The 72089-nt window shown below is 24.5% G+C and overlaps 1 protein-coding gene across 1 annotated transcript; it reads left to right on the top strand.

Annotated features, from left to right (window-relative positions):
• Window positions 1-23145: 23145 nt before the first annotated feature.
• On the top strand, window positions 23146-49356 carry LOC145834026 (dnaJ homolog subfamily C member 11-like). The gene is made up of 16 exons (XM_082941335.1): window positions 23146-23250; window positions 24376-24502; window positions 26683-26855; window positions 31214-31345; window positions 34416-34538; window positions 34762-34835; window positions 35375-35487; window positions 36271-36374; window positions 36661-36740; window positions 38200-38316; window positions 42870-43025; window positions 43877-43946; window positions 46026-46141; window positions 48065-48209; window positions 48515-48590; window positions 49074-49356. The coding sequence occupies exons 1-16, from the start codon at window positions 23179-23181 to the stop codon at window positions 49115-49117; spliced, it is 1722 nt and encodes a 573-aa protein (XP_082797461.1). The 5' UTR covers window positions 23146-23178; the 3' UTR covers window positions 49118-49356.
• The last annotated feature ends 22733 nt before the right edge of the window (window positions 49357-72089 follow it).

The raw sequence follows: 72089 nt of genomic DNA, 5'->3' as shown, positions 1-72089 counted from the left end.
TGATTTACTTCGAGTTAAATAATAAGTATAATCATGACAAGTTACTACATCGCATTCAAACTGTTAATTATTTAATAATCTTTGCAATACAACTTTATAGTTCTTAACTAAACAAATTGTTTACACTGTAACTTTTACAGAGATTATTTTAACTTAAAATAAATAAAATTGTAATTTTATTAACTGGTAACAATATTTTTCTAGTGTCTTAAAAAAAAAATCCAAAAAGGATAAAACAAACTTTTTTTTTCAATATTTTTCAATACTTCATTTACTTAATAGTTGTTATTTAGCTATTTATTATTCGCAGAGACTATTTTGTTATTTAATCGAATCAAAATAAAGTTGTAATTTTTTAAACTGGTAACGATGTTTTCTATTGTCTACTTTTAAATGGTTTTTCTGTGAAGGTTAAAACAAACTTTATTGTTTCCAATATTTTTCAATATTCCATCTACTTCATATTTGTTAACATCATTTGTAAAGAAGAGTTGCAATATGTCACTTATGTTTTGTATAACATCTAATAACAATTCCTTATATTTTGATTTTAAATTATGTATAATTACATCACGTACCTGGAAAAATGGTTTAACTGTAAATATACAACTTTTTTCTTCAATGCTGTTTTAAAGGGTTTTTCAATGGTCGTTTAATCAGTTATCAATGTTTCAACTTATTTTATTAGGGTACAAATTTATCTTAAAATAACCTATTCATTTGTTTTTCTAATTTATTGAAAACTTGTAAAGTTTAGTTTTATTAAGTAGTTTTATTCAGAAATAATTTATTAGCATGAGTTATGTAATGGAGTAACTTTTATACGAGAAGGTAATTATAATATATGTGAGCATTATCAAGCATAACATTTTATTATAAGCTAATTTAAAGCAGTTTGTCTTAATTGATAAGCTAAGTCTTTTAAAAATACAAACTAAAATGTTAGTCATATAAAATGAAAGTTGCAGAAGTATATGTTACTGATAAAAAAAGTAACACTATCACTAGACATACAATAAAACGATAAAGTTGATTAATTGTAGGAGTTTATAAAGTAAATTCATTGTACTTTATAGATATTAGGAAAAGGTTTAAAATTTAAATTTAAAAAATCAAACAAACTTTCTCTGATAATAAAGTTAGAGACTTGAGCATTTTTTTTACTATTTTGTCAGATATGTTGTTTGGTAAGTTTATACTGATTTCCTTAATACTTGGTTTAAAGGTTTGTAAAAACTTTATTAAAATTTCAACATCACTACTTTCATTCAGATTAACTCGAAACTTCATATTATAAGATTGTATTGAGTCTATGATACTCGTTTCGAATTTGCTTAATTCAATTGCTATACTAAACATGTCTAATAAAAATTCACCTGTTTTAAAATATTAAAATTCGGTTTTAAGTTTAAACAATAAATATTAAAACTTCATGCAATCATAGAATGAAATTGAAAATAAATTTCTTCATTAACAAACAAATGTTTGTTACTAAGCATACTTTCGAACTTTAAAAATATAAAACTTTTTATAATTAAAATGTATTCATTTATATATACACATGTATAAAAACAACAAAAGTGTTTTTAATCTTCAGATAGTACGGTTTAATATGGATAGCACTTTGCTGATTAGTTTTGATATCAAACCGTGCTAGCTAAAGATGAAAAACAATTTTATTGTTTTTATGAAACGTATGTTTTGGTTTTATTAAAATTAAATTTTCTTAATAAATTATTCAAAAGCATTTTAAGGCTCTGTGGAAAAAGCTTAAGTTTATACAATCAGATTATTTTCTATATATAAATAAATTTATATATAGATTACAACAAATATACAAGAATGAGGGCATTACTTTTTAACTCAAACTTAAAGCAAGATGAAAATCAAAACAAATCATTAATTGTAATACTTATTTAGATGTTTGTTTGATGATAACTTAAAAAAAAAAGTTTAGCTTATTATGTGAAAACAATTTTAACCAGCTTGATCAATTTTATTCCAGTCCGGATAAAACTTATCGTAGGCAGTTTGTACGGTCCATTCTTTTAAACTTTTTATCGTTTTATCAACAAAACTTAATTTCCTTCCTAGATAATTTATAATTGTTTTTGATTTACAAAACAAACTCATTATATCTATGAATGTTTGTTTAAACAATTAATGTTATAATATCTTTACTTACATAATTTCATCTCATTATAAATCAAACATTTAAGATCTTTTTAAATTTAAGTTACTTGTACTATAATAGAATAACTTTATTAACTATTTCAGCTTCTTTTTAACATATTTTTCGTACTTATCATGAAGCTTTTTTTAATAACTTTTATTAGTTTATTGAATGAAAATAAAAAGAAACTTAAAATATTTGGCCCTAGGAACTGGTGCACAAATAACCTTTCGGTTATCGAGTTGTACACCACTTGGGTACCTTTTAACGTCTTGTTCAGGACGTTTTTTCTAAAATCTTTGAAAAACAAAAGAGCTTTTCTAAACTTTACAAAAAAAAAATCATATAAGTTTAAATATTTTTAAAGGAAATGTTAAAGTATTTCATAAGAATATTGGGTTTTTATACAAAATAGAACAAAAGAAATAGAAGACCATCGCTAATAGTTTAATTAGTTACTGTTTTTTTTTGTTTAGTAAAAACATATGTTTTAAAATTTTAGAAATATATGAAAATTAATTTTACATTACAACATTTTATAAAACTTTTAATTGACTTTTTAATAAATTTAATATAAATTGCTCTCTATTGAGTTTATGTTTCTTTAAAAAAAGTTTAATGATATAATTAGTTTTTAAAAATTTAGAGTTATATTTTTATTGACTTTTTAATATTAAACCATCTTTTATAATGCTTAAAAAACAAACTAGTACAATTCAAAGTCAAAACAAAAGCTTTTTAAAGTTTAAACAGTAAGTTAACCTTGGGTAAGTAAACTACTGTTGATATTTTCTGCAAACATTTTTCTAACTTTCTTAAATTCTTCATTGTTTTCAAAATCAAACACTTGAGAAAGTTTGTAGTTAAATTGATCTGAATTTAAACTCATCCATTGCTTTATTTCAAATGGTATGATCTTATAGTTAATGTTAAATGTATTGTTTAAATAAAGAAAAAAACACACTAAATAAAAAATGAATGTCTTATAAAAAATATTTAAAGTTTTTATTCGTTTTTATTCACTTTATCTTTTTTATCATGAATTCACAAAAAAACAGATTGTAACTAAAAGTTTAGCAACTAATCAAACTCAAAGTAAATAATAACAATCATCTTATTTTATGTACATGGATTTATATTTTAATCTTAATTAACTAAAAAAACAGTGATTATAAAGCATAAAATCAAAATGTATACTTCTTCTTACTTTACAAAATATTTAGTTTATTAAACTATTATTTACTTTACTGTACATAAGTAAAAAAAGCTTTTATACCAAACAAAAACTAGTTTTGCGATAAAATTTGTGAATTCTATGTTTAAATTGTTAACGTACATAAACTGTTTACATAGCCTGTATACTACTCATTTACCTTTTAAATTAAGAATGTCAGTATTTAAACTTTAAATAACAAATTACTTAAAACAAATTAGTTTACTTTGTTTGGTAAAAAGTTACTATTTTTCGTATTTGGTACGTTTATGTTCTGCAACTTTTTACTTATTTCATCGACTACTTTTTGTGTGTCACCTCCGACATCATGAGAACTTCCAATGTTTATGTTTTGCACATGTATCGTTGTTTTTTGTTGCACTACATCCTCACCCTTAAAAAAGTATATATATATACAATATAAAATTTTGTGTACGTAACAATTAAGTACAAATTAAACTACAAATTGCTTTTTTGATAAAACTACTAGTTAAGATTCACTTATAGTTTAGCATCAAGTTTCTGAGTTTAATTAATATATATTTAAATAGTTAGTCGTTGTCATTTGAAATATTTACAAATTTTCTTATCTATCTTTTTTTTATCAAAAGTTAACTTCTTTTTAATTTTTTTTTACAAATAGGTTAACCAAAAGTAACTTAGTAAATCTAGTTTGTAATAAATATAACTCAGGTTTTTTTAATAAAAATTTTTATCTAGGCACTTATCAAATAATAGTTTTGATTCTTTTAAATTTTATTAAAAAAACTAATTGGCGAACCGCTGTATTAATTTCAAACTAAACTGACTTTTTAACTTGGTACTAAATCTATTTTACAACATTCTACGTAGGTTTTTCTTAAATTTCGATTGTATCATCGCAAAATATTTTAGAGTTGGTAAAATTTGAAAAATATTAAAGTAGTAAATTTTAAATTTATTAATATCGAAAAATATTTAACAACAATGAATAATACTTAAATGTAAGACTTTTTATAAAACATACTTAAAACAGTGTTTATATAATTTGGTTAAAAAGTCTAACTTTTAGAGACATGTTATCTTGTTTTATTATTTTTAGATGCATAGAAAAAAAACTATTGTTAATATAATTAGAATGATCTACTATTAATTATCAATTTTAAATAAACAGATAAAAAAAATATTCAAGTTAAATTAAAAACTAACATGTGCTTGCATTGAATTTATTGTAGCTCCTTTAAAATTTCCCACACTACAAAAATAAACATTTATTTTAGATAACACCAAAATGTAAACCAATCAAATATTTTAAGTAATAGTTTACCTAAGAAAAAGACAAGTTCTAACGCTTTTTAAAATTATAAATTGAATAAAATGTTTTATAAAAAAATTTTGACAACTAAAATGATTACATTGGGTTTTAGCATTAAGTGAAAAATCTTTAACATTTAAAACAAATTTTTTGATTATTCAACATGTTTATGTTTTTTTTTAAATTATATAAAAAATTGTTAAAATAAATTAACTTCACACTGCCGAGTTGTTTTCAATCACTAGCAGAAAACAAACGACTGAGTACAAATTTACTTTTCCTTTTTTTAGTTTTATCTTTTGATACGGTTTCACTTTGTCTATAGTTCGATTCTAAGTAGCTACTACGATCTGCAGTAGCTGTAAAATGAACAAGTATGAAAAACTAAACGGCACTAGTAGCTACTTGAACCTAACAAAAATAACAAAAATATTTTTGAAAATTTAAACTTAAATACTTACAGAATCGTAAGTATTGAATTAAAAAAAGTTTGTAAGGTATAATTGAAAAAGTCAATAGTTTTTGATTAAAAAGATAGTAATATTTGCTGTTTATACTTTGTCAAACTATAAATTAATTTAAGTATTTGCAATTTGAAAAATTGCTTTATTTTAAAACATTTGTGTTAAACAAGAAAATAGGTTGAATATTAGCAATTGTAAAATAAAAATACACAATATTTAACAAATTTAAATGACCATTCTATACTTATTACAGAAATGAAAATCTGTTGTAAAGTAAATAAAACCAAGAAATTTTATACATTTAAAAATATAATTTACGATCTGATTGCATTATAAAATAAACAAAAACTGTTGTTTGTTTTAAATTAGTATGAAATTGTAAAATAACTATTTAAAAGTATTTTAAATAAAAATTAATATTATTTCTATTTTGTGATTAAGATTTGAGAAAATACTCCATAAAACTAAAGTTCTGTCAAGTTTATTTTACAAACTTTGCAAAGTAAAAAATGTATACGAAAATACCATAAGCACTTAAATAAAGAATTGTTGGTTTACAGTACTTATTTTAACAAAAAAGATTTATAGCAAAGTTTCTTTTTTATTTGATTCAAGTAAAAAGTTTAATGTAACTGTAACAATTTTAATAATCGATAAATAGTGTACGCTTACGTCTGTCAGAGAAATCATAAAAGTTTGTGGTGAAATTTTAAAAATAGCATTTTATAAAGCTTTAAAAATTTAACGAAAAAAAGTTTTATACCATTTACGTTGCTGATTGTTGAGCCTGTTCACGAAAACATTTTTGTTTACCATTTTTAGAATTGATAAGAATTTTTAGAAGTCAAACTTTAGACTTTGAAACTTAAAACATGTTTTATAAACAAATAGATAAATAAAAAGTAAACAAAGATTGATTGTATTGCCACTAAAAAATTGTTCTTTTGGTTTCTATGTTATTTAAAAAAAAACTTAAATGTACTTGTCCTTTTGAGTTTTACAACTTTGTAATACTTAAATTATGAACCACTTTTACCAGAATACAACTGTTTGAAATGTTTTATAACTCATTGAAAAGGTTTTTAAGAGAGCTTTAATATTTCATTAAATAAAATAAAAAACATTTTTGTAGTACAAAAGTATTAAAAAATATGCGTTCATTGCTTGTTTGTTAACTCATAAAAAATACTAAACACCAAAAGTTCAAAAAGAACAATGAACGCAAGTTTTCAATAATAAATAATAACAAATGCATCAATTATGAACACTAATACGTTTCAAATGGCTAGAACACTTAAGGTCAGTTTAATTTGTATACTTACAGAGTAAGCAAAAAGGTCTTCTTTCAATAATTTTCAACTTTTGTTAAAAAGTTTTAGTTTTCGGTCATTTTGTTTATACTTATATAAACTGAAATAATTTCAATAATACTATAAGCTGAAAAAAAAAAACATAATTTCATACAGCTAAGCCTACTCAAAAATTAATTTTGAATTTCAAGTTTTTTAAATTAAATCTTATTGAAATATATAAATTGTGGTTGTTCCATTAAAGAAACTTTCAAAAATAGTTAATGAAATGTTTTTTAACTTATTAAAGACAGTTTACTTTTTTGTTTTTTTAACATCTTATTTTTTAAACCCTTTAAATTAAAGTTTTTATTTTCATTGATAAATTTCATTGTTTGAAAGTTAATTTAAATGCAAAAAAAGTTTTAAAAACTTAATACTTTTAGAGTTAAAGCAGTTTTAAATAACATTAATTATGTGAAACAGAAAATAAAAACAGCATAATAGAACGTATTCTTAATAAAACTGAATTTGATAAAACGTAAAAAGAACGACAAAGTATTACTTTACAAAGCGACTTTGTTAATGTTGCATAAATACTTTTTTTTTGACTTGGATTTTAAATAAACAACTTTTTAGCCTTTAATTTTAGAACTTTTCAAAACAGAAAGCAGCTCTTAAAAGTTTGCAAATAATTTATAGCGTTGTGCTTAAATAGCTTTTAACTAAAAAGCGAAATTTACATAAAATTCCAGCAATTTACATTTTAGGCTATAAATTACATTTCAAAGACTTTGTGAAGTCAAAACTTAAGTCAGAACTAAAAACCTGTTTAAACAGGTGTAAAATTAATAAAAAAATTATAAATTTTGTTAATGGTCTGTCCAGAATGTACTTGTTTTTACCAATTTTGTTAAGTTTACTGAAAAATTATGTAAAATAGATTTAAAAATCTTCTATATAAAACATATTTAAAAGCATATAAATTGCTTAAAAAGCCAATAGAAATTGATTGATTTAAAAGAATAACATAGACGTGCTTAAAATTAAACAATTACTTGAAGATCTTTTAACTTTATAAAAAGTAACAAGTGAAAGTCTAAGTTTTTTACTTGATATAAAATTATTTTTGTCACACTCCATTTTTTTCATTACACTTATTTAAATTAAAAGAACCAACAATCTTTCTAAGTAGTTTGCATACTGAAATATATTACCACAAACAAAATCGTCATTTTAACAAGCATTAAAACTAACTTGGTCTTAACATTTCAGCAATGTGACCCTGGTTATTGTATACCAAAACCTCCAACATGCGACGAGACCACCCTTCAATTAATTTACCCTCCATTGCCAAAATAATGTATTCTCTAGCTGCTTCAATACACGAAACTCCATTGTATTTTCTATACAATGATATCTGTGCAAGTAAAGTATTGCTGTTGACAGTTTTTGCTTAAAAACTAACTATTTGGAACCAAGATAAAGATGTTTTAGTAATATATTTATTTATATTGTTTAATAATTTAGTAAATAGAGAAAAATTCTCTAAATTTACATAAACTGTGTTCGACGTATTAAAGCAATTATTAGTTCATTAATTTAGTTAATTTTAATTCATATTTGAATTTGTTTTTCAGTTATATAGGGAAAAAATAGTTATCAAAAAAAAACAAGACATAAATTTTTAAGTTTTAAAACAAACAGTAAAAGTTCTCAATTTATACAAGTATAAGGATATATCATAGCGAAATACTTTTGTAGGATTTTAACAGGGGAAAAGTTTATGCTTAACATCTGTAATAAAATCTTAACAATAATAAAATCTAAGTTACTACTTACTTTGATATTATCAGGCAATCCAATAGGTCCGTTGTATTCAAAAATTCTAACATTTTGATTAAATATCGCTGTTAAATCAGCTGAACAATTGATCTTTTTAATAAAAACTGCATCATGCTCAGAATTCAACCTTTAAATTTTGCAATAAGTATGTTTTACATACATTAAGACTATAATGTTTTGATTTTAAATAAATGACAATATATTTTCATAATTCTTACTAAATCAAGTTTGCTTAAAATGAGCGATTTTAGTTTTAACTTTTCATTAATTTGTCTATTTAAATTGAATTTTATGTCATGCGTTTTTAATTAAAATGTTATGTAATTTTTTATAATTTAACAATAGTTTGTTACCAGCTAACTTAAATGATTACTTTAAAAGTGTAAAAAATATCTATAGTTATTGTACTAGGTATTCAGAAGCAATTTTTTCTACCTCTATTTAACAACAAGAGTGGTCACAAGTCGCTAGCCTACCAAATCAGTAAATTTTGGGCTGAGCAACCATTATTTTAACAAAAAAATCTATTCAATTCTGGAAATTTTTAGGATGAACTTAAAAATTATTTATTTTGTAGTGATTATCAAGGTCATAAGTGATCATTGCTACTTGTTTATTTAATTATGTTTAAGAAGTAATAATTAATCGAACCTAAAAAACGCTAAAAATATTTGGTCCTAGAATCTGGTGCACGAAAACCTTTCGGTTATCGTTTTGCACACCACGGATATACTTTAATGTCTTGTCCAGTTAACATCTATTGTCGTTTAATACCCAATAACTTTAGTTCAAAAGTTGATTTCTTAAGTTACAATAACAGTGGTTCAGTCTCAATTGCAGCAGTTTCTATTTGGGTATTGTTTAGATTTTTTATTAAGATTACTATATTAAATTAACTTAATAATATTCTACAAACTTCTTTTATCTACTTTTTCCGGCATGCCCATTTAAAAATTTAGTGCTAAATCTACTTTTTAATAGACAGTTAAGTATATAAATAGATGGTAAGCTAATATCATTGTTTTAAGTAACCTTATAATAATTTTATGAGGGAACCTAAACATATTTTTTTAATTTTTTAATATTTAAAATATTATTTGCTTCTTTATAGTTATATTTTTAGGCTTAGAAAAGTTAACAAAAAAATATTAAATAGAGTATTTTTATTTATATAATTTATTTTTAACGTTTTTTCTCATTAAGGGCGTAGTTTGTAAATTTTAGAGTACTTGTCTTTATATTATTGTTTATGAAAGTTAAGTTGAATTTGTGGTTAAAATAACTGCTCTAAAAAGTAATAAAAGTTTTACTTTTGTTCTATTTATTCAAATATATTCTTCTTTATATGTTTCAATTAAATTACAAAAAAGTAAATTTTTTAGCATAAAATACTGATAAATTTCAAAGTAAAAATATTTCACCTTATTAACTTTTAACTTTTTTAAAAAGTTGTGACCCATATTTAAAATATTTTCATGTTTGCTATTAGTATTGTTTATCTAGTTTTATAAATTTAGTTAAAGTTAATTATTTAAGTCTTATAATGTTTTCTACTTCTAATTTTATTCTTTTAAGTTTTATGTTTAGACTGTATCTTCATACTTATGATATCAAACAAGTTTTTGAATACATTATGAATAAATTTTTTAAAGTAAACACATAACATTGTTAATTTTCGTCTAACTTTCTTTTTCCATTTCTTAAACTTTATTGGTTGTTTTGTTTATTAAGGTTAAAAATTTTAGGTTTAAAAAATATTATTCATCGAAAAAAATGGTAAAATCATGTGGTGTACACTTCAATAACTAATAGAATTTTTTGTACTCAGATCCGTAGACAAAACTTTTTAAGCAATTTATTTATCGTTCAATAAACAATATACTTAAAAACTTGCAACTGCGATATCAAAAATATTTTAATATAATAAAAAAAAACTATACGGTATAACTAAAAATTATAAACACTTATTGGTTAATAAATTTTGTAAATACTTAAACTAAGTTATAAAAGTAAAACTGACGCTTTTGTTAATTCTCGAAAATTAGCAATTAAGTTAAACCAAAAAGACTATTATCTATTTTTTTTTTTGTGTGCAATTTATAAAATAAAGTTCATTGTGTTTTAAGTTCCGATAAATCTTATTTTCAAAAACTAATACATTTTTTAGTAAGTTTCGAACAACTTAATTCGTATTCAAACAAATACTTTTTTACAAATTTGAACTGAATCATATTTAATAAACTTGTGTAGTTTCTTCAAACTAAAAGTATACTTAATTATAGAAATTTACTTTTTTCATTACAATTTAAATGTTCTAAAGCTCAATGTTAATGAAATAAATCTGACGTGATTATAAATTAACTTTGGCAACTATGCGTTTATAAGAATATAATAGTTGTAATAGTAAAATGACACAGCAGCATTTTGTAATTGATTGCATGCACAATTGAAAACACAAGGTAACTCTTAAGCCTATTGTAAATGACAAATTTTTGTTGTAACGTCGTTACACAGTTGTTGAGTCACTACGCGCTATAACAAGGGTCGGCAATATTTTTTAAGAAAAAGGCTAATTTTCCTGCAAAATAACATGTACCCGCGGAACGCAGTTGTTTAAAATAACTTAAACAACAATTAAATAAAACTTTATACCAGAAATGCTGTAAAATATGTAATATTAAAACACAAAATTTACTGGCTATCAAGTTTATAGTTGTAAGTTTTATTACAACTTCGTTCTTTTTAAAAAGTTATAATTTTAGCTGAAAAAAAAAATTGTCGATCACTGCACTAGAATATTATTATGAGACACACGTACAAAATCAATATTTCATAAAATATAACTAGACTCTATATAAAGTAATATATAAACTAAAAAAACTTACATGGAAGAACTAGAAGACGAACTCATTTCGACATGATAAAACTTGTGACATTAACATGAAAATAATCTGTTTTCAACTAAAGTTTTGACTATAATTGTTTCAAAAAAACTAAAACAACAAACTCAAACAAATTCTAAAATTAAGTACTATTTTATTGTAGTAATGAAAGGGTTTAAGATTAAAATAAATTTTTATAAAATTTTACAATTAGAACAAAAATTTCAGTATGCAAATCTTACTTGATTTGACGATTTTAAAACTCATTATACATAAATTAACTAAAACTTTTTTATAAACGACAAAATAAACTTTAGTTTTATCCTAAATAAGTTTAACTTCAACTTGTAAAATAGGAAAAAAATAAGGTTGGTTTAATATGATGATGCTCTTTTACAAACAAAAACTGCAAAAACAAAACTTCTTATCGCAATAATGTTTGATTAATTGCACTTAAACTAACAACGCTTTACATGAAAGATAATGTCGGGTTATTTAATGATGTTCCGTTTAATTTGTTTACCCTTATATTGCTCATACTGGTAGTTAAACATTGGAAGTGTTTATAGACTTTATTACAACTGCGTAAAATTATTTTTTGTCTAGCTTTGTGTATAAGAAGTTGTAAATTTAATGTTTGTATTCGAAAGCGTTGATGTTTTAAATTACACTAGCTAAAATACAAACTAAAAGACAAAACTGCTTTTTTTTGTAACTAACAGAAAACTTTCAAAATTATTATCATTATAAATTCATACTAATTGTTAATAGTATTTAAATTTAAGCCAGTTGTTTAATTAATTATATTAAAATAGTCTTTTAGATTTTGGTGTTTCTTTTAATCTGATGACCTTTTTATGAAGGCTTTGTTTTTACAAGCAACGAATGTCCTCTAAAACTTGTATTATAGCTTGAAATATAGTTAAAAAGTGTTATTAAGTAAAATTACAGCCAATTCTAGAAAAAATAAATAATGTTTAAAACTCTGTTCAACTGATACAGCCAAAAAAAATCTTTAACTTGTATTATTGTTTAAATTTATTCATTCAAAAACTTTTTACTAATATTTTTTAATAACGAAAACAAATAAAAAAAATTGTTTTTCTTAATACACGACCTTTAAACTTAACTGCTCTTAATACATTTCTCAACATAGGACGAAGTAAAATGTTATTACTAACTTTAGTCTTTTTTTTCTTTGCAAGAACTTTTTCGAAAACTTTTAACCATTTTTGTTGTGTTTTGTTTTATTTATAATGTGCTTTAAAAAACTTTTACGAAGCTCATAAACTTTTTTCAAAATGATATATTTAATAAACGAGTATAGTTGTTTTTTTTCTTAAAAGCTACTGGCAGAAATCGTGTTTCTGAAGTGTATTAAATACTATGTTTCATCTACTAATTAAAAAAAATGATACAAACAAAAAAAAACTTATACTACTTAATTCCCTAAACAATTAAACTAAAAGCTGCCATTATTTGATAAAAAAATACATCTATTTCTTGACTTCGTTTGTATGGCCTTTTACTTTAGTTGGTTGTTTGAAACTAGTCATTGCATTTATGTCTAATAGACGACTTTGTTCTGACTATCTAAGTATTAAAAAAAACTTATTAAGTTATCAACACGACAAATAAATTTTTGCGTTAAAGCCTTAACAAACTTATCGATATCATACGATAACAAAGTTTTATTTTTAGAATAAGTTTAATATAATACTTTAACAAAGTTATTTCTATGCCAGTTATATTTAAAATATAAAATTTGGACAGGAATTTAAAAGGTATCCGTGGTGTGCGACTCGGCCACCGTTTTAGGTTTTCTCGTCCACCAAGTCTTAGGACAAAATATCTTTAGCGCTTTTTTTTTGTCGTTAAATAAACAATATATTTATAAATTAAATTGAAAAGAAAAGCTAAAGAAAAGAAAAACAAAAATATTACAATTATGTTTCGTGTTTTTAAATTTTTTGACTGAAATTGTTAAAGTAATTTAATAAAATTTATTTAGACTAAAGCCAAAATAACTTCAACTATTTTTTTTACAAGAAAAATAACTAAGTCTTTTTAAAATTTTAATTAAAGTTTTTGTATTAATAACAAACCTTAATTGATTTTAAGCAAAAGAAAATCAATATTACCACAAAGTGTTGCTTTACATCTTATATTAAACGGGTAGTTTCATGTAGTTTTTCTTATAATCAAAGAAAAGTAGACAATTCGTTTTACATTTGATCAAAAAAGAGTAGACATTTCGTTTAACTTATAATTTTTTTATTAAATACTTCACCCATAATTTAGTTCTTCTTCTTTTTTAAAGTTTAACGAGAATCGCTACAACTATTTTTGTTATCCCCTTTAGGTACAATTAGTCTAAAACTAGAAATCAGTTTATATAAAAATACAGTTTATATTGTATGCTCAATATAAGTAGTTTCTATAAGTGGATATATACTTATAAAATTTGCTTACTTGTTTTTAAGTGTAATTTAATAATACAGCTTAAGTCTGAAAGTAGATACTTTCTCTCAAAATGCATGAAGACTTGCTGATTAATTTAATACAGTTGCTAAAAGTTTAATTTTCTAAAGTAGTAGTAAGTGCTATTTTTTTTTAAAGTTAGTTTTTTTTCTTAGGGCTTTTAATGTTTTTACTAAACTGAATGCTGTTTCACCTAACCAGGTAAAACTTTATAAAATAACTTGAGGTAGAATCAAAGTTTTGTAGGTTAAAAAATGTTAAATAGACATGTAGAATACTTTTTTGTGTATATAACACAGTGGGCTGAAAACGGGGATCAAGCGGTCATTGACATAAAACTGTCATAAAAAGCTCTATAATACAATTTAAAGTTACACTTAGTGTTACATTAAGAATAATGTTTGTTTTTATTTAAAAAATAGTTAAAATTTTAATTTCTAATGAAAATTAAAGAAAGAAACTTACAAAAAAAAAATGATTGGCTACCTCAAAAGAGTTAAATTTACTGCCATTTTAGTTTAAATATGAATGAATTTTCAATTTCAAGCCGGGTGAAACTATACTCTAAATACAGTTTATTTTCAATTTAAGGCTGATCTTTGTATATCAAAGTTTGTATTATCAATAACGTTACATTTGTACTAGTTTAATAAAAGAAAAAACTGTAAACATTTTGAACAATAAAAACATTTAATTGTTGCAAAACAGAGCAAAAAATATAATTTAGCCTGTGATTAAAAAAAAGTACTTTATAATTACTAGAAAATATAAGTCAAACAGTAAGTTCTTAAAAGTTCTTTGAAATTAAGTTTCTAAAATAAATAAAACACTCTATTCAGTAGCACAAAGCATATGTAACAACGTTTCCCTTTCTGAACTACATGATGAATTTTTTCCATTTAGCTGCAAACAACTTCGCGCAGTATGTCTAACTTCTTTACAATAAGTGCAAATCAGTCTGTCTAAAGTGTTGTTAACATCATAGTCACTCTTGTCCCATAATCGATTTAAATATATATTCGCTAAGTTTATCATAAACTAAAAATTGTTTGACCATCGTTTTTAAGATACAGCCTAATATCAATATACATTTTGTTAGTCATTTTTCCAGTTATTAACATGGCAAGTGCTGTTGACATGCTAAATTTATAGCTAACTTTGGCTTCCTGCTGAATTAACTTTCTTCCAACATCAGCTGCAGCCTTGTCATGTAAATATTGACTTTTCAAACCTAAAGCATACATTTTTGGTGGTGTCACGCCTTCTTCACTGGCAATTTCAGTTGTTGTGCTAGTAAATGAATGTAGGCGTCTCCGTTGCGTTCTTGGAGAAGCTTCATCTAAGGGAAGTTTTTTCCCAAATTTAGAATATAAAGACTTTTCAAAAAATATTTTCTCGACTATATTTCTATCTGTGCTATATAATTTTTTATTGTTTTTTTGGATAGTTTTGTATTCTTTGAATAGCTTATCAAGATCTTCTTTGACTTTAGATTTTATAGATTTTGAAAGTTCAAGCTTGTCTATCACTTCATCAGCAACAGCGTCAAAGTTAGGCTTAGTTTGAAATAGTGGTTTGTGGTTTTTGAACAGTTCGTATATTTCGATGTTAGTTAAACTATCCATATTACTGCTAGATTTAAATAAGTCATAGTGATAAATATACAAAAAATATACTAATTTTAATCAGATGCAATACTCTCGCTATCTTGTATCATAAATAAAAACACTACTTTTACAAAAACTACTATAATAACTTCAATAACAGTACTACAAAACTTTAAATTTGCTAAAATAGTAAAAAAAAAACTAGTTCAATAACTAAAACATATGCTAAGCTACCATGTTTCGACCAATACTAATTGTTCTCATCATTCTTGGAGCTTAAATGATCTGTAAACAAAAGTAAGTGAATTTATACTCATTAAGAACCTTCTAGAACATACAATTTTTTTTTGTCATAGTGAAAAACCAGGGATAGCATATTATATCAATTTTTTGAACAGGAATATCGCTTGTAAAAACCTAAAAAATAGTTATATACCACATGATAGATTTGTCTGTAAATTTGTATATAGATTCCTTGTCATTTTTACTAAATTATTTAAAAAAAATTATGTTGGTTCTAAGGTGGTAAATTGAGAAAATTAACCCTGAAGAATACCCTAAATTGCCAGAAATCATCGATGAATTTTCGGCGAGAATAGAAGATTTTTTAAATGAGAAATAATAAACTTTTACATTTAAATATTCAAAGAATTTTAACTTTTTTCAATTAACACTAAACCAAAGAAATGAAAAAACTTAAAAAAAAGTATTTGTATAAAAGCTAAAAAGGTGTTTTTTAACAGTAGATGTAGACCTTAATTTTGACAAAAAATTAAGCATTTTTCGAGGCTTTTTTAAACTTAAAAAACGCAAACTTTGGCTACATTTAAGCTTACATAACTTTTAGTATACTTTAAGCAGAACAGAAGCAAACCCAGTTTTTAAAAGACGAAACCGCTCTAAACAATTAATTAGAAATCTTGTTTTTACTGTTTAGTCGCGAGAATAGTCAATGGCCACTTACCAGCCCACTATAAGAATTTTTACCTTTCTTTTCTCAAAATCATTATTGCGATCAGCAATTTCCTTTTAATGTAAAAACATAAATAACATATATAAACTATAAATTAATTTTTCTTTATTCTTACGTAATTTAGTTTCTTATATTTTTTGTCTGGGTTTAATTTTAAATTTATGATGTGTTAATTGATACAATAAAATTAAATAATTATTATGATTAACGTATTCAACTTAAGTTTAGTTCGTATAATCTAACAGAGATTAAAGTATAAAAATAAGATTTATATAAAAAAAAATTACAGCTTTTAAGTTTAAACTATGTTTGGTGAAACTAAAAAAAATATTTTATATATCTGTATTTAATAAATTCACAGCTAAAATGTAGCTTTTAACGTATCAGAATGTTTTAGAAAAAAAAAATTAAAGATGGAAAAAGTAGTTTGATAAGCTGCGAATTGCAAGAAGCTTTTTCTGAAAAGAAGCTGATAGCAAAACACCAAGATGTCATATACTAATTAATTAGTAACTAAGTTGTTAAAATCTAAGATAACTCTTAGAATGGAAACATTAAGTTTAGAAAATTTTATGTAGTAAAGTGAAAAACTTGGAATTTTAAAAGCTGTTTAATTTTTAATAATTAATTAAAAAACTAACATTTATAATTTTTGATTAACTCTCTCATTTACAAACTATAGCTGCTTTTTTTGTATATTCTAGAATTCGCAAGGGTAAATGACTGAGAAATATAAATAAATTTTGAATAAATCTAAATTGTAAAATTTGTCCCCTTTTTACCTAACTTGAAAAAAATGCTAAGTGCCTGACGAGTTAAGTGTGAAAAAAATCATAGCATTTAATAAGCTATATTGTGGCACATTCTTTACATGTAAACGTAGTTAAAAACAAATTTTAAGTTAGCAAAGTTATCTGTTTAGTTAATAAAAGTTTACTATAAGTTCATAAAAGAAATGTTTATGATAGATTTTTTACACAAATCTTAATTTTTAGAGTGTCGAATAAAAGTTTTGTAGCTAAGAAATTATTTTTTTGATCAGTAGTAAAATTTAAACAATTTATTTTGAATTATGTCAGTATTTCTGTCCTTGACAAGACGTTAAAAGATATCAAACAGGTGTGCGACTCGAATCTCGATAGCTGCGAAAGGCTTTCTTGTACACCAGGTCCAAGAAAAAAATATGTTGAGTGTTTTTGTGTTGTCGCTCAATAAACAAACAATTGTACCATTCATAGATAAAACAACTTTTTGGTTGTTCTAAAGTGTGGTAGTATTTTATAAATTTAATTTTTCTAGTTTTATATTTATTAATATGTATAAAATAAACTTTTACACTTAAAATGTGTGTTTATATATAGTTTTTTCGTTTTGATAAGTATAGTAGTATTATTTAATAATGCATCAAAACCCAAATTCAAATTTTGCTTTTAGTCCAAAACGGTCACAAGCAGATGTTATTCAATAATAAATTATGGATGCATGTATTGTCACTAAGAGAAAAAAGCAACAAAAGTAAATTTAAACTTTATATGAACACACATAAAAAAATTCTTTTAAACTAAAGGAAAATATAAGCTGTTAAAGTTGATACTGCCTTTTAAATATTTCACATACTTTTTGGTTCTTTGAAAATATAATGCTAATATTTATGATAAAATAGTAAATATCACTAGAAAAACATATAATGTTTCAATTAAACAAGATCAAACAAAACAGTGTTTTTGTTAAACTAAACTCATGATAACAACTATAACACAAAAACCAAAAGTTCAATCATCAATATGCAATTTAAAATTCAGCAAACTTTTTTTTGGTAAAAAACACCAGTACTTACTTCCTGTTCAATGATAAACTTTATGTAAAAGTAAAAAGAAAAAGATTTATTTAAAATTAATAACCTTTGTGTCATATAATTTAACAAACTCCCTCAAGGTTGAAATCTAAACATTAAAAGCCACTAAGTGTGGGAAAATCCAGAAGCTATCCCCAAGCAAGTATTTACTAACATAAATACAAAAATGATGCTATTAAAAGTTTATCAATAATAAAGTTATCTAAGAATTTTCTTATGTAATTTTTTTCTTAAGCAGTTTTTTTTTAATATACACACGAATTTGAGCACACGCAACATTATTATTATTTTTTTAATGGTAGAAAGAACTTGCAGTAACTTGTTTCAATTTTATATGATATTCAATATACATTTGCTACCAGGTTCAAATTTCTACATTCTGCTTTTATTCAAAAAAGTAAAGTCATTGGTTAGGTACATACCTGCATTAGGTGCGCATTAAATTACAAAATGAATAAAGTCAATTAATGAAAGCAAAAATATATAACATAACCTCATAAAAAGTTTACCTTTTTTATTTTTAAATTTTAACAACTTAAATCAATTTAAAAATAACTTGCAATACAAAAACAATAAACAAAAAAGTTTAAATCAATTAAATTATAACACAACTAAAACAATGTAAGCTGGGACTTAACTTTGTGAAATATTATAGCAAACTTTAGAATGTTGTTCCTGTGTAATCCTTTGTTTTAAAGGGTAACCTTTACTTATTTGAATGTATCTTTAAACTATATGTTCTTTTAATTAAAAACATATATGTAAGTTAGTTGGTTTATCAGAAACACATTTTGATTTTTTAACATTTATAAGTTAATGGCATGATATTTTGTTCAAAATCTAGACAATTTTTTAAAACTGTTGAGACAGAATGGTCCTAACTTATACTAAATAAAAATAATTATACTAATATTTGAAAGAACTTTAAAATACTCATTACTCTGGTAAAACAAGTACAATAATATTCAAAATGATCTATTTATTTTGTTTATTAATAAAAAAGTAGTTAAAAAACTTAAAAAAAAATTTCAAAGATTTAAAAATGTTAGACTGTTAGATTTGAAAAAAATTGCTCAAAAGTTGTAAGAGGAGGTAAGTTTTAATAAAGTATTTTTCTTTTGCCTTTCATAAAGAACCTATAATCTGAAACTATCAAACATTGACTTTCTTTATTTTATAAGTTACTTTAGATTTTTTAAATGATCAAAGTTATGGCCATAGGGAAGGGGGAGGTATACCATGTTTTTTACAAGTTAATCTTATTTTAAAGAGTTTATTCTAAGCTTAAAGATGATTTTTATCGTTTTAAAAAATTCAAATTATTTTTTAGATATAACTAGTCAAATTCGGGCCGCATAATGGGTTTCCTATGAAAAGGGAAAACTAAAACAGCGAAAAATGACTATTTTATTTAAAACCTATCTCCTCCTACATCTTCTTTAAACTTTCACAGTCTAATCTTTATACAATAACAAAAAAAGTTTACTTTAGAATTTAAAAATAAAATGTAAAAATATTATTTTTTTGACAAAAAAAACACTTTTATTTTTGCAATAATTATCTTTTTTTTACGTTGTTTAAATTCTAAAGTAATGTTTTTTCTTTTATATGATGAACATTTTCTGAAAGATTGAAAAAGATTGCTTGAAAAATGAAGGAGATAGATTTTTAGTGAATTTTTAAATTTCCAAGAAAATTGACCCAAAAAATTTGCAGTCCATACGTTTGTATTTAAAACTTTTTACAAAAAGTAAAATATCTCAAAAGTTAAATGAATTTTTGAATTCTATAAAAACAGGCTTGTAGTCTGTATTTAAAGCTTTCATATAAAAGCCAAAGTTAATTTTTGTAAAAAAAAAATTATGCACCCCCCTATGGCCTTTAACTTAAGCTAATTTCTTAGCAGTTGTGTAAAAAGTAAGATTTTAAAAAATCACTTACCACCCTTATGTCCTTTAGTTGATTAATAATATCATCATGAGTTTCCCCTTTAGTCAACTAATAACCCTCAAATAATATCTAACTTAAAAAATGTGCACAGAAGATAACTAATGAAAAGTTTTGTGCACACCCATTTATTAAGTATATATTAATTCTCATACAAATTTATGTTACTTGGTCAACTTGCGTTTGTAATAATAAAACTTAAGTAATAAATTAATTTTTATAAAATATCTAGAAAAAAAAACTATATCCTTATAAAGAAATTTTTGAGATTCTTCAAAACTTTTTGACAGTAAACTAATATTATTCAAAAATACTGAAGCATATTGCAATGTGACACAGAGATTGAGAATTTTGTTGACCAGCATACAAATTAGTCAACATATAAATTTAAAGCATTTTTAATATATCTGCCTTTAATTAGATTTTTATATGACAAAATACTGTTGTAATGTAGAGTGCCTAGACATCCTTAAATAAAGTTTTTTAGGTAGAAAGCATTTAAATTTTTTACTTAAAAAAGTTTTTAGAAAATTTTTAGCTATAAACCTCTAAAAAGTTTAAGATTTTGTTTATTAAATATGGTGACTTTGAAAAACTTTTTTTAAATCATTTTTACAAAATTTAATGAAGCATATAGTTTAAATTGGGAGTATGTTTTAAAGTGAAAAGTTATTTATATGTTTTAATTAAAACTCACTTTTCACAAAACTTAAAAATAGTTTGTTTTGACATCACAATTGATAACTATAGTCTCTAATAATTTTATCAACATTTTACTGAGTGCTTTTTAAAATATTATAAAAAATCAACATGTGAAGTTTTAAATGCTACTTTAGAAATTTTACCTGAAAATTTGAGGTCTCTTTTAAAATTAAAAATATAGATTATTAGTAATTTTTTTAATTTATAAGAAAATTGAAGATTATTTTTTTGGTCCAAAAAATGTAATTAAAACTTATTATGAAATAAATATTTTCTAAAAATTGTTTTAGATTTTGCAGTTTACAGTTCATACTTAAAGTTTTTGTTTAAGACTTAGTACTAAAATACCTTAAACTCATTTTCATAATCTCCCACATTCCAGAAATTTAAATTCTAATCACGCTCTTTAATAATCATAACCGTTTTACCAGTATATTAACCATTTAATTTTTTGTCACCTCACTAGTTAATGCCTCCTGAAAGTCAAAATTGCTCCTAAGGGTGTGATAATGCCCATTTTGGAAAACTCTTATCTATACACTTTGTAAAGCCTTAAAAATTACCTTTTTTAATAAGCTGATGTTAAAAAGTAATTACTACTAACAAACAGTGTACAGTGCACAAATAACTCTGAACTGAAGATAAGGGTTTATTAAATTAAATTTTTGTTACATACTTCATACTTAAAGTCCTTAAAAAATTAAAGTAGCCTAAACGGGTAGCTGTCAAATTTGCACTAGCGTACAAAATTGCACAAGATTGCATAAAGACACTTTTGAACGAGGTGACTAAATTGCATGAAGACACTTTTACATGAGGGGACATTTTTGCACAGGCAGACAATTTTGCACACATATTTGCATATAGACAGTTTTGAAAGGGATTATTTTTTTATTAATTATAACTTTTTTTTAATTATAATTTTTTATAGCTCGATTATTTATTTTATTTTACTATCATTGTTACCCCTAACCCTTATCTTTGGTTGGTATCTTTAATTATTATTATTTTTTTTTTTACTATTTGATTTTTTTTTAATATCACTGTTACCCTTAACCCTTACCCTTTGTAGGTAGTTTTTTTAATTAATTTATTTTTATTTTTTAGTTTTCCTGTTGTTTTAATCATAATTTTTATTAATATTTTTTTATTTATTTATACTATCACTGTTACCCCTAGCCCTTACCCTCAGTCAGTAACTTTTGTTTTCTTATTAGTTTATTGTTTTTTTTCTTTTACTTTTGGGCAAAATTGACCCTTGGTGCAAAATTTCTTTTGTGCAGTTTCGTTACTTTGTGGAATTTTGTCCCCTTTGTGAAAACTTCTCTTTGTGCAATTTTGTGCCCTTGTGCGATTTTGACCCGTTCCCAGCCTAAATATTTATAGGAATAACCTTTTAACAAAATTAACAATTTCCTTATCAAATACTCAGGCTATTCAAAATAACTAAGGCTAGTTTGTAATTTTTAACAAAGTTTTTTCAACTTAGTTTTTTTAATCTTAATTTTTTATTTATTTATTTATTTGTTGGTATTTTTAAGTATTTAAGCTTGGTAAAAAGTAATTATTTTTCAGTATTTAATTGGTAGTACTTTTTTTCAATTTTCTTAATAACTCAAGCTGACTTGTTTTTGTGTTAACCCTTAAAAATTATGAGATTTAACTTATTAGCTTTCTAAAAAAGTTTGCACTATGATTTTAACAAGAAAAATAGGTTACTAAACTTAAAAGAAGAAATTAATTGAAATTATGTTTTAATTGTTTTTGTTGTAAAGCATCTTGTTGACTTTAAACATAAAGTTCTATGATTGAAAGAACATTTACCATAATGCATTTGATAAAATTCTAAATAAAACCTTATAAGGTTTTATTCAAGTATTTCTTAAAACTAAATGTAGTTGCATCAATCAGACATAAACTTATTGTATGCATTGCAAGCAAAAATGTGCTGTATCAGCTGTTAAGCTGGTTTCAGTAAACTACAATTTAGGTTTTTATTAATTTGTCTTCTACAACTACTTTTTTATTACATTAAATTATATCAAAGTCACACATCTAAAGAAATCTTGATTGAAAACTGTAGTCTGATGCCTACAGCAGAAACAAAAATTCCATTGATCTATCATAAAACAATAAGATAACAAGACATTAAACTCTTTCAAATCAAAAGAAAAGTGCATGAAATTAAACATTATTAACCATAGTTAATTTTAAGCAATGTATAGATCTCAATAAATAAAAATTATGAAATATTTACATAAAGATTAAATAAAAATCAAAAAAGGTCTAATCAAAAAATATATATATTTAATTTGTATATATAAAAATAGCCAATACATATTTAATGAGTCGTTTACTCAGTTTTTTTCCTATTAACCTTATGTATTAGCATTTTGTTGATTTTATTTTTTTACTTTTTCAGTATTTTGTTTTGAAACTTTTAATGCACATTCATGAATTTAGGAGGTTTGGAAGAATTAATAGACAATGAAGATTTCTACAGTTTGCTCAATGTGGAAAGGGAGGTTTGTTTTTGTATTTATGTTTTTAACTAAAATTTAAATAAAAAAACTGAACTTAAAATTTCGATCTAGTTGTGTAAACAATTTTTAACAACTTTAAAAACTGAAAATAAGATTTACTTTATTTATGTTTATTTAAATTTTAGATAATAGTAATGTTGATTTTTTTTACTTTAAAATGATATTATTTTGAAAATATGTAACATAAATCTTATAAATGCAAGAAGATTTTTCAATATACTTCAATATTCACAAAGTTTTTATTGCACAAAAAAGCATAGTAATTTTTTATACTACAACAAGAAACTCATTACAAACCTAAAAAAATTACTTGTAAAAACAAAACAAAAAATCAGAATCTGATTGTAAAAAAAAACACAGTATTTAAAGATTTTAGTTGCCTAGTGACAAATCTCTTTTTAATGATCATTTCAAAAAAGTTTTATAATTTATAAGAAAGTTTATTAAAAATACAACAAAATTAATTAGAGGTAGTCTTTATTTTTTGCTGGCAAGCCAGATAATCAAAAAGATTTTTTTTGGGAACATCATATTTTTGAGGAACTGTACTAAAAAATTTGAAAGCATTCTTCAAAATTAAACTATTGATAAAATTTTAATTATATAAAGTTTTATTTAATCTAACAATACTAGTCCTTAAAGTTAAACTATAGTTATTTTAAAATTATTTGTTTAATTCACTTGAGATGAAGCTAAAAAACATCATTTTCCAGAGATTACTGTTGGTAGTCCCTGTATTGCCACTCTAGTATATACGAAGAACTGTATGTAAATTAATTTATTTTTCAGTTTTTTTTAAGAGGTTTTTAATGTTAAGGTAATCATGCGAGTTAATACTAAAATAAGATAAAAGTAAAGTTTTTATTTTAAACGTAATAAATGACACTTCGATAAACTTAATTTAACAGTATAGTTTTTTGATTGGTTTTTAATTTTTTTTGTAGAACTTTTAATAAATGTTTTAAACATTTTACTGTATGAGTAGATATTTGCAAATAAAGTTTTTAAGAATCTTTTTGCTTAATTTATTTTAAATGTTTAACAATTGTGATTTCACAGTCATCACATAAGTAGCAGTAAAACTTTACCCAAACAACTAATCAACAGGCAACCCAGGAAGAATTGAAAAATGCCTACCACAAGTTGTGTGTGATCTACCATCCTGACAAACACGATGAGAAGAATCAAAAGCACGCCTCTGACATATTTTCCAAACTCCAAGAAGCATACAGTGGTTAGTTTGTTAAAAAATATTGCTTTGTTTGTTTTTAATTTGTTTTATGTATTATAGAAAGTTTCCAAATATTTCCATTATGTCTATTTTGAATTTTTTGATGTTTAGAACTCAAAACTTTTTGATGAATATTTTTTTGTTAATTTTGACTTACTTTTCATATATTGTTGATAATATACTATAAATTAATGATTAAAAAAATATATATAAACTTTAAAGCTAAGACTTTCAAAATTAAATTGATTGGAAAATGACATCTGGATTCAATGTATATTATTGACTGTTTTGCTAAATAATAATTCCATAACATCATTTTTTGAAATTAAGAGTTTAGTGAAGATAAATGATCACAAATAAATGAAAGTATTTTTTTAGACTAGTCTGACATCTTTTGTATACAGCCATTCAGACAGTTCTAGTGTTTTTCTGCAAAACTTGTTGTCGGCTCTTATATGAAAGCTTAAAGTACTATAAGTCAATGTTCAAAGAATTTTTTTTTTTTTTTTTTGATATTTGTTTGTTAAAAGTTTTGTACACAGTCATTTAAACTACAACTTAATTATTTTATGTTTCATTGGACATTGAAGTTGATTGAAAGTTTATCTGTTTTTCTGTTTTTGCGTCACAAACAAGTTTTAAAATTTTATTTCGTTAAATGTTTTTGAACTTTTATACTTTAGGTTAAAAAATACAATCCAAAGCCTTCCAAAAATATTTTCTTTTTTCTCAATTTTAGAAATGTAGCATTACAAGTTAAATAATAATAACTTTATAGTTTTTATTTAGTAACTTAAAATTTGTAAGAAATAAATTTTTTGATTGCCTACAAACTTTTAAGCTCTCTAACTTGATACCATTTGATCTTAAAACTACTTTAAATTTTATTAAGCTATGAAAATCACCTTTTATAGATAAAAAATAAGAACTACAAAAACAAGCAAGACAGCCTGGTAGGGTGAGTTTTTACTTGGCAGACCAGATTTACTAGAAAGAGTTTTTCTGGCAAGTCAAAAATAATTTATTGCATTACTTGTAATTTTTTAGATCTACACTTGAATTAATAAAAGACATTTTAAAAGCAGTATTGTGAAGTGAAATCTAATTAAGATCACGTAAAAGATCATTTGGCATAAATAATTTAATTTTATTCGTTTTTCTCAACTTGTTTTAAGTTATGAATACATTATTAGCATAGAGATTTTTACTTAATGGGCCGTAAGTGGTTAATCCACCTTTGTCATATAGCCGTAGTTTCATTGTTTTAACTTATTGCTAAGCCTCATAATACTGTGTTAAACTATTTTATGACCTATCTATAATTCCTGTAAACTGCTTTTAAACTACTAAAAGCTGTTTATATAACAAAACAGAAAAAATTTCTGTTAATCTGTAATCATTATACATACAACGTAATAAAAAATATTTAATACAACAAAACAAACGAACCCAACAAAGCAACGTATGCAACAAACACGGCAAGTTATGTTTAAATATAAATAAAATATAATATAAAGAAATACACAGTACTTTCAGATCTAACAAAGAGCCATTTATACAATGAGTATGAAAATCCGGGAATGAACAATTAAATTAAATATTTTAACATATACTTTTTTCTAGATCATTGCAATCCATCAAAACGCCACATTTACAATAAATACAACAAGTCTTTAAAATTATGATTAAATAAAATATTTAAATACATCATTATTTCTACTACTCTCTGACCCAACGAAACGGCTCATGTACAATGAGTTCGGAAAAGCTGGGTTGAAATAATCATTAAGCTAACTTGAAAAATAATTTTTAGCACCTCAGGATAAACCATACTTAAATTTTGCGAACAAAACACTTCTTCATTTAGTAAAATATTTAAACTTGTTATATCACACAGTGCTGTATGACCCAACAAAACGCCACATATACAACAATTACGACAAAGCTGATTTGAAATATGTAAAATAATAAAATGTTTAATTTATTCGTTTTCACAGTACTTTGTCTGATATTATATATACAATGAGTACGAGAAAGTAGGGTTGAACTATTAAGTTAAATATTTAAAATTTCATATAAATATAAACCCCTTTCCAAGCCAACAAAACACTACATATAGCAAAAGTATATCAAATGAGGTTTATATAAATTATATTTAGTTTTAAATATAGTGTTTAACACAGTGCTATCCGACCCAACGAAACGGCACATATACAACGAGTACGGTAAAGCGGGGTTGAACGCCGAATGGAGGTTGGTGGAGAGGAAGAAGACCGCAGAAGAGATGAGGATGGAGTACGAGCAGATACAGAGGATGAGGGACCAACAGAGACTTGATGAGCTTACAAGACCTGAGGTTTGTGATTTTATGTACTTCTATGTTTAACTTCTATTAGTGTGTTTGGTTATTATGGGGGATCAGCAGAGATTAGACGAACTCACAAGGCCTGAGGTTTGTGATTTTATGTACTTTTATGTTTAACTTCTATTAGTGTGTTTGGTTATTATGGGGATCAGCAGAGACTTGATGAGCTTACAAGGCCTGAGGTATGATGTTTATAGATATATATTTTGTGTGATTGTTATTTATGATTAGATTTGTGATTAGATTGTGATTTTATAAATATATGTTTTTTATTTATTTTTGAGAGTAAAGTTATGTATGTTGTTTTGAGGCATCTGCAGAGACTTGATAAACTTACTGAGGTGTATTTGTATGTGTACTTGTGTTTGTAATTGTTTCTATCAATAAGTATCTGTAAAAATCTACAAATTGTATATATAAGTTTTGTGAAAAGTTTTATGTGTACTTATGAGAGACTAACAAGACCAAATTAAATTTACAAGGCCTGAAGTTGGATGTTTTTGGTGGAGTATATGTGTAAATATTTATGTATATTATAACTGTATGTGGTTTTATGTGTGTTAGTAATTTTATACAAATATGAGGGATCAGTAGAGACTTGATGAATTGACAAAGCCCGAAGTATGATACTTATTTTTTAAAATGTAGTGTAAAAGATAGTATAGAAATGAAAACTTGTTTGACTTCATGTTTATTTTAAGTTATTTTTTTAAAGTTAAGTTGAAAATATGAGAAAGCAGGCCTGAAGCTTTTCATTAGTCTTTATATCATACTTAAATGTTTATAATATGAATCAATATAATGTGAAATTAGAGATCAGCAGAGATAAGATGAACTCAACAGGCCCAAGGTTTCCTAATGAAAAAAATATGACTTAAAGATTTACTTAAGTATTTAAGCTAGCAAGTCAATGCTAAAGTCAGCAGAGTTTAGGTTATATAACCAGGGCTGAGGTTTGGTTTCATCTAGATGTCTGATAACTGTATTATAAGGTTTTTAAGTATAGAAATACTCAATTTGAGAAATTAATAGTTGTCAATCTGAATCACTGTTAAATAATTTGCTAGCTAACAAAGGTTTTTAATTTGATTACATGTTTAAGAAATACCATCTAAAGAATTAAAACTTACCAAAAAAAAAATTATGTCAAGCTGCTAAAATGTAGTAATTTTTATTATTTACTTAGAAAGGACACTTAATGTTGTAACTTCAGTAGGTAAAAAGTACATTTTTTTTAATATATCTGAGTAACAAAGCTTCCACAGTATTAGTTCAAGAATTATTGATATAAATAAAAAACTGTTAATTGATTTTTAATTTTACTTCAGTAATCATAATTAAAAAGTGTTGAAAAACACTTAATAAACATTTTTGATCATTGCAGTAATCTAATAGATTCTACATAAAGTTATGTAGATATATATGTAGCTGCTCATTTTAGATTGTTTCAGTTGTTATCATTTTATTTCTTGTTACTGTGCTTGTTTTTTACAAGAAATGTTCAAAAACTTATATCGTGTTATTCTGTTGCTTTGTATTCGGAATTAATACAGTTTTATACTAGTAAGTTAGTTTTACTTTAATTTTATAACTGCTATTAGTGTATTTATGGTAATTTTGATTCATTTGATAACATACTTTGAACTTGAAATACCATAGTACAATATGATTTAGTATTATCAATGTAAATAATACATTTGTACTAAATAAATTATTGTTTTCCTAAATTATAAGTGTGTCTTCCATTAAATTTATAATCGTTTTTATGCCACAGTAAGCTACTATAACGATAATCTGCTCTTAAATCCAACTAAAATAAGTTTGCAGTTTAAAGTTCGAAGTTTGTTTAAAATGTGCCCAATACAATTTTAAAAGAAAGATCTTGATTGATTATTATAAATATATTTTTATAACAAATTATTACAATGCAATTCATGTATATTAATTCATCATTCATTTGCTAATTATTATCATTGTTTTTAGTTTTAGAAATAATTGTGAATGAAAGAACTGCTACCAAAGCTAGGATGGATGTCGACCCTGGTAAAGTGAATAATCCTTTAGTAGAAATAAATGAAGATGAATCTGTAAACACTGAAAAGAAGCTTCAGGCACATTTCTGAAAGATTCATTGAGGAATCCTAAAATTAGCGGGATGAATGCTGAGACTACTGCAACAAAATCTGCTGAAATTAGAGTTAAAGCAATTGACATTAAGCTTGATAAAACGTTGAAGTTGCTGCCTTCAACAACAGGAAAAAACAGCCTCTGTATTCATCTATGAATACTGAAATTACTTATACGACTGCTGCAACAAAACCTGCTGGAATTGAGCCCAGAACAACCGTAAGTGTAGCAGGGTTGGTTGTTGTAAAAGTCTCTGCAAATACTGTCCAGCTCGATAAAGTAAAATTGATGTTTTCAGCGGATAAAGATATTGTGGCCACCAATGAAACCGTTTTTAATGATTTCCCGCCCCTAAAAGATTAACCCAAAGTAACTGAAATTATCTGCGCTTCTTCAAACTTGACAAACCCTGCAGAAGCGAAACTCAACGAAACACCTCGACCGAAATTACTGTAACCGAGTCTCTTAATGATATTGATGATTATGGTAGTGTTTATTCTTTTGCAACTCTGGTTTTAATCATGGAATAAACTGTAGTTGTAAACGGGCTGTTCCAAAACCTGTACCAGAACCTAGTTTGTGGAGTAAATTGGCCTGCTGTGTGTTTCCGTGCTGCTGCAAGCAGGCTGCAAGTAAACAGGCAAAGTTGAAAATTAAGCTTGGAAAAAGTAAAAATCTGAAAAAAAGCCTTTTGTTGTTGCAAGCTTCCATCGTAAAGGTTTGTTAAGAAGGATTGCTCGCTGCTTTTTTCCTTGTTGTTGCAGGCAGAAACCTTCAAAGCCAGAGCTGAAACACGCAATATGGTATGGCTAACTTTGGAAAACAAACATAAAAAATTTCAAATAAGCGCACAACTTTGACAGGTAGTTATGGAAGACTTCAAAAAAAAAGCATGAATAGAGAAAAAGAATCCTGGTTTCCCCGTGTTGCTTCTAAAAGGATAAAATAAATTCATCTCAAATTGAGTGTTTTGTTGTGCCTTTTTGAAAATGATTGCTTTCGTTTCAATGTTTAAATTAGCAAGAGTTTTGTTTATAAAGAATGAATTTTATTAATTTTGAGAATGCTGAGATCCTTCTGACTTAGTCTTTAAAACTTGTTTGTATATTATGAGATAGAATTTAAAATGAAAATAATTATCTAAGTTTTTTAAGAACTTGATTTTGCTTAAACTATTTTTTTAGCTTTTAATCTTATTAAACGCATATATTTTAAGTTATGACTGAATAAAATGTAGAAATTGTGTGCTAAGTTGTATAAGTTTATGTATAAAAGTTTGTGGATGTAAACTTAAAACTATAAAACAGTTAGATGGTCAATAAACTAATTTATTGAATAAATATATTTATTTTTATAAGCTAGCAATGAAATGTTTCTTAATTAAAATTTAAATATGTAAAACTAAATTTTAACAGCCCCTTTATGAAATAAATAACCAACTTAACATTAAATATATGTTTAGGATGGTAAAAACAAATATTTTGTACATTACATAATTACTTAAAATCATAAAAACTGGTCCTAGGGCAAGACTCTCAACCCGTGATAGATCCATAAAGTTTTCCATTTCATTCAATATTTTAGTATTTTTAATAAACTTCATCATTCCATTTTAAGTAGTAAAATCAATCATTCAGCCTCATTTTTTTTAATGCATATGACAGGTGAAATGATTTAAGTTAGCTTTGTTTTATACTTTATTTTCGGACTGAATTAAACCCAGGGGAATGGGAAGACCACTTTGTTTTTAATAGATTAACTTGTTTTGATTTATGTAAACTCCCTATTAACTGTTGCACAAAAAACTAAATTTTGGTGAATAAGAAATCAATTGAGTCAGTTATTGAGTTGTATACTACTAAAACGACTAATAAAAAGATATGCACTACAAATGTATCTTCAATTTTTAATCAATCTTATTTAGATTTTTACAAATAGTGTGTTACCAATTAGTTTGTGATTTACTGTAATTAATATTGCTCTTAAAATCAAAAGATTACATCTTGTATGTTTGTATGCTAAATTTAATATAGATGTAAATTTTTACACTACATACAATAACAATTTTTCTTATGCGATCTAGTAAGACTGTACTGTATAAGTAAGTACATTATGTGTAAAGACTTTTATACAACAAATATATTATGACCATTTAAATATCACACTTTTTTAATGTTTACATTGTATTCCCTTAAATTTGTACTTAATTTATATTGTAACAGGGATCATTCAAAGTAGGGATAAATGCCACTTCATTATTCGACGATCAATTCTCACCTGACAGTGATGAATACTATGAAGACATATTAATATTACCTGAAATATCTACAATGGCCATTTCACAATCCGTATCTGTTAGTTTGTTTTATTAATATATTAGTTTTCATCCTTTAGTTTTTTTATCAATTTAATTGCATGTAATCTTACAAGAATTTATAGTTTTTTTAATATTTTATTTATCTCAACCTGTACCTTTTAGTGGTTTGTTTACTTGTTTAAACTATTTTTGATACATACTACTTTCTTAATCAGTAAGTTATAGTTGATTTATATTTTAAAAACTTATTTTGATTATCTCAGTCTGTTTCTGTACGCTTTTTTTTGTTGAATGTTTTAGAAATCACAAAATTTTTTTCTTCTTCTGAATAATTTAATGCTATTCTAGAGTTTTATAGTAGTCTATGTTTATAAATTATACGTAAATTGAAAAGTATGTATAAAATGTTTTTGTATTGTTTTGTTTTTAATTTTTTATGAATGCTAAATATAAGAAATTAAGCTTTGGAATTGTCTGAAAATTTAGCAGTTTTAGGTCAAATTTGCAATTTAAATTAATTTTTTAGTTGACTAATTTAGTTCAATTTTCGATCAGTTTGTTAATGTTTTTCTAGTTAACTTTTTATTTTATGCTTTAGCAAATTAGTTTACCTACTTTAACAATTTTTTTTCTCAAATCTATTGTAATCATTTAGGGTTGAAAATGTGTAGAATTTTATGCATTGATTTTAAATCCAATACCCTTATTATTTAAAAAAGTTAATCTTAATAAAAATTTAATGAAATATGTTTAATTTTTTGATTTACTACTAATTGTTTTACCTTTGTGTTATGTATCATTATTAGTCTAACATTTTTCAAGTATTTTTTTAAATTATATACATAACTATATTATTTGTAGTTTTATGTTTTTATTTGTAGTTTTAAAGGCTATTGACATACCTAAACTAATTTTAGTACCAAACTAATAAGTTAAAAGTTAAAAAGTATAACGAATATAAAAATTTTATTTCAAAACAAATTTTTCAAACATTTCTTGAGCTAGTTATAATCAATAATGTGTGTAGTTCACAACAATCAATATTTTGTATTACATTAGTGTCATATGTAATACATCAGTTTTTGTAAATACAAAACAAAGTTTTTCGTAAAGTTTTTAATCTTAAATTCAGTTTTTTGATTCACTTATTTGTTTTAAATATTTTATAATTTTTATCGCTTTAAAGTAACTCTTGTTTCTGCTCATATATTTTCTTTTGATAGGTGTCAAATTTTATTATTGTTATTTTATAATTATTACTCTAATTGTCAATTTAATAAATACATTTTTGCTTAAGTAGTGTTTACTTGTGTAAATTAACTAGAAGATAAAGAAAGCTACATACAGCCATTATTATTGTTGTTATATTGATTTAAAAACTTAACTAAAATTAAAAATTTACCTTGAACTCAGTCTTAAATCTTAATATTATAATTTGATTTGTACAGTTTCTTAAGTAAAAATTTTTGAGTAAATATTTGGTTTTATTTTAATTTAATTGTTTAAATTCTATTTTCCATGACTGTCACATATCTTTTTTAGATTTATTCAAGCACTGACGAGGTCTTTGACCGAAACTTAGTATGTAAAACAAATTCTTGAAAGAATAAATTCATTTTATAATTTATGTGAATAATAAAAAATAAAGAAATATTATAAAATTGAGAATTGTAGAAGATTAAAATATGAATTTTTAGTTAATCTCATAAAATGTCTTTACGCTTGGTACATCTGCTTTTAAGCTTAATTTGAAAAAAAATTGACGGAGAAACAAGATCTTTTCTGACAATTTTGGTACATATCAAAACTAGCCGATATGCTATTTTATTTGCTTTTCTGGAATTATTTTAGAAAAAAAATATTACGGATTGTTATACTTTTATATATTGTTAAGTTGTTAAGTTCATTAGATCTTAATATTTTTTTGATATTTAATTTAAAAAAAATAAGTATTTGTAGTCTGTTGCTTATATTTTTTGATTAGTATTAGAGTTTTTCTTAGAGTTATGTTAACTTCAGTACTTATAAAAAAAAATTAAGAGTTTTAATTTTATACGTTCTCTTAAAAATTTTATAGTTTCTTTTTATAAAAAGTCTTTTTATTTTTTTATAATTGTTGAAGCTAGAAAAAACTGAAATTTTTCTTTAGATTGTACCGCAGTAAATAATTATGATATTTTAAAGACTTAACTGTTTTAATCAAATAAGAAAATAAAACAATTTTTTGGCCTAAAAACAGTTATATATTTTTTTAGGCTTTGCACAAAATGCTCTAGTAATAACGAAATAAATTTCTATTTGTGTGTAATTATTTTTAATACAATGTTCATTGTTCACAGAAGTATATTCACAATACTTAGCTATTATACAATCGTGCGTAGTAAATAACTTAGTTTGACTGCCAAACCTCAGTTTGTCAAAATATTGATCAAGTATAACCACATAATCTATAACTGCGGTTGGATTAATTGTAGTAATAATTATTTTTTTCTTAATTGATATGTATAAAAAGTCTTAGTTGACATAACTTGACGTGTTTATTTTTTCGAAATTTTAAAAAAATTTCAAGATTTGGTATGTAATAAACTATATAATAAGCTTTTATATCTGCACAAACCAAAAAAAATATTTCTTATTTAAGTTAATATTTTTCATAGAGTCATTTAAATATCTTTAATAGCATTCATCTTAACAAATGCAGTGAACAGTGTAATATAAACTTACCTGAAACAATTTATTTAACTATTTCAATGCATAAAAACAAAATATTAGTTGTTTCGTAACAAATAGCTACAATAATAAATGTATTAAATTTTTTTTCACTAAAAAAATTCAAGATTCTTTTAAACTAAACACAGGGTTTATAAAGTTGAGTACGTATACTACAATGACGTCACAACAAAAATGTACTTGTTGCAGTACAAGACATCAAGTATTTATGACGTTAAAGTGTTATATGTGCTCCTTGTTTCTATCCTGATAAACTAGTGTATGTTTAAAATTTGAAAAATGTTTTATATCTAAATTAAAAGCACGCCAGTTTAAAAAAATATTAATTAAATAAATTTAATTATTAAAATTATTATGACGTCACAATACCGCTACAGGCCCCTCTAACTCTCTCCTCAACAGCGACACTCACCGGTAGCATTGATTCGGTCAACGGAAATGGAAGCGGTGAAGCGTCATTGCTGGTCAAAAGAAATTTCGACAATTCCTCGTGGGGCGAGGTTAGTTGTTTAACTGTGTTATTATTATAGTTAAATTATTTATAAAAATTGTTTAACTGAAGAGTTCATAATTATAATTTGTCAACTCATGTTTTATATTGCTCCTCTTGGGCAAAGTTGAGCTGATTTTATAGTTAAAGTTTTTATGTTAGATATTATCTCATCTTTTATGCTTTAGAAAAGTTTGAAGAAATTTGTTTAGATTAACAATAATTATTTTCAGGTTGAATTAGGGGCTTCAGACCAGAGAAATTTCAACATTGCCGGAAAATACTACAGGAGTTTCAGCCATGGAATGTAAGTTTTATATTTAAATAATTTAAAAGCTTTTTTGTGTTTAAAACATATAAATTATGTTTAATGTAAGCTTGTAAACGCTTTTTAAATTTACCGAGCAAAGCATCTAGGTTTATTAATGTCAAGATTACCAAACAAATTAAACTAGAGTTTTTTTTTTGATGTTTAAGATATATAAGAAAATACTTCCAGCTCAAACTCAATTTTGTTTTACTTTCCTGTTTTTTTTTTCAATTTGTCTTAACTTTCTTGAGAATTTAATTACAGTTTAAAAAATACATACAGCTCATTAGATTTTACATGCAACTAGCAGTTCTTAGGTTGCACACTACATATAGTACACTTACTGACTTTTAGCATAAACTTCAAAGTAGTAGCAGAAAAAACTTTTTAACTTTGCTCTTGTACCTCAGCATCATTAGTCGTTTAGTTTTAAAATTTTCAACACAACATATTTTGAGTAGCAAGATTAAGGTTGTGAAAACTAAGGCATTTAAGCTTAGTTGGTATTTATTTCTATAACGAATAAAATAAAACAGATTCGGAGTAGCCAGGTTACCTGTTCAGTTTGCGTTCGACGGCATGTCGCTTGCCATACTTGTTCCAAACACCATGCTGTCTGTGGGCAGGACTATCACGCCTAATCTGCTAGGTAAAATAAGTTTATATAAATATGATTAAACTGAAAACTTAATTTAGAACTTTGTCATGTAGCATATTTTATAATTCAAAATTGCCATATGTTTATACTGAAAATGTATTTTAACTATATTATCAACTTATTAAGACAATCACACCAAACTTGTCAGGTTTTGCTGATTTATATTTGTTCAAGTATGAAATAATCTAAAACTTGATTCATAATTCATTACGTAGAACGGGGTTGCCACTTTACCTGGAAACCTAGAAAAAAATCCGGAACTTGACAATTTAGGCAAAAAAAAAAACCTGGAAAAACCTGGAATTTTGATCAAAAAACCTTTAGTTTCAACAATTTTAGCATGTTCAGTATAGAAGTTTCGATTTGACTCAAAAAATCTATCATATAGATAAAAAAATTATCGTCATCAAAGTTTTTTTTATTAAAAAACATGTTTAAAGTAGCCTTACAGTATCTTTTCAATGTTTTTTATACTATTTTACACAGTTTTTTACCTTAAAATTAACTTTAAATTAAAAATAAACCCAAAAGTGTGTACTTTTAAAAACCTGGAAGAAATTTGGAAAACCTTTAAAAAACAAATGGCAAGCCTGGTAGAACAATTTATTTTTTAAATTTATTTAAAGTTTGATTATGACCTATTAGGTAGAATAGTTTATAAACTTATTTAAATATGGTTTAGTTTAAAAATTTTATTCGTAATTGTTAGGTAGAACAGTTAATACTTTAAACTTATTTAGTTGTGGTTTAGTTTAAAACTTTTTTATATTTCAGGCAGCATCGACCTAACCACCACAAAAGGCTTCACCAGGAGCAATTTAGCGAGTAATATCATTTACAACTCTCCTAATGATTACCGGATTGCTGGAAAGTTACAAGTTGGTTTTAGATATAATACTTATCTGGCTTAAGATTTGTTTTCTGAGTTAAGATTTTAACTGAAGTGATAAATCGGACTTGTATAACATTATTTAAATACTTTGGAGTTTATAAACTTGCAAGTTAGTTTTATTGGTAAACATACAAAAAGTATAGCTTCTTTCAACTAAAATATCCAAAACTACTACTTGAATCTAATTTCTTAATAACTAGTTATTTTTTCACACAATCAACATAAATCTTTGTAGTAACATACTGAAACCATTACAATTAACATTTAAACAGCTTGGAATACCACACAGTTTCTTTCTAGCAAGTTATTCAAAACAACTTCCACATGATGCCGAATTACAACTCAATTTAAAGTTTGTTTTAAATTTGATGTTTTGTCCTAAAAAAGTTATTTTCTGATATGTAAATGTTTGCTTTTTTTGTTATCAAAATAATAGTTTTATATTTTAGTTTAATTTAAAACTTAAAAAGAATTAAGGGCATAGGGGGAGGTGGTAACTCATTTTTATATAATTTAAACTTATTTTGTTGAGTTTTTGAACTAATTTAAAAGTTGCTTTTTATATATTTCAAAAATTCAAATTAATTTTTAAGATATTGCCGGTCAAAGTTAGAGACTTCGATAGGCTCCTTATGGGAGGCGCAAGCTAATAAGGCGAAAATAGACTATTTCACTAAAAATCTATCTTCTCCTACGTTTTTTGAGATAATTACCTAAAACTTTTCGGAAATGTTCTTGCAGTATTTAAAAAATTGTACATTAACATAACAACATTTAAAAAAATTAGGAAAATAAATTTTTTATGTCAAAAAACAAAAAAAAAGTTTTTTTGGTTAATAATGTTATAGAATCTATATATTTTTTAAAAGTTTTGTTACAACAGGTTTTTCAAGTATTGCAAGGAACATTTATTATTAATGTTTTTGTAACTATAAACATTTTCTTAACTTTTATATTGGTTATAATGAATTATAAAAGTCTAAAAATTAAATACAAACTACTAAGCTATTGTACACAAAAATGTTCAAGTATGATCAAAGTAAGCCTAAGTTTATCTCAACAATTGTACAAGCAATTAAAACATACTAGCGCACTAAAATCTATTACAACGTAAAGTATTTATGTTTATTTATAAATATATACAGAGCTGATACGTTTTAGGCAATATTTCAGTAGTGTTATTTAGTAAAGTGTAGAACTCTGAACAGATAACACGTTAAAAACAATCGCTATGTAAAAAAATTTGGTATATTTATTATACCAAATTAATACGCAAATTATAATTGCGTTACACACAGAGCTGGTACGTTCGGGGCGATATTATATAGTTAGATATATATACGTTTTTCTGATAAGTTTTTTTTCAAGAATAACCTATTGTTTTTATTCAAATTAAATCAATCTAAATGTTTTATTTTGTTTATGAAAACACTTACAAAACTTACTGGGAACAAGTGCAGTGTATAACTTATAAATTTTTTAAATTTAAAAATCTAACATAAATACATACAGAGATAAATTACATAAAACTGGACGGTCTTAACACCAATTGTATTATTACTTTTTTAAATCTTAAAAAATTCAATGTCATCTAGTAAAATTTTTTATGCTTAGTTATACAAATGGTTATGTACAATTACAAAGTAAAATATTTATGTATTTTTATTATATGAATACATACAGATCTGGTAAGTTCGGAGCGATATTTCAGTAAATTAGTGTTATTTAGTAAAGTATACAGATAACACGTTAAAAACAATTGCTATTCTAAATATTTCCATATATTTATTATACAATTGCGTTACACACAGAGCTGGTACGTTCGGGGCGATATTCCAGTACGGGTTGGACCACCAGGTGTCAGAACATTCAGTTGTTTCAGCACAGATGAGCGTTGGAAGCCACGTTGGTGTTTCGTTAAATCTAAAGTTGGTTTGATATATTTAAATTTAATATATGTCACAGGGTAGACAAAAAATCTGGAACTTGAGAAATTTTGAAAAAAAAAACTTGAAAAAATCTGGAATTTTAAACAATTTTATCATGTTAAGTAGTAAAATTTCGATTTGAGACAAAAAATCTATCATATAAATAATAACATTTTGTCAACATCAAAAAATGTTTCTATCAAAAAATACATTTAATTTAGCTTTACAGTATCTTTTCAATGTATACTATTTAACACAGTTTTTTACCTTAAACTTAACTTTAAACTAAAAATAGACCCAAAAATGTGTACTTTTAAAAAGTCTGAAGGAAATTTTAAAAACCTGGAGAAAATTTGCCAAATATGTTTGACAACCCTGGTATCGGAGCACTCAGTGGTTTCAGTTAATCTAAAGTTAGATTCTGATACAAATATGTATAAACTTAACTTATTAAAACATTTGGCAATTTGATAAACAAATATGTACATATTTAAATACAGGTATATGTTATTTCTAATTTTTATTATTATTATTTTATTACAGATTTACAATTTGAAACAGTGTAATTTTTTGTAACAAGTGTTAGTAATAAAATCTTAAATTTCAGTTTTCTTCTGGGATAGATTACTCTGTCAAATTTGTTTTTAACTCAACAGTTGAATTTAATTTTTTACAAAATTCTGTTGTGTCACTCAATCTTTTTTTTTACAGATATATCTAAGGCAGGGTTTCCCAAACTCATTTACTAAATCGCCCCCTTTTTAGAAATCTGAAAAATAATCGCCCCCCACGATTTTAAAAACTATTTTTTCTCTTGAGTACAAACTTTTGAGCCAAAAAAATTGTGTTCGAAATGTAATTTAGTCTGGTATTTTTTAAGCACGCACTTTTGGGCTGTGTTCAAAGTAGTTTACAGGGCTTGAGAAAATAAGTCACTGTTTTTTTCTTATAAGCCCAGTAAAGTGTATTGAAATACTTAAATATTAAAAAGCCTTGTGTAATCAGTAATCAATCCTGATGAAATATGAATTGTTTTGAAACTAATTAAACTTTTAGGGTAGTGGTGGACAACTGTTGTAGTTTGCAATTCATATTTACTAAAAAATCTTTTCTAGTTTCAACTCGTAAAAAATGTTATTGCAGGCTGCATAATTTAAAAAATAAAAAATATGAAAATTAAAAAACTCCAGCAAAATTGTAATAAAATGATTTACTACTATTGTGATCTAGGAAATACTAAAGTAACTGAAAACCAAATTGAAAGTGTATTTCAAAATCATAAGCATCATAAAACTAAATTTTGTTTACTTTGCACAAGTAGTTTTCAAGTTACTTAGCGGGTCGAAATTCGATTGGATCTGGACCGTACCATCTGAAATCTTAACTGAAACCTGACATTATAACTATCTCTCATTTAACGAATTTCGGACATTTAGAAGTGATTACTAAGTAACTTATTTAAGCCGCACAAAATACTTAAATTATTTTATAAATAGGCATATTTTAAAACTAAATACCAGAGATTAAAAAACTACAAAAGAATGAACAGCTTATTTTACACATAATGAAATAAATATTGAAACATCATTGCTTATCTAGTTTTAGGAAGTTTGACCGACTGGTTTATTATCTCATGAATAAGGGTTATACCAATAGCTTCTGTTAATGCAGTAAAATTATTAATTTCAATGCTAAGATATATTATAAGCAAGTTAGTTGTAAAATTAAAAATATAATTTTGAAATTTTTAAACTATATGTTTTGTAGTAGAATACCATTAAATAGTATTTGACTCGGAATAACCTTTAGGAAACTAAACCTTAATTTTAACATTTTTTTTCTTAACTTAAATTCAAAAAAATCAAATGTTTTACAGTTAATTCTGTGAAAAAAAAGTAATCAATTAAAAATTTCTTTTAATTATGTTAAAACTTTTTTTTGTAACTGTTGCAGTCTTTTTGAAAGCTTATTTAATACTGTTTAATTTTATTTTTTCTCTAGTTATTAGCCTATAATAAATTTACCAGAAGAAAATAGTAAAAAATAAAAGCTAGTGTTGAACTATTAAAATAAACAACAATAATAAATCAAGCTAGAAAATAAATTTGAGTTTAATAATCTTTTAAATGAAAAATTTGAAGTCATTTCAAATAGAGACATCAAATCTATACTCTTTTAAAACCAAAAAATAATTTTGAAATAAAAACTTTAATGGATATCAAGGTTTTTTTTATTTATACAGATTAAACAAGTAATAACAAAAATATGTCAAATAAATTTCTTTCAAACAAATACTTTAACTACTATGCTATAAAAACTTTTAGTGTAATGTAATTGGACAAACATAAACTACAAAATTAACCAGGTCAAAACAAAGCTATTAACATATTTAAAACATAAACCATTTCATAAATACAGTAGACTTCCTCTTCAGTTCGCACTTTCAACAAAATCAAAAAGTTTAAATTCAAAAATTATTACCATTTTTTTTACAAAATGTTAAATTTAAATATGTTATATGCAATAACGTTATGAATAAACATGAAATCAACTAAAACATAAAACAAACATTCATAAAAAAATAAAATCTATAAAAGCTATTAAATATTGTGCATTTCTTGTTTTATTAATAGTTAGTTAGTAATAGACTTTATTTAAGTTAAATTTAAGAAAATATAAGTTTGCACTTTTTTTTTGGGTAAAAAGTGCGAACTCAAGAGGAAGTCTACCGTATTTAATATTTATTAGGCATTATGCAAACCTGTTATAGAATAAATAACTTAAACTAATTTTTGATATAAAAAGACTACTTAAATACAATACAAACCACGTTAAATAAGTAGTATTTTAAAAGATCAAATAAATAAAAAAACTTTCATAAAATAATTTCTGCTACTGAATTCTAACATAATGCGAAGGATGAGGCTCATGAATACTTGCAAGTTTTTCTAATCTGATTCTAAATCAGTCAACGTCTCAAGTCACCTCCTTTACAAATATCTAGATTAGATATTTTGCTCAAGATGTTGATAACTAAACTGAAAGCTTTCTCAACAACATAGCTAGAAGGAAAAACTATACACAATAATCTAAATTCCTCTCAAATGATTGGATACTTTTGCCTTAGTTTTTGTTGAGTCCAAAAGCTTTCATATCGTTCTTTTGAAAAAATTACTTTAAGTTCAAGGTCAGTTTGTAAGTCTGAGAGGGTTTCCTGTGAGTCGTTTACTTCAAAAAGATCTGCCACGAAGGGATCCATATTTTTATCTATATGATAGCTTTTTTGTGTCAAATCGAAATTTTACTACTTAATATGTTGAAATTGTTAAAAATCTCAGATTTTTCAGATTTTTTTTTGTCTAAATTGTCAAATTTCAGGTTTTTCTAGGTAAATTGGCAACCCTGTATAGTTTTATTTCAAAGTCTAACTTAATGATTTTTCAAAAAACAATTGGAAATATCATGAGGTGATAGTTAATATAAAAAACATAGATTTTTACAAACCATTTATGATCCTAAATAACATATATGTAAGGTTGAAAAATAGTGAGAGGAATTCCGATCGTCTATGATCTATGTAATTGTTAAGTAAGAAAATATATGAATGAATATATGTAATTAACTTGAAAGTAGGAGTCATAAGTACTTGACTTTTTATTCTATATTTTACATAAACACAATAAACTTTTTTGTTTAAGTTTTACCTCAGGGTCAAATATTTAATAGCAAGCTAAAGTTAGTAAAATAGCAAGATAAAAAGTAAAAATTTTATGACAGCCCAAAATTTTTAAATCGCCCCCTTTTCGCCCCCTTACTAGTTATCGCCCCCCGAATCACTAAAATCGCCCACTTTGGGAAACCCTGATCTAAGGTATAAAATTAAATAATTAAAACTTTTTAAATTAACAAGGGAGCCCCATTTACCAGTAGTGATAACATTAATAAAAATAAAGTTAGATTATAAATAATAACTCAAACATTTCATACAGATAACAATAACTAGTATACCTATTGAAAATATACCTAGTTAAAATTATTCATCGACCAAATCTGCTTCAGATCATGAGCGTCCCATGTATACCAGCTTATAATGACGGTAATAGTAATTAACACCCTTAGAAAAGCTTTAATATATTATGTATTCTGGATATTATAATTTTAAAGTAATACAAAACTTTTATAATAAATCACCCGTACAAATTACTAAGAGCATCGGACATGTACCAACTGCCCGTTAGACTTTCTAACAAAAATAATGAGTAATAATAATCCTTGTGATGTTCTATTTGAAAAAGATTTATTCAGGCACTGACGAGGTTTTTGACCGAAACTTAGTTTGTAAAATAAAGTCTTGGAAGAATAAATTCATTGTGCTAACTTAAAGAATTTATAAATGCAAGAAATAAAACTAATTCTTTTTCAGATTAACGCGAGCATCGCACGTTAACCAGCTACTAATCCAACTATCTAACAACAATAATAATGATAATAAAATTCTTGTGATATATAAGATAAAAAAAAAATTAAAATTAAAAATAAATATCATTTTTCAGATTAACGCGAGCATCGCACGTATACCAGCTACCCATACAGCTGTCAGATGACCTCAACTTGGCAGCCATATTCTACGGTTCACTGTTACCCGTGGCAGTGTACAGCGCTGTGCAATTGCTTGTGGTGAGGCCCTACCTCAAGAAGGAAAAATTAAGGTTTGTTCCACTTTGTTAAACTCTTATAAATTTTAAGTTGTGAGGAAAAGTGAAGGTTTGTTTCTGTTTTTAATTTAGCTTAACTTTTTTACCTGAATAATAAATCTTCACGTATTTTGGTTTTATCAATTGTTAGGGTAGATCTTATTAAATAAGTTGCTTAAAATATACAAGTTTAAGTTGCTAGTTTGTAAATTTGTACACCTTAAGTACACAGTTGCTGTTCGGTTTTGAAGCTCAAGATTTAAGAGTACAACATTTTTAGAGCTTAATAAAACGTTGTTTAAACATCGTTTCCCCCAGTTGTTCATGATGAAGTAAAATGTGTAGCTTAAATAGTAGCAATGTTAAAAGTTGATTGAGTTGTATTTTCTCTTGATAATAAATAGTTAAAGCGATAAATGTTGGTAGTGAGACCGTATTCAGGTTTTTGTTAAGTTTAAATGCATCCTTAGCATGAAGTTTCGGCGAACAGTACAATAATAACATGGATAACCTACGTAACTAGGTAAAGTCATGAGAAAGAGGTTAGTTTTCAGGATTGTAATAAATAATAAGAAAGTTAGGTGTAACCAAAGAGTGGTTACAATTTTTATGAGGGTCAGTTTTACAAAAACAGTTGCAAAATTACAACCGCTGTATTGCCAAAAAATGTTGCCTAAAAAAACTTTGTATTTTTTAAATATCCATGTGAACATAAGAATGTTTAAGACCATAGAATAAATTTTTTTTTTATTTGTTTAAAATGTTTTTAAACTTTTTTCGGATAGACTCAACCTCATATATGATTTATATTTGTTATATATTTATATATGGTTATTTTGAAAAAAAAAAAAAAAAATTTAACACAGAAAAGCTCAAGAGGAGGAAGAATTGATGGCAGACGAAATACTAAAAAATAAAAATGAAGCTGAAAGTGTTGTGAGTTTTATTTTAGTCAAGTAACCTCTCGCATCTTTACGCACTCGTGACGTTACGCACTCTCGTTTAGTTACGCATTTTAGAATACAAAAGTTAAGATTTTTTTTTAATTTTGCACTAATTAGTTTTATTGAATAATTTTAATTTAAAATATGTTTTTAAATGCTAACTCACCTCTCTATATCTTTAGACTATGTAAACTTATGTTCCTAGACTAATTGATAAACATTTAGTTAGACCTCATTACGTCAGAAATTTTGTTAAGAATAAGAGATTTAATTAAAATTCTGAAATAAATATGACTGTGTTAAAGATGAAAGTATAATGAAATAATGAGAGTTTAAAACACAAATAATTAATACAGCATTCTTGCCCTATATATAAATAAACATCTAAAAAAGTATCTAATCAAGCTTCCAAGCAAAAAGTAGCAGTGATAGTTTAATAAATATAGAGCTTACACTTAACACAAGTCTCAATTGGTTTTTAGTAAACATATGACTAATTTTCATTTGACGTTTTTTTTTAGTTTAAGTTCTTCTTCTGTAACACTTGATTTGCCCAGCAAGCGTTTTCATATTTATAAATAAAGTACACAAATTGTTATAAATGGGAAAGGCCCTGGTCTGCTTTTAAGTAAAAGCAAAATCAAAAACAGCCATTATATTAAGTATATTTGGAACCTCTCGTATCTTTACGCATTTTTTCTGTGGACACTAAGTGCGTAAATAAGCGACAGGTTACTGTAATAGTTGAAAATAAAAATGAACTGAAGCTGTTTAAGTTTTATTTTTTTATTTAAGATTATCAAGGTAATAAACAGGGTTGCCACTTTACCTGAAAACCTGGAATTCGACAATTTAGGCAAAAATAACCTGGAAAAACCAGGAATTTGAGAAATTTAAAAAAAACCTGGAATTTCGATCATAAAACCTGGAATTTTTAATATTTTTAACATTTTCAATAGTAATATTTCGATTTGACACAAAAAATCTATCATATAAATAAAAAATTTTTGTCAACATCAAAAAATGTTTCTAAAAAAAATAAATTTAATTTAGCTTTACAGTATCTTTTCAATGTTGTTATACTATTCAACACAGTTTCTTATTTAGAAATTAACTTAAAACTAAAAATAGACCCAAAAATGTGTACTTATAAAAACCTTGAAGTAATTTGGAAAACCTGGAAAATTTTTTGAAAAAACGAGTGGCAACCCTGAATGAAGTTCTGGATACTAATTAAGTTACTAAATTACTTAGCATCTAATGACAAGCAAAATTTGATATATTAAGTTCAATTTATCAGACAAATATTAGCTTTTGAATAATTATCTTCTGTTTTGACAAACATCTGATCATTAAAAGGTCAAATAAACTAAAATATAAATTGCTGGTCTTCTTAAAAATTATATATGTCTAAACATTGTTTTAGAATACTTTTTTATTTTGTTATTGTTATCATTAAGGTATTTATGTTTACATAAATTCAAAGGTATTTAATAAAAGGGTTGCCATTTTAACTAGAAACCTGTAATTTGAAAGTTTGGGCACGAAAAAACCTTAAAAAACTTAAATTTGAAACATTTTGAAAAAAAGAATAAAAACATTATAATAAACTGGAGTTATAAAAAAAGTTAAATTTGTTTAGATATGAATAAAGTATTATTCGTATAAATAGTTTATACATCATTTGAGCTTTTTTTACTTTGAAACCTACAACACAATAAAGTAGCAATACAATATCTTTTTAGAAATTTTGTACTAATAAAAACAAGTGTTTTACCTAAATTTAATATTGTACTAAAAAAGGACAGGCTCCTCCTTGAAGAAGAAAAAGTTGTACTTTCAAAAGTTTCAAATGAAATCGAAAAACTTTGGAGAAAATTCTTATAATACTATGGCCACTCTGATAAAGACCATTGCTATCAATTTTTTGAACTTAACAACGAAAGTTAACAATTAAAAAAAAAGCATTTTGTTTTTCTTTTTAGTTCACCCTCACAGACTAAAATTTTCTAAAACCATGTCCATTTTAGTTGTATAAGTCTTTATGACGTCACAATAAACTTTGCACCAGATAAGCATGATGCAAGAGACGTGCCAGAGGAAAATAAACGTTGAAAACAGAAAGAAGGGACTGATCATAATTGAAGCTCTGTACGGCAGTTTCGTATCCACAGAAAATAATAACAAGTTCGTTTTATTTTTATTTTGTTTAAACTTATATCATATAAAAAATGTTTGTTGTTAATATAATTTCAATAAAAGTAATATGCACTAGTTAAATTATATTTTTAGCTTGTTTCGTATCTGTTAAAGCTTTTAACAAGTTTTTTGTTTTACTTATATTGAAATTAAACTGTGTACTACAAGTTTAAATAAATTTGTTGTTTATATAGTTTTGATAAAAATTATATGTGTTTAATTAAGGCAGCCTTTTTTTCTTCAAAATGTTTATGTTGTGTTTTTTTAGATATTCAATTTGTATAACTTATCATTGTTCAGGTACTAAATTTTCAAAACTTGTGTTTTGTTTATAAAATTAAAGCTTCAACTGCTCATAATAAAAACTGTATTTTAGTTATTCTATCTTGATACACTTACAATTATTTGTTTTTTATTAAGAGATTACTTACACTGAGTCTTAAAATTTCCCACAAAGAGTTTTGAACATAAAATAAGTTAATGTTTTATTTATTAAACGCCGCCTACATAGTATAATAAATGATGTTAATGTTTTTAAAAATTAAGTGAAGACTTCTTTACTTATAGTTCCAAATTTGAAAACTTAATTTTCAGATTTATGTATTGTACGAATTTATTTTATTTTATACTGTTGTGAAAAAATGTTCTTGATAACAATGTTTATTTTGCATTGTTTATTTAAAACCAAACTTAAGTTTGAAACGAAAAGATTTTATTTAATCACGTAATACCTTTATTTCGAAGAAACTTGTTTTGTTAACATTTTTGATTCTTTAAATCATTTAAGAAAAGTCGATTACATAATTGTATTAATTGCAACCATATTCTGCAACTGTTTTTAAGATAATTTTTTCAACATTTGTTGGTTTTTTAGGGTTATTTTGAGTTTAGTCTACTAAAACTTAACAAGTTTAAAGAAAAGTAGTTTCCACCACTAGTTATGTTTTAAGTTAATACACAACGGCAAGATTATTTCAATAAATAATTAATTATAAATTCTGGTTGAAGCTTTTTGCAGTGTTTTATACATTTCATTATTAAGATATTTGCTTATGCTTATTTTTTTAGCTTGTTTCAATTGTACATCTTAAACACCTTTTACTTGCTTTATAACAAACAATCCGAAGACAATATAAAATCTACCAAGTTTTTATAAAAATGTAAATTAAGTAAGCTGGATAACTCTAATAAAATGTTTAACTTTAAGTATTTGAAGCCACAAAATTTTGAATTAACAGTTTTTACTGTATTCAATTGTTTCATACCAATTCAAACTATTTGCGGTTATGGAAATAAAAAAACAAACCAAATAACTCATTATCAGATCAAAACATTTTATGTTTAATAAAAAATTATATTTAACTTTTTTAATAAAATTAATCAGAAAAAAATAAAGTAATTAAATGCTGGTAAATTGTTCATAAAAAATCTTTGATTCTTATTAATTTTAATAGTTTATTATTTTTTGGTAAACTCTTGTTAATTAAATAGAAAAATGAATCATTTTTTAATGATAGCTTATTAACTTATTTATTTTTTTCAAACTATATGTCTATTAGACAATTAAAGTTTTTAACATTTGTAAACATAACAAAGTTTTTATACTATAATCAGTAAAAAAATAATTAATATAATTAGTACTAATTAATAATAATATTAATTAATAATAATTATTTTTAATTAATAACTATAATTAATAAAAATTTGTTTTTTTATAATTCATACAATCAAACAGCTTGCTGATTACGAAGTTATGTGACAATATATTTAAAAAATCAAAATAACAAGTATTAATGTAAACTCAATACGTCAATAATAATATTTACTTTTATTGAAACTAAATATTTTTTTTATAATGAAATAAATAAGTGTGTTCTACGTTGCTGATTATATAAATTATTAATTAAACAGCCCACTGATGACGAAGTTGTGTGACGTCACAATACCGTTGCAGACGTTAGTTGAAAGTAGCAAGCTTCAGTTGCCCGGACAACTGACGAAATCCGGGCTGCCAGGTTTCTACGACCCGTGCCCCGCTACTGACAAGAGGCTCAAGGTATTTGAAAATTGTTTTGTTTATTTACTAATAAAATGCGGTGTGAATTTGTACAAAATTCATATGGTATAGTATTACATGTAACTTTTTAAAAATACACCTTAAACATCTAATGTCAGAAAAATATACACATAATTAACTTTAAAATTCATAAAATTTATTAAAACTTGCCCCGCAACTGACAGAAGGATTTGTGAATTAGATTGAATTACATTAATTGAATGATATAATTATATGACTATGTTGATAATAATATATATACCAGTAAAATTTACAAAAATGTTTACCCTTTAATTTTTTTTCAGGTAACTTACACTTTCCATAATAAAATGCACAGAGTGATAGTTGATGATCACGAAGCCCTTAGAATACCTTTAAAAAGTTTGTTAATTTATTTTTGTTAGAAAACCTTTGAACATTTTGTTTATTTACTTATTACATTTAAAAAGTTTGTTAGGTTTATATTTACGTTTATTAGAATAACTTTAAAAAACTATAAAATTTGTTAGGTTTAATCTTGTGTATTCTATTTATTATGCTATTATTTCATTGTAAGTTTTAGTAGATAAAATATTGTAAAACAGATTATGAATGCTTTATTTTTCAATATTATTAATTAATTTATTAAAGTTTTTATTAAAAAAAAAGTACTCTGCATGATTCAGTTTAACAGGAATAATACTATAATATAAATCTGATAGTGTATGTTTTTAGATTTTTTTAAAAGTGTTTTTGCACAACTGATAATGAAATGGTTTCTTAAATAATGCAAGATTTTATAAAATACTCAATAATAAATGTGTGATTAAAAAGATTTTTGTCATTCAAATTACAAAAATAAATAAGTTAATTAAAATTTTTCAGGTCACTTAGTAGAAGATATAGGGGGCTCAGGTGAAAGGAATTGAAATTTTTTTTTTAATAATTATTTAAAAAATTATTTAAAATATTATAATATAGTTAAAAAGGCTGCTTTACATTTGCATGTGGTTCATTGTGAACAAAAAAAGTTGTTTTTAGTGAATTATTTCTATAGTTTAATAACAGGTACTAACTTTTATTTAATTTTATAACATTACTAAACGATGTTCATGTTTTAATTTTTACTTTGTGATTTTTAGATGAGAATTAAATTATTTATACGTAATATGTTTTTTTACTAAAGTTTATTAATATTTAGAATTTATCTATTTAATGTTTTATTTAGCACTAGGTTTTAATATTATTAATAGATAATATAACTATGTATTACAGTTAATGTCACTTGATGTTGAAACTGTTTAACAAAGTTACATGTTTTAATAAACTATTATTTGTTTTTAAAAACGTACATTACAAAACTACCTATAATTTTAATTTGTTTAATCTGTGGTAGGAATTTTTGATTTAAAATATAAACTTCGAATGATAAAATACATTATTCTTCCATTTAAAAGTTTATAACTTCGCACTTTTGAAAAAAAAAAGCTTGGATTAATGTTAAAATTTCTGTTAATGTACCATAAATATTTTTTTAACGGTTTTTAACTTAAATTAATGACTTTTTTATTATTATGCGACTCAACCACATAAAGTATCACAGTAGACCTACACGTAAAAGGCTGTATATGAAATCACAAAAGTACTTTTACTACTAATTTGCATGTTTAACTATCTTATTCTTTTTTTAACTGTAAACTTTTATCGAGTAAAGCTGTTTGTCAAATCGACATGATTGGAGTTTTTATAAAAACATAATTGTAGGATTTGTGAATGTGTTGAATCGTTACCTAATTCGGACTGAGTTGAATTTAAAAACGTAAACGTTTGGGATTGTCTACCAGGGGCGTGTCTAGACATTTTTCAAAGGGGGTTCACATTTTTTTTTTCTTTATTTGCCTCTTAAGTACGTATTTCTTAGGTACGCACTGCCAGTTAAGTACGCATTGTGCGTACTACGCAAAAGAAAACTCTGTGTTTAAAATTCTTTTTTCTGCTTAGAAATATAAAAAACATATAAGCAGTAATCGAAAAATATTATATTTTTTTGTTTGTAATACTGTAATAAATTTAGATAAATTAAAAGAACCAGAATAAAGTTATGAACTTACAAACTGTATATCAAAATTCAAATTCGTTATTTAATACAAATATATTACATTAACTTGGAAAGAAAGTCAAATCTAATTTACATAAATAATTAGTTGTAGTTGTAAAATGATTATATTCTTTAATTTACACAGAGAAATAGTAAATAAGCATAATCTTTAGAATATCTTTTTTCTCTAAATAATTATTTCTATAAAGTATGTTTTAGTTAAACTACAAAATTTTTAATATACTGTATTATCTGTATAAATATAAAAACTTATAACAAAAAACCTTACAATTAAACTATTTATATAAACCTAATTGTTTTCATATAGTAAATTGCATGTTTTAAAAATAAAATACCTACTTAAATAGTTAAAACCTCAGCAATAAAACCAACTGACCCATTTTTTGACCAAATACTTTTTGACCTTTAAAATGAAGACATAGAAAGCAGAAAAAAAAAATTCTGGTAGGGCAAGCTGTCAACCAGCTTTTTCTGTCATACCAACTGTTGTTGAAATTATTTACCTTCAGTTTTTTTTTACTAGGTTAATTAATTCAATTTTATATTGAAAAAGGTTATTCCTGGTTTAACTGAATATTCCATTCTAAAGTTGTTACATTAGCAAAAGTTAGATCCTATCTAACTGTGCAAACTATATATATAAGTTATTTATATCAGAGAAAAATTGTTTTAATAAACAGTATTATTTTCTATTTTATATATATTTCTATGAGATATTTTAGACACTTTTTTAAAAGTTTTATAATAAATCATGACAGTTACAATAGTATATCTTTAGTAAAAAAAAGATTATTTTTATAGATAATTTAAAATTCTTTTTATTAAACTTTATAAGCCAATTGGTTGAAACCTTGACTTAAACCACTAACTTTTAAATTAACTGTTATATTATATTTAATAATTTTTTAAATCACTATAAATTAAAACTTCCCACTATTTTGATTAACTTTGTTGTTATTATACACTTTTTTATTTATAAATTAATGAAATGTTTTTATTTTAGTATTAAATCATACTGAAAACAGTAATAAAAATAGATTTTGAATATTTCTAAAAATTAAGAATCAACTTTGTGGCCAACAGATGTACAAAAATAAAATAACTTAAATAATAATATTAAAATACCATTAAATGATAAAAGAATAAATTGTCAGTTGGTGTAATGGTCTAAAGATGATTTTGAAAACTCTCTGAATTAAACTTTTCGAGGTTTAAAAATTTCACACAACATTATTAATCAACTAAATAAAATAAAACTTTAGTGATTATATTTAAAATTTTTAAAGTAAAATTGTACTTACTAATTGAAAAAAAATACTTAATCAAAAGTTATTTACTCTAAGTAACAATTTATAATGGGGACTAAAAGCATCTTTGTAAAAAGTTTCCTATAAAAAAAAATGCTACTTTTAAACTTCTATCTGTTATCACGTCACAAATTAATATATATTTGAAATCTATTTCGGCTGGGCAAAAACGAGCATTTTATGTTAAGAAAACTTTTATAATCTTTCAGTGTTATAAATTCAACATTCATTATTCAAGTTTTATCAAATAACAAAACAAAGTCAATAAACAACGTATTTAGTGATATTCTAAGAATCTTTTTTTCAGGGGGTTCGCAGGAAACCAATCAAAACACGCCCCTTTCGTCTACCATAATTAAAAAATGTCTTTTTACAGTGCTGCCAAAAGAAATGGAATTTGATAATTTATGCAAAATGTATCATGGAACTTAAAAAAAACGTTGAAATTAAAACAATAGTTAAAAGTTTTGATGATTTACAAAAAATCCATAATATACTGTATTATTTTGTGTTCCATTAAAAATGTTATCTATCATAAAACACTTTAATAATAGCTTTACAGAGTATGTTATATTATACTTCCTAAGACAGTTTTCTGCGATAATATTTATAAAAAGAAATAGACAAATAAATGATTTTTAAAAACCTGGAATTTTTTTTTGCGAATCCTGTATTTACCACCGCCCTATTGGTGGTGGTTAAATGACAACTAGAAAGTAATTTATGTAAACATTGAACCTATATTTTTATATTATTATGGAAATAATAATGTCGTATGAGCAACTGTTAAAAATTGATTTAACACGGAATACATAGTAAAAGCAGTTAAGACTTTTTATATAAAGTAGTTTAAAATAAAAGTAACAACACATAACGCGGTATTTACAACATCTATTTTCAAGAACCTATCTGCAAATTGAATCAATTTTAGAAGAGAAAACACTAGTTAACTTCTAGCTTGGTCAATTTCTACCAATTAATATAAGTACTGCATTTAATTACGACAAACGTTCAAATTTTGATAAAGAAATGTTTATTTTAGGTATTTTTTCATTACTTTTCCTAATATTTACAATTTAATAGGCTATTTTTCATTTAACTCATTGAAAAAATACCAAACAAATTATAAGTACAAAGCAAATAAAACTAGCGAAAAGTTTATAGATATTTAATAATGTTTGATAAATCCTAGCTTTGCAAATACTACGGACTAGAACAGGGGTCGGCAAACTGCGGCCCGCGGGCCAATTGCGGCCCGCGAAGGGTAAATCTGCGGCCCGCGAGCACGTTATTTTTTTAAATGGAATGCGGCCCGCGAAAGAAAATTTTGTGGCCCGCGAGCATGTAAAAGTGGCCCGCTGAGCAAAAATAAATTTAAGTAAAATTTATTTCGGTAATTCGATATGATTTGTTAAGTTTGGTTTTAAGTCTCTGTATAACATTTAAAAATAATTAGAAGAAGTTACTACTTTAATTTAAAAATGTGAAAAAAACAGATTAGCATTCTATCAGGATATTTTTCTGAATTTCATAATAACTTCTATTTTACAACAGCAAGTAATTATCTGAAAAAGAGTGCTTGAATTTAATAAGTTAGTTATATTATACCTATTTATCAAACAAACTAAATGCAAATATTTTCCATTTTGTACAAAATTAATGCATAGTAATTTATTTGCAATGTCATTTCTTTATAGCTTAGATATTCTTTCCAATATTTTTTATACCTAAGTTTCTTTTATATATTTTTATTTGTAAATGTTATGCTTTAGTGTAAAAACATTTAAAATAACACAGTAATAAGAAAAAAAAGGTTTATTTAAGTTTTGTTTTGACACATTTTAATTTTTTAGAAGTTTTCTTTGCACTTAAACTAATTTATATGCACACCAACTTAAAAAAATGCTCATATTTTAAACCACTTTTTATAAAATACTTTAGTTAGTTTAAGTTTAGTTTGTGCATAATTTTCTAAGTTTGTTTTTTCTACATGTAATATCTGAATTCGTACAGACACAATTGAAACAATATATATGACATAAACTAATATAGTTTTTGTTAGGTATACATTTTCATTTTTCAAATATTGATTTTGTCAAACTAAGTTAACTTTTATGCTTTGCATATCATTACACACATTTGCTGTTTTTTGGAGCTACGTATTTAATATAAACTAGACTTAGGGATAGTTTATAAACATTGATACACATTCAGACTATCACTATTTGAAGACTTCAAATCTCAGGCCAACTAAGTCATTTTATAAGTTTTTAGCTAGAATTGTTTTCAAAAATATCAGGAATGTTTTTGTTAATTCAGGCTGGCTTTTTTGCTTAAAAGAGTGGCAAATTAAACTTATGATGTAAGTTTTGCTCAACCCATAGTGTTAGTTTTAGTTATAATATATGTTATAATATATCAAGTTCAAGCTTTGAACTTGAAAATTTACGCTTAAAAGTTTTGGAATAAAACTTGAATTTGAGAATTTTTGAAAAAGCCTGGAGTTTCAAACTATTTTTACATGTAAAGTAGTGAAATTTCGATTTGACACAAAAAATTTAGCAAATAAACATTTCTTTTTTAAAAAATATACTTAAGTAGCTTAACAGTGTTTTTTAATATTGATATACTTTATAAGACACTTTTTAAACTTTAATTAAACTTTATACTAAAAATAAAAGAAGGAATTGTACTTCTAAAAACTTTACGTGCATTGCACCTTTACTTGTAAAATTTCACCGATTGTTGTGCTTCGTGTTTGAACTAAACCAAGAAATTATACTAAAGTGTCAAAGTTAAAAAAAACATCTCTAATAAAAATTTTCAGATGAGCAATAGTTTTTCTATCAGTGCTCTCATCTTAACATATTGATTAAAGTCATAATTTGATTTATGCGACTTTATAACCTTTATGCATTTCCTAAATAGGACTTTTTGTTGTCATTGAAGAAATAAACAAAAGTTTTTCATTTTTGCCAACAAAATTGTTTTAAAAAATTTCAATTATAAACGGTATCTCATTATTAATAATAAATTTTGCTACTTTATAACTTGCCTTAACAACTTTTTTCTGATAATTCTGTAGTTACTGAAGATAATCATGTGCTTTGTTGGAACTGACTTTGGTGATTTGTTTTTTTATTATTTCTCACAATAACTCCTAACTAACGTATTTTTTTTTGTTGCTCGTGTTTTATTTTACAACTAATATTTTAAATTCTTATTGCAGATAAAGAATTGTTGTAATGCTTAATAAAAAAGAGGTTTTTCTCTTCGCTAATGACTCAATAAAGTTTTATACTTTTGTTAAAAATGTTTAAGAAAGTTAATTGTCCATTCCAGCTGACTTATATTTTTTGGCATGTAATTTGTTTTACCGTTAATAAGTTTCGTTATTTCTTTATGTTGTGAACTTTGTTTTAACTGGGTTGCTACACAAACAGGCTATTTTAAAAGCTTGAAAACTCAGATGTGTGTGAAACGTTTATTTCAAACACTTTAAATTAATCTTAGAATTTCCAGAATAGTTATTATGACTGTAGTGTAGTTTACTAATTGTAGTTTTTTTTTGTTTTTTTTTACACTTTGTGTACTTTTTAATGATGATGATATTTTTACTAGGTACTTAAGCTTGATTTACAACGATTTACTAGCTTTTTAAACTTTTAATGAACTTAGGCTGGTTTGATACAACTCAGACTTTTTTGCTTTTTAAGTGACAACCATGTAAAAGATTAGTTACTAATAAGATATTTTATTTAAGTATTCGAGAATTAGTTATGTTACAGAATTTGTTCTAGCTTTCTATAATACAAACATGTATTAAATTTATTAAACTAACTAATAACTAAATTTTTTAATGAATGTAAACTATTTAACACGCAAAAACTTTTTTTGAAGTTAATATTCTTAGAAATATGAAAAAAGGAGTTGATAATATAACAAATATATAAAAGTAATTAATAAATTGTCTTTCAAGTTTAGTTTTTATAGAGAAATAAATTGTATGTAAAATTATAAAAGTATTAAATTAACTTAGTAAGTGCTTATGAAAGTACATAGTTTATTAACACTTAAGTATATAAGTCAATGTAAATTTTATTCTTATTTAATTTAAATTAAATAGTCATTCTATGTATAGCTAAAAGCTATTTAAAATGATAAGGTGAATAAAAGTAAAACTTTTCTCTAGTGTGAATAAAACTAAAACCAAAATATTATTTGAATGCCACTAAAACTAAAACTGCGGCCCGCGAAGACTTTGTAAACTTGAAATTTGGCCCGCGACCACCAACTGCCTGCCGACCCCTGGACTAGAAGTATTGTATTTTTTAAATGTTTGAATCTTTAAAATTACTTTTTTTTATGAATTCAAACAAATCCTTTAAACTAAAACTTCTTCTTTAATAAAATTTATTATATGTAGTCTTCTTTAATAACATTTTATGGAAATACTAGTTGACTAGAAGAAATAATATATTTTCAAAAATTTTTAGACATTATCAACGTTGCCAGTCATTGAAATAAAAGTATTGCTTTTTTATAGATTTGGCAAAAGCTACTAAGAGATATAGTGGGTATTAAATAATAAATTTTTGAACATAAGCGTTTGTAATACTTATAAATTTTAGGTTGTAAAAAAGAAGGATTTCATAGATATTTAAAGTTGTAGATAAATATAACTTAATCTCATGAGCTAAAATCGTTGTAAATGCTGATTATTTTATTATTGTTACCGCGCAGTAAAAAAAAGACCTGACAATTAAAATTACTATTAGATATACAAAATTTAAACAATTAATAATCAAATTTTTTTAAATGACTTTTACAGGAAGATAGTTTTGTTTTGATAAAAAAATTTTTTTTTGAATATTATTTTAAGTTGATCGAATTATATCAACATAGTACCAGGTTGATCAACTCTCCACGGTTGGTTAGCTTTGGTTAGATTTTAAGTGACTGGTCATCATTACTAAACAACGTGTTTTGTGGAACAATTCATTAGAAGAAGTTTTCGTTATTTTGAAAGTTTGTACTACAAGAAATAAAACACTTAACTCAATTAAATGTAATTAAATACTAAATTTAAAGAGACTATTGTTTACTCACAATTAAATGAAGCACATATGTGAACAGATTTTTTCAATTTGCTTAAGTTCTGTTAAAGCTTAAAAATAAGCCGTGGGATGAAGATTTCGCCTACCTGAGGTGTAATGAAATATTTTAACAACACAACCAGAAAAATGTGCTTGGTAATACAGTTTTCCTTTCGTGCAACGATCATAATACTTTACTAAGGGTAACTAGCTCAGTTTTTATATTAGCTAATCCCACCTTAGGTATGTAATACTTAATGGTAAGCTTTCGTACAGTATATCAATACATTTACAAAACACATACAAGTTTTTTTAAGACAAGTCATTACAGAAATATGAATGCTTTGTTTTACTTTCACCCTCATCCAAAAGCACAAGTTTTATTCTTAATAAATACTGAAATGTTTTTAAACTTGTGATCATTGTCCAAACGTGAAACAATTGTAAAGTTATAAGCTCAATATAAATTTTTAATTGTGTTAGCACCTTTAAATTGTTGTTCTCTATGTAAATTAAATTCCTACCATCTATCAATATTTTAAACTTTCATAACTTTTTTGAACTTAAGTTTCCTCTATGGATGAATATTTTGTGAATCAAGTAAACTGAACAAAAATTAACTTTCTATACTACAACCGTGTAAAGTTTTGATTTCTTTGTCTGTTATTAAAATGTTAGCCGCGAGGTAAATTTATTATTATTTTTTTATTAAAATAAACTTACCTGTTGTAAAAAAATCCGCTGGGTTACTTTTAGAAGCATTTCAAAAAAAAAAAGGAAGTACAAACCGTTAGAAGGGCTGAAAAGCACTGCTACACAAATGATTAATCAGTAGTTTAGCTGTTCACAAATTTTTCACTTTCTGAAAGTGTGCACAAGAAATTAGTTATTTGTAAAAAATCAATTGTTTATCACAACCAAAAAAGTTCAAAACCTTGTTTTTTTTAGCTTTTGTTTATTTTTTTTGTGTATAGTGTGATCACTGTAAAATTATATAGTTTCAAGTTTTCAAAATTTTGTTGACGATAATCTTATTAAATAAAAGTAGAAACTTAGTATATGTAAAGTGAAAGATCAAAATATACTCATTTGATTGGTTTTTATCACCTGTTTATTTTAACCTACTGTTTCTTAAATTAATCAACAAATAAAAGTTGGTACATCAAACAAAAAAAACTTTTTAAAATAAAGAAATGAAACAAAAAACTTTTTTTTCAAAGTTTATTGACTGCAGCAAAAATTATCATCTAATAATTTTTGAAGAAAAGTGAAGATGGCTTCTATCCCCAGAAACAACTGCAGAGTTTAAAATATTTTTCAATTGAAGTATTTTATTTTTTTGAAGACTTAAAACACTTATTGCTAATTAAACTTAAAATAACTAATGTTTTCAGAAGTGTAAAATATTTACTATTTTGCAAAGCTTAAAAGAACTTATGCGTTTAGAAATTTATAACTTGGATTAATTTTTTGACTTAAAATACTTTTTTCTTTGTAAAATATAAAAGAATTACTATTTGGTATAAGTTTAAACATAAATAATTTTCTAGAACTTAAATATTTTAATTTTTTTTTTAGTAATCAAGATGTTTTATTTAGGTAGGGAAAAATATTTCTTTATAGCAAAATCTTGATGCAAAACTTTATAGGATCAGAAAAGATTACAAAACTTTAAACTATCACTACTTTAGTTCTATGTATTGACTCTCTATATTGACTCTCTATTTGTTTATTTTATGTTTTTAAAAACACATACTTAATAGTTAAACACTTATAAGATTTAAAGCACCTTTATAAACCTTTATTGAAAAGGGATATATAACCAGGAAAAATAATTTATTAAGTATAGTTGCCATACTTTAGAGATTTTTTGTTTGAGCTAATGTAGTTTACATGCTAAATAACAAAAACGCTACAAATTATGACGACTGAGTTAATAAATGTGTTTAAAACTTATATGTTTAAAACTATCGCATTATTGTTGTATCATCAGACAAAATGAGCTTTTTTTATTCTTAATTTAAATAAAAAAATTATAAAACAAAATATCTCACCTCAAAAGTGATGGCTTTGGCATTCCAGGGTCACCACCATTCTTTATTCCTGTTAAAAATTAGTTTAAAGTTGATTAAATTTAAAAAAGATTAAGATAAAAATTGGGCTTGTAACTCAGCAGATTAGGTACTAAATTTACATACATTTTTAATATAAATGGCAGAGTTATAAAATAACTTCTTGTAGGTAAATGTGTGAATTTTGTTTAAAATTGTTTTGTGTTTTTTAAAAAATTTTACTAAAAATAATATAAAAAAAATTACTTAAAAGCATACAAGAAAAGCAATTGTGTATATATTTTAATATGAAAACCTAAATAAATTATTGTTGGAATCCAGCCCCATCTAAAAGTCTGCACAGCCAGGTATTTGGGCCATGAATCAACTTTTTTTGCTTTTCTATTCATAATCATATTGAATATGTATAAAAAGTTCTTATAAATCTGTATTAAAATAAAAAATTTAAGCTTTTTTATGTTATATGTACAAACTACTTTTTTTTGGCTATTTTGAATATAAGAAAATCACTTAGTATGCAATTTATACATAGTTTTGTTTAGTTTAGAAATTACAGCCATATATTTTCGCCAGGGATCAACTTTTAAGGTTGTCTGTTCATAATAATTTTAAGTATGTAAATGTAAAGATTTTAACAGGGTCGCCAAATGTTTTTGGCAAGTTTTCTCCAGGTTTCTAAAAGTATACAATTTTGGGTCTGACTTTAGTTTAAAGTTAAGTTTAAGGTAAAAAACTGTGTTAAATAGTAAATAAATATTGAAAAGATACTGTAAAGATACTTCAAAATTATATTATATAAATTATTTTGATTATGACAAAAAAGTATCTATATTGTGGATTTCTGGTGTCAAATTAAAATTTTTCTACTTTAAATTAAAAAAATTTTTAGCCAGACTTTTTAGCCTAAATTGCTTAATTCCATGTTTTTCCATATTTTCAAGTTTTTAGGCAACCCTGTTCTAAAAATAAGTTTTTAAGAACAATTTAATGAAAATAAAAATGTAAGCTTTTTTGTTTAATTGTACAAACTATTTTGTATTGATTATTTGAAAGATATACAATGTAAGAAGATATTTATCAGTTATTTAGTAAAGATGACACTTTATTTAATGCTTCAACAGGTACAAACTAAAAAAACATATTTATAAAATCTAAGATATCTTCTTTTTTTTTCAATTTTCATTAAAACTTTATATAACCGTATCGGAAAAGTTAATTATTAAGATAGAGTGTGAACAACTTAGTTTTACTAAAAATTTTTAATAAATTAGCCTTGCTTAAAGTATAGCAAAATATCAATTTTTATGTTCAATATACTTTTAAGTAACACTTATAGATATGTGGGTTAAATAAATCTACTAATTTAATTAAAATTAAAACATTAATGATACATAATGTTGTATATATCATACAGAAACACCAAAAGTACAGGCTATAAACATATACTTACAACATACACAAATAAACTGCTACTAAACTGTACATTTATAAATAACAGAAAACTTTATGACTGAGAAGCTTCATTACTTTTATTTTCTTACCTGTGAAATTTAGTGTTTAAACTAAACTAGTACTAAAAATAGAAATAAAAGATTAAATACAACCAAAGTATAACAACTAAACAGTTACTTATTAGAAACAGTTTATTTAGTAAAAGTTCATGTATAAACTTTTGTAGGTCAAAAAATGAACAAAGCTGGCTATAAATTGTTTGTTTTATTGAAAAATAGTGCAACAGGTGTTGTATTTATTTTAATTAAACCAAGTAAAAACCGACAAAACAAGTCTTTTCTGTCTCAATTAAAAGAAAAAAAACTTACATCTTGTTTGCTTACACTTTTGTATTTTAAATCAAACATTTTAAGCCTGTACATATAATAGTAAAAATAAGTTTTGAAAGTTTTTTAGGAAATCATTTTCAGTTACAGATAAAAATGCAATGTATAGGAACCATCATAATAAAATAGCATTGTCATTTTGATGGACACCTTGTAAGATAACAAGCACTGTTATTGCATAACTGATTACAAAAAAATTAGTTTAAAAAGGAGTCTTTATTTTTAAGAGTTAGTATTCAACATTTAAAACGAACTATAGGACGGCATGTGACTTTATAAACTGATTAACCAACATTATTAACTTACTGACAAGTTATAAACTTTGTAAAACTTAAAATCCTACAAACTTTCTATAGTTTTATTAGTTTTATAGAAACCTCTTAGTAATCAAAAACAGCTTAATCGTAAGACCATTTGTGGGCATTTAGCAGTTAAAAAGAACATGAATGTACTTTTTAATAAAAGTTTCATTTCGATCACAGTTAAGACAAAAAGTTATTTACTTTCAGAGCATTCAGATATTCAGAGTTTCTTTAATTTTAGCGTAAGTTTACAATATTGGTTAACCATTGTTGACCTACATTAGTACACTAAACTTCATAACCTATTTCAAAGTTAGTAAGCGTACAAAAAAAAAATAAAGTCAAAGCTATGATAAAAAAAAGCTCAAAACCTTTTAGTTGTCGCTTTGTGCATCTTTGAACACAATTATACTGGTTTCCGTATCAAAGCAGTTACATTTTATCGAACGAAAACAAAAAACAGAAGCTCAAAACATTTGGCCCCTGGACAAAAATGCACAAAAAACCTTTCGGTTATTGAGTACCTTGGGTGCCTTTTGACGTCTTGTCCAGGGAAAGACTTCACGTAATGGGTCACTACTAGGAGTTTCTTATTTTAAAATAGTAGTAGTCGTGCAAAAGTTAAATCACGGAGCAAATAGCAAAAAACTAAGATATAACTTCTAAGATATTTAAAGTTACATGAAGCAGTTTTTAAGACTGTGAAAGGGAAAAAAAAAGTTTTAAACAAGAAACTAAAAAATCATTATACACGTTTTTTTGATAATGAACTATTTAGTATCTAAGTATATTCCAGTATATTTTTTAAAAACAACTAAAATCAAAAAATTAAGTTTAAGTTTCCGCCAACAAAATTTTATAAACGATAAATTATAAAGATATCTTTTTTAGTCTAAGCCGATCAATAAAATTGTTTTAATAAAAAAATTAAACTAAAAACAATGTTTAGCTAATACAGATTTGTTTAAAATTCAGCACGAGTCATTTATTAATAGTTATTTAATTATTAATTTTAACATTACGGTTTAAACCCATTTTTGAACTTGTTTAATTTTATTAATCACGGCTAAACACCATTTTAGCAAAAATGCTTCTCATTATCATCGAACTTTGTAAATAATACCCGTCATTGTTCAAACATCAGCCGTCCACGTAAAATTGTCTAATTTATTTGTTTTACCGATAAAAAGCCTTTCGCATCACGAATTGTAATCAGTATTGTCAAAATTTATTCTTCGAGAAGTTATATTTGTAAAAAAAAACTGTTAAAAGTTTTTTATTGTGTATTTTTCATTAGTTAAGACGTGCAATATTTTTTTAGTAAGATTTTATGTTTTTAGTTAGCATTGTTTGTTTTATTTTAAAGTAGGTTTTATTTTAAAACAAGAAAAAAGTTAAAAACTACAAAACAAAATGATTTTGTTAAATTTGTGTAAGGCTTAAGTTTTTTTAAATTTAAGTTTTATTTTGTAGCTAGTTTAAATTTCTAACAGTTTTAGCTAAAAGTTCTAATTAATTGACTTTATTTAGACAGCCTTACTAGTTGTAGGTACAAAGTGTTTTTGTATACTATATTATAGTCGTATTGTGAAAAAAAGCTATAAATTAACTACGCTAGTTATTTGTTATATTTCAAGAAAACTAAATAGTAAATTTTTAATTAGTTTTGTCCTACATAAAAAAGCTCTATCTTCAATGGCAAGTAAACTATTTATAAGTAAAATATAATTACCAAGCGTTTAAATTAGATTACTTATTACTTTCAACTAAAGACTAAGCCATTTTATTTAGTTAAATGAACATCTCTGAAATGTAATTTTTTAAACGGGCTTTTTTTTAAGTTTAACAAAATGTGTGTTTAATCAATAATAGACATAATCAACCAAGTCAATTAACATAGATAGACAATAAAAATTTCAAAACAAACTATAGGGTAGCCACTTTCAGCTACTTTTAAACGAGAGTCGGCTGCAGTTGTAAGTTTTTTGAATGTTTTCATTGATAACATTATGCAAATTTAAGCAAGTTAGATAGATTTACAAAACAGCTGAAAATTAAGAATATTTATGCCCTAACCCATATACCCAAATATAAGAAAAATTAACTGTACAACAAGTTTCATTACTTTAAACTTAAAATAAAATAAGTAAAATATTAGCCAATCAGAAGTGACCTTAGAACTACAGCCGACGCCTTTTAAGTTTTAAAGAGCTTTAGAATATTTAAAACTATCAATACTCTTTTAATTTAAGTTTTAAAAATAGTTACTTTTACATGATGCACTTTTCACAGTTGTCCAGATTTAAAACCAGGTCCATAATCAGTTAGTAAAATATGCTACATGACGTCCTGAATCAATTATTCTATATGACGTCATACAGCAAAATAAGTCATATATGACGTCACAAAACAAAAAAAATGTATAACATGAAAAACAAAGACTTGTTCAATACAGGGATATTAGTTTTTTACTAAATACTTAAACTGATATAGTTTATTGTAGGCTCATTTAAAATGCACAAGTGGTCACTTATGCACGTTATAAGGACATTTTATTTACTTTTTAAAGTATTAGCTTGTTAGTGTGTTTAATTTTACCTAATGTAACTCTACTTAAAAATGACACTGGCTTGTTTTATAAACGAAAACAGACAATAAAATACGGAAACACAGTAAAATAAATATATAAATGTTAGACTAAAAATGAAAAAAATAAAACGATAATTGCATAGTTTGACAGACTTTAATTTGTGAAACAAATATTTAAGTTTATTAAAGTTGTGAAACAGTGTTAAAACAAAATCGAGGGTAAAAATTATAAAATAATTTAGTTTGTTTATTTTTGTATTACTAACAACTATCTAAAAAATAATCAGGTAACACTATCTTAAATTGTACTATAATAGGTTTAAATTACTTTAATATAAAGTTTTACCAAAAACATACTACAACTTTAAAATAGCTTAAATAAACAAATTTATCTAATAAATCTATAAAACATCATTAACTCACAAATAAAAGAAAATATTCTTTAACAAATTTGTATTCAAACTTAACTTAAGTTATATAAGTTAAATAAAACAAATAATAGCATATAGATATGCACAAGGCAAACTTCTGTTTTATCAAATGCAGGTTTTAGACGCTTCTGAATGGCTAAAACTTTACTTATTATCATTTTAAGTTTTAGTTAACAAATTTTATTTTTTTGATATTTTTGTTATTTCCTTGAGTAATGTTAGTTAGGGATAAGTATATAAATTAAAATTTTTAATAATTGTTTCAGGAAAGGAGTTTAGATTTTATGATGTACTGCTATAATATTAGTTTACTTATTTTTTATAATGTATAATTTTAAAAATCCAAAACCCTTTTACTGCAGCTGAACCTGCAGACTTAAAACTCAGACTTTTTTTTTTTGTTTTAAAAGTTTTGTCGTTACAATAGTATACTTTGAATGTTTAATGCAAAGTTTAAGGAGGTTTTGGGCAACCATAGCTGTACACTATAAGTGCTGCAATGGTAGAAAAAAATTCAAATATTTTGTTAAAATTTAAATATTTTGAAAACAATTAATAGCTAGAACTTGTAAACAAATAGTATTGAAATACAAATAAACTAGTTGTTAACTGGTAGTTTGCTAAACAGATGTATGCTTTATGTACACCTGAATATATGTTTTTTATAGTTATGTAATCCTTTTTTTTTATTTTATTTTTGTCTAGATTAAACCATTTTTGTATTTTATCCCTAAAAAGGATGACATTTATTTTGCTCTAATAAATTAGTTAGGTAAATAAGTTAATGGAAAACTATTTATAGCTGTTTGTGCTATTCTTTTTATAAGTTTTTTAACAAAAACAATATCTCTTAAGTCTAACAACATACTTTTAACAACACATTAAAGTATTATTTGAAATTTAATAGTTTCATTTAAACAGAATTATTTAAAGAAAAAAAGAAGCTTCATTGAAATATTTAATTTTATCTTTGTTTTTGCAAAAATAAAAAGAGTTTTATTTCTAAAAACACAGTATTAAATACTTAAACAACCTAGTAAACAATCGATAAAAAAAACAGATAGTTAAAAAAAAAATTTAGTAGCTAAAATTATTTTTCCGAAATCTCAAAGAATTGTTTTTGTTTTATTAATTTCATGTTTATATCGGTAAACTTCTAGTCTGATTAATGTTTTTATATTAAATTTAAGTTTTAATCAGCTTAAATTTTACTTGAAGTTTAACAAGCTTTAGTTATTTTGTTACTTTGTTTGTAGTAGGATTTAAACTAAAATTTAGCTTTGTTTCGTTTTAGTTCCACAAAAAATTCCCGCGTAAAAAATAGATGTGTGTGAATAACAAACTGTTACAAATCACATTAGGAAAGTAGACACCACTGAAAAATGAAGACATGAAAAAATTCATCCCTTCAAAAGTGACGACTAGTGCAAAAATGACGATTAGTGCAAAGATGACGAAACGTGAAAAAGATAGTATTTGTTTAAAACTGACCTCATGCACAATTTACCCGTTTGAAGTTAAGTTTGTTGATTTTAATTTACAAGAATTTTTTTCAAGTAGTACGGCCGTATTCTTAATTTGCAATTAAGTTTTAAAAATTGTTTACTTATATAAGTTTCAAAATTACGTTTGTAAAAACATGGTGAAAATAATATGATTTATCAACAGTTGTTTTGAGATTTTATTGATAAATAAATATTTAAACATTATTTTTTTAATTAATGTACTTATTAAGAAGTTGAAGTTACGACTTTTTGAAAATGGTTTTACGTCTTGATAATTTTTCTCACTTAATCTCAATAAATATAACAATATAAGTGTTTTTAGTTGTGTAAGTGTTCCTTTTTTTTTCAAAGCTGTTTAATCATTTAATTGAACTGATTTAGTTTTTTTATTTAAAAGTGTTTTAGTGTAAACAGTTAAGAGCATCGTTTATTTTTTCTGTTTTGTTTGTTTGTGTTTTAATTGTAGGTAATCAAGGGTAAAATAATAATAATGATCAAAGGGTAATTAACAAAAAAGTAGTTTTAATTACAATGAAACATACGTAACAATTTATAAAACTATTTATGGAAACAAAGAAACAGTATATTTAAAATTTGATGTTTACACAACTTGAGTTTTCTTAATAAATTAGATGTAGCACAAAATTTAACCAAATAAAAAATGTTATAACAATTTTCAACAATTTTAAATCTCTTTAAAATATAATTACTTGCACAATCAGGGTTATTAACTAGGTGTTCTGCAATAGCAGATCTTTTTGAAGCATTTACTAGTCTTTTAGACTTATTTTATTAACTACTCATTATACAAAATTCATCAATACTTTCAGAAATATGTTCTTTTATCATTTTACCAAACTGCCTGGAAATCATACCGACATAACTATCTTCACAGAAGCGGTTGAACTAGTAAACTACCACTTTTTTTTAATATTCTGATATTGGATCTTTTCCCGCAGGTCTAATCTATGGTCTAGGTGTAAAAATAACTCTCGGTTTTGCTGAATGAAAAGACTTATTTATTAATTTATTGATATTTTTTTCTATAATTCTTGAGTTCTTATTGACATAAGGTAATAATAAAGTAATCGAACCTTTTCCCGGTCCTGCTGGCTTTATTTTGTCTAAACTTTTGAGGTGTAAAATAATAATTTTGTTTACTACTTCGAGTAGACAGCCATTTTCATTTCGTATTAATTTTATATGATTAGTTTCATCAGCAAGTAATTCTTTTGAACAAACTTTTTATGCACGATGGCAAAGCGTTCTTATCAAATCTGCTTCTTTTTTAATTATTGATGAACTTTTTGGTGTTTTGAACAAAACACATTCACCAATAACATTTACATCAGAAAAAGAAAAGAATAATTAGTTGGCTTTTATCGACATTTTAGATAAACAACACAAGAATAAATTTTTGACATCTGTGTATTGGAAGAAAACTTTTACTGGCAACTGTCTAAATTTTGATTTGTTTTGTAGTACTCAAGAATTATAGAGAAAAATATCAATAAATTAATAAGTAAGTCTTTTCACTCAGCAAAACCGAGAGTTATTTTTACACCTGGACCATAGATTAGACCTGCGGGAAAAGATCCAATATCAGAATATTTAAAAAAAAAGTGGTAGTTTACCAGTTCAACTGCTTCTGTGAAGATAGTTATGTCGGTATGATTTCCAGGCAATTTGGTAAAATGATAAAAGAACATGTTCCTAAAAGTATTGATGAATTTCGTAAAATGAGTAATTAAGAAAAAAAGTCTAAAACACTAGCAAATGCTTCTAAAAGATCTGCTATTGCAGAACACCTAGTTACAATCCTGATTGTGCAGGTAATTATAATTTAAAGAGATTTAAAGTTATTAAAAATTGTCATAGAATTTTTGATTTGGTTAAACTTGAGGCTACATGTAATTTAATAAGAAAACCTAAGTTGTGTAAACATAAAGATTTTGATTATACTGTTTCTTTGTTTTCATAAATCGCTTTATAAATTTTTAAGCATTTATTATTTAATTTTAGTTTCATTGTAATAAAAAATACTTATGTCATTTTAATTACCCTTTGCTCTTTATTATTACTTTTACCTTGATAACCTTTTGACTATATAAGTTGTATTTGCAACTTTATTTTTATTGCTTAGTAAACAACTGAAAACTTAAGAACGAAATATATATTGTTATTTGAGTTATGTGTACCTTTGAAATAAATGTTTGTTTTTTACTTTATATAAATTTTAAAATATTTTTGTAAATTATAAAATTTTTTAGACATTTTGCTTTTTCTTATATTTATATTAAGAAAAGCGTTACTTCCTTTTAGAAGTTAGAAAAAGCATTAAAGTTTATACACTTATCTTTAAATAAAAATCATTGTTGTCATAAACGTAATGTTGTTAACTTTTTAAAAGCTTGATTTCTAAAAACCAAATCTTATCATACTCAACATTTTAATGTTAATTGAAATGCACTGTTTTTATGTAGACATACTGAGTTTATATCTTTTTTAAGTCACAATGTAAAAGTAACAAAGGTTTGAACCTTCTAATCTTACTATGCTTTCTAAGAAATGTTTAAAACATGTTTTCAATTCACTTAAAACTATATTGTGTTTAAAAGTGTTCGGTTTTTTTATTATTATCTCATAAAGACTTTACGAACAAAGCATAACATCAAGTGAATTTTTTTATAAAAGCTCTATGTCAGTTCATACTCAAAGAATTATATTTTTCAAATGAAAAATGTTTGTAGCTAGAGCGTGTAACAGAAAAATAAAAGTTTTACCAGAATGTTTGTTTGTTTGTTTTTTCAAGTGCATTAAAATTTCAAACATTGATCGTTGGCCTTGAATGTTGTTGTTATAATTTTTCAAAAAGAATAAACAACTGTGAAATGTTCTAGAAAATTTATTTAATCTTAAAAATTTTTTTGAACATTTCACAGTTGTTTACTTTTAGTTTTATTTCCAAACGTATTTCATTTACTTATATAGAAACTTGATGTTAAATTTTTTTTTAACCTTTCAAAATAAAATAAAATAATAAAGTAAATCTTTCAAAAATAGATCTCTAAGGGATTTTGATGAAAAAAACTTCAACCTCAAAAATTAAATTCATGTCAAACTTTTGTTTTCAATTAACACTAAAACGCATAAACTAATTTAAATGTTTAAAAAAAGCCTTTCTAAATGCTATAATTTATAATACGTTTTAAATTATTAAAAAAAATCTATTTAAAAGTATGTATGTTGAATTTCACAGAACTTATAATATTTGGAAAATATTCGTTTTATTTTAGATATGACGACATTACCAAATTAAAATTAAGCATTGTGTTGTAACTTAAAGTTTACGCATTTAATTTTAACACAATGTTTCATTTGATTAACCAGATTAATGACATTCTCAAATAATAAAAAGTATCTGACAATCAAATTAAACATTTATAGAGACAATAGGTTTACTAACTATATCTAACCACATAACGAAAACTAATTAAAATTGAAAAAAAGCTTAAAGGTACTATGAATAAACCATTTAACAAAAAAAAAGTATACTTATATTCTAATAGTATAACACACTACAATGCTTTTAATCCTAAACTAAGAAATTTAAAAACTATTTTTATATACTTTGACAAATTCACGATGACATATTAAATTTACTAAATATACTAGCTTATCTAATTTAAATTACTTACTTGATAAAATTTACTTTAAATTTTTATTAGTTTGAAAGTCTTTGACCTTGTATTTTTTAACCGTTTGTTTACAAAAACGTTAAAGATTAACAAAAAAATTAACTTGAAACATTTGTTTTAAAATATTTTTAACGTTTTTTTTTATTTTAGTTTAACTTGTTGTATTGGTTCCATTTTGTATAATTATAGTAATTATCTATAAAACTTAAAATAAATAATAAGTTTTAAGTGAACTTAACTTAAATTATGTACTTTTTCTATGTTAAAAGCAAAATATTTAGTATCAAAGTCTGTTATATCTAAATTTTCAAGTTATCATTTTTCATAAAGTTATTAAAAGTATATACATAATGTCTGATGAAAGAAATCAAGCTTTGAAAAGCAAAATACAAGAAGTTGTGGATGAGGTCACTAAGTCTGAAAGTACTTCTAGTTCACTGTGAGTTTAAACCTCGATTTTTTTTATAAAACTTAAACTATTTTTGGTATATGCTACAGGCCAAATCAACTAATAATTATACAAGGGGATTTTAGAATTGGAGGAATAGAAGCAAAAGATCATGCAACTGTTATCAATCACACAATAAATAATAAGACTGGTTGGCTGATTAATTAATAAAAACATGTATCTATTTTAAATAGTAGTACTTGTAAAGCTTATCATAAAGTTCTGAAACTAAAATGACTATAAACAAAAGTTTGTGATACTTTATATTCAAAATATTGAGCTAGGTGTGTTTTTAATCTTTTAACCTTTTGTCCTTATTTTGTAGATATTTTTGTACAGATTAAAGTATAAAAAGTTATCAAGCTAGTTATCTTAGAAATTAATCAGAAAATTTTATCAGGTAACCAACAATCAGAGATAGAAAACACTGAAATACCATCTGTATCCACAATAGTTAAAAATTTTGAAAAATTGTTCGTCAATCCAAAGTATGTTTAAAAGGTATACTATCAAAATCCAACCGCATTCAAAATCCACTAATTTTTTTTTTTTATTAATTTTTCTTATATATTTTTTGTATTTTTTTTTTTACTTTTTTATTTGTTTTTCACTATCACTCTTACCCATATCTCTTACCCTCAATCGTTTAGCGGTTATGTAATTTGACTTTGTGGATTATAATCCGGTGGATTTTGAACGCGGGTGGATTTTGAACATGTCGCGTTTAAAATGTTTTATACATTGTTTATAATATAACTGTCACTTAAAATAAATAAAGCAAATTATATAGAGTAAAATTAACTCAAACTTTAAATAAAAAGAAAACTGTAAAATACTAGTTTTAAATAATGTTTTGTGAGTTTTAAATCAAAATATAAGGCTTTTTATCATAACAAATTACAAAAAAATCTTTTGCTAATTATATGACATACTTTGATCATTTTAATTAGCTTTTGAAATTAATGATACTAGTCTTGGTAGTGTTTTATCTTTACTTAACTTAAATTAAAAAAGTTAGGTCTAAACGATAATAAAATAAGCTATGTTAACAACTACTCCAAAGACAAAACAAATAAATAATTGAAAAAGATTAAAAATATGGTAATTAGTTTTCGTAGTGTTTCATTTTTAAAAGTTAAAACAACATTTCACAACATAAAAACTCAACTGTGTTTTTTTTTTAAGAAAACTTTAATAAATATTCATAAAACAAATTAAAATAAACTTTTATATTGATCAATAGCTGTTTTATAGCTTAAGAAAATATCACAATTATCAAACTTTCTCATAACAGAATTACTGAAACAATAAATCAGAGAAAACACACGCAAGAAGAAAAATCTAAAATTGAGGTTTGTTAAGTTAAGAAAACTTAAAATACTGTCAAATGTTAATTTTCAAGCTTATCTTTTTAGTTTTCAAAGTCATGGCATTCTTTATAAATATGTTATTTTGAAGATTTTTAAAGTTGTTTTTGCAATAAAGTAGCTTTATAATTAATAGAAAATACCTGATAACCTACAAGATATTGTCAAAATGAATGATGTTTCAAACAATATTAACACAAATGTTTGACTTGGAAAGGTTTAGCAATTACACAGAAGTTGCAAAGTCATTTGCTGAAAATATAAACAAAACTTACATTACAGAAGGTTAATATTTTGATTTTTATTTCTTTCATTTAAACAAAGTCATTTAAATGTTAAATAAGTTGTTTAAATGTTTGAAAAAAAATTACTAATATTTTAATGTAGTATTCAAACTAGCTAAATAAGGTATTTATTAAATCATAAAGTTGTTATGTTTTTTATATGTGTATACTAAATTAATTGTTTTTAATTATTTTTTTTTTAATAACTAACTTAAACTTTAACTATACGAAACAAAAATAAATTGATAGTAATAAGTTTATAGTGATATTTGAGTGCAATTTTCTGTAAGAGTTTATTTAAATTTTACCTTTAGCAAATAACTGTTACATTTTTTCTTTTTTAATATTGTCTTAAAATTTTTCATCTCACAAATACAAAACTGTTATTTTATTCAACGTAGTATAATTTCAAATAAATCTTTACTTATATCAACGCTTGAAATACATGTTATTATAGCTAAAAAACATTGTTGTAAATTAACTATGTTTACTTTATAGTCAGAAGACAAAGCTTTACGGATAAAACAAAAAAAAAAACTACATGATTATGTTGTAGAAAGTATTTATGATAAGTATTATCCTGATTGGAACAAAATACATGCTGCAGGTAAAATATTTTTGTTGAAAAAGTTAACAATTAAAAATGCCTAGTACGTGCTTTATTCAACTGATGCTAGTTTCTCTGTGTTAGACGAATAACACTGAGAAACAAATTTTAGTTAAATGAAGAAAAGTAATGTACAAACTTTTGCTGGTATTCAAACTTGTTTCGTAAAAATCTTTATCACTAAATTATCACGAAGTGATTTTTTTTAAAGTAAACGTTTTTATAACTGAAATCGAAT

Source organism: Thalia democratica, chromosome 4 (assembly GCF_965202585.1).
Source record: "Thalia democratica chromosome 4, ktThaDemo2.hap1.1, whole genome shotgun sequence".
Lineage (NCBI taxonomy): Eukaryota > Metazoa > Chordata > Thaliacea > Salpida > Salpidae > Thalia > Thalia democratica.
Note: the sequence above shows the minus strand (reverse complement) of the source record. Positions and strands in the feature narration are given on the sequence as shown.

Bases quoted from the DNA above. Each gene is read 5' to 3' on its own strand.
- LOC145834026 (XM_082941335.1), top strand. From the start codon at position 23,179: ATGAATTTAGGAGGTTTGGAAGAATTAATAGACAATGAAGATTTCTAC. The intron at 36,375-36,660 runs GTTGGTTTTAGA...ACATTTAAACAG, and splicing joins GGATTGCTGGAAAGTTACAA to CTTGGAATACCACACAGTTT. The intron at 43,026-43,876 runs GTTTGTTCCACT...AATTTAACACAG, and splicing joins CTCAAGAAGGAAAAATTAAG to AAAAGCTCAAGAGGAGGAAG.